Source organism: Trachypithecus francoisi, unplaced genomic scaffold, assembly GCF_009764315.1.
Source record: "Trachypithecus francoisi isolate TF-2019V2 unplaced genomic scaffold, Tfra_2.0 Lachesis_group2, whole genome shotgun sequence".
In the NCBI taxonomy this organism is placed as follows: Eukaryota; Metazoa; Chordata; class Mammalia; order Primates; family Cercopithecidae; genus Trachypithecus; species Trachypithecus francoisi.
In genome coordinates, this window is record NW_022681465.1 from 3938095 (window position 1) to 4010183 (window position 72089).

Below are 72089 nucleotides of genomic sequence, written 5' to 3' on the forward strand. Positions count from 1 at the left end.
AAGTGCTGGGATTACAGGCATGAGCCACCGCACCCGGCTTCTCCCTCCTGATTTTGTATAAAGTGACCTCAGCACCACCCGCCTCCCATTTCCCACTTTGCATTTTCTGACAGATGTCCTTTTTGATGGGCTGTGGGCCTTCAAGGAGAAGCACACAAATAACAAATCCCTTAACTGTGTGGAGTGGACATGAGCTTTCAAAACCCAGATAGAAGGGCAGAGTTTCTCCAACATGGACCACTCAACAGGGCATTTTCAATGGATCCTTTGCCCAATCATAGATATCTATATTTAGGTATCAAATCTGTCTTGTGAACCTAACACTGAGGTGATGTGCTTTTTTCTCATCACCATCTAGTAGGAAATGAAAACCCCACGAATCTGTATCCCGCAGTCCTGTCAGTTCAGCTTTGATCCTGACAGGTTTTCTTGCAAACACATGGTTTTCGTGAATGAGTCAATAGAATGGAGATCAGTGAAGCAGGCTTGGAAGTGGCAGGCTCCTCCTGCCCTGTGAGCATATGTTTCCTGCTCAGAGGTAGGATACTTCAGATAAAGGATACCCTACGTTGTAGCGAGGACACAATTTGTGTCTTAAAGTATTATGTGTAATCAGATCATTAAGTTTTTAAAAATTATGAAGGGAAAGTCTTCGTAGAGTTAGGTTAGGGAGGACCCTATCATTCCCTTACGAAGAACAGCAGTCAAGCAAGGCCCTCAGCTCACTGCTACTTCTCTGAGGATAAAGTTGGATCCAAGGGGTCAGGATTTTGTAATTTCTGATGTTCTTCTGAGAGCAGTGAGTCTTGCCCTTACTCAGGAAGGTTCTCTGCTGGAACATGATTACTCTTTGTCTAGACGTCATGATCCAGATAGTACAAATATTTTCTAAAATCATAGATTACCTCATGTTAAAATGGCACAAATAAAGATAAATTTTGAGTTTTCTTTAGTGGAAGTTGAATTAGCATATTTGGTTAACTAACATTGGCAACATTTATTTACAAAGAGCATGTACTCAATGGGGAGATACTCGCTCTTTTATTGTGGATGTTTTGCTTTGCTTTGCTTTTATCTATGATGAATAATACATGAATCCCAATCCATCTTGGTTGACCATTAATGCTCCTAGGCATGATCATAAACACACAAAACATGGGGTCAGTGATATAAAATAATTTGCTGAAGCCAGTTGGAAAGTGCAGAATCGGGATGGAAGCCCACGTCTCTAGATGCTGTTCTTTCTACTTGTTGATCTCTTTGGAAACATTATTACTCTTCCAAGCATTATTTTTAGTGTTTTCTATTTTATCAATATTTTCTACTACTGTGGAAGACACACTCAATGTTTTAACTAAAAGAGGTATTATATCTTTAACAAATCAGTCGCATAATTTCTTTCACAAAATCACTTTTTTGCACGAACACTTTTCATTTACCAACTCACTTCCTAATGGAAGGGATGCCCCTGATGCATGTGCATGTGTGATCTGGAGGGGTTGAGACAGTCAGAGCATTGTTGGCTGTCAATTTCCTTTTGCGAATGGAGCTGCTGCCATGCCTATTCTTCAGGAGTTGAGCTGTTGTTACCTGCTCCTTCTCTACTTCCCTCAAGGGCTATGGAGCCAGATGAGAACTTCCTGTAACCTGCTCACTAAGTAGAAATCCTCCCAGGTTCATCTTCCAAATTCAGATTTTTCCCTTTTCCCAGATGTCCCTCAAGCCCCTCGGTGGTTCAGCCCACTGGGTGTCTGACCCTGCTCTGGATTTGACAAGTGCTGGGCTTCGTCTGCTGATGCTTGGGTACAGACACTGTCACCCGAAGGAGCCTGCTCACCTGGCCCAGGACCAGCATCTGTGTTTTACTGGAAGATGTACCATACGAGGGAATACTTGGTTTGAATTTTGACTTCAGCATTTGCTATGCCGAGTGATATTGGACAAGTCATTAAACCACTCCACCTTTCAATCTTGTTGATCCTTAAACTTGAGATGATAAAATCTGTGGTACAGGTTCATTGTAAGGACTAAATGAAGTAATAAACATAAACTCTTAGCAGAGTTCCTGGCATCTGATAAGCACAGGATAAATGGCAGATGCTGCTTTAATTATTATCGTAGTCGTTGTACTATATATGTCGTTATTATCTTTTTTTCATGTTTGGTGTATTGGGTACAATCTTTAAGGACACTGGGTAGGGGCAAACACTGTTCTCACCTTGTCAGGAGCTGAGCCTGCCACACTATCAGGACCTCACTTAACTGTAAGAAATGCTGATCTTGTAAAGCAGAGATTAAAGGAAGAAAATAAGGCCCCCAAAGCGCCAGATGAGAGACTGATGTTAACTCAACCACGCTAGGAAGAAAGAGCTTTCTGTTGTTTATTTCCCAAAATATAACAATATTGCCACGGGTAAGTGATAACTAAATGTCAATATTATCAATTTTCAATACAGGAAACTGCACAACTCAGAAGTCACTAAATATTATGAAGTGCTTGTCCAGGACCTTGGGCCTAAGTCCTGTAGAGTCCCCAGTGGTGATCTGTGTCAGCACTCTCCGGGGTCTCTCTTGGTCTGGGAGAGTGAATCCTGATGGCTGGGTGGCTGGGTGGCTGGTGTGTTCCAGGACCTCAGCCAGCATGTCTGGAAGCTGCAGGCCAGGGGTGAGGAGGCACGCTGGACAAGCATCAGGAGACTCGTTCTTTTTGTGTGTGTCTGTGTGTGTGTGTGTTTGTGCATTTGTGCACATGTGTTTGTGCATGTTTGTGTGTGTGATTGTGTGTATGTGTGTGTTTGTGTATGGTTTTGTGTTTGTGTGTGTATGTGTGTTTGTGCATGTGTGTTTGTGTGTGTTCGTGTGTATATGTGTTTCCTTCTTTGTATAAAAGAGGCTTGTCTGGCTGGAGCTTGACAAGGCAGGGGAAATACGAAGTGAGTGAAGGCTAGAGGGGTTGAATGATTGTGCTTTAATGCATCAGGTTGTAAAGGTCTAAAAAAATCCTCTGCACTTAAAAATGTCCTCTATGCAACTTTTTCCACCCTTTCCTGTGTATTGGCATTTCTTTTCAGGTGGCCTGAGAGATGCCAGGTATCTCCAGGGCTTCGCTGGATGGCTGTGAGCACAGCAGATCTGCTGGCCAGTTTGTCCCACATGTCGGGGCATGAGCATGAGCCACCAACATGGAATGGAGCTCTTCTCTGCTGTTTCAAGACTGTTTCAAGTCGCCCACCATCTTTGGAATTCCCTTTATTCTTCCGAAGTGCCAGTTTCCTAATAGAACCAAAATAGAATCATCATTTTCTTATTTTCAGTGGATTCAGAAAATAAAAAATGTTTTCTGGTGTCAATTTCTGGGAAAATGTACATGCTAATGTTTTGAAGGGATTTGCATATGGGAACAACTTGTTCTCATGATAAATCTTTTCTTCATGGGCTCTGGTCTCAGGAGTCTGGCCTCAAATCTCAATTCTGAAAATAGGTACGATAATGATACAATAATAATCATAATAATTTCCTCATATAGTTGTTTCCAGGGCTAAATAAAATGGTCTGTGCGAGTTGCTTGGTGCAACGCCTGATTCATAGAAGCACTCTAAAAATAAGGAGGGGAAGGGATGGAACGGAGGTTAAAAGACCTGGTGCATTACTTTTTTAATAGACTTGGGAAATGTGGTTCAAGCTCCATTGGCCACGGTAGTCCTAAGCGCAGTTTGACTTCTTCTTGTGAGTGGCCTCCAGTTCCCTAGGGTAACGTGAGGGTTCTGAGGCTCATGGAACTTTTCAGAAAGAGGTCCCTCACACAGTCTGTTTCTCCTCTTTGTAGGTACACCATGCCTTGATGGGCTCCAAGTCCTGTCAGGAATTGGGACCCTGCTGCCTGGAAGACAGCAAGGTTTCCCTCAGTGAGACTCTGCTGGGACTCCATGCCCTAGGTAAGGATTGGATAATGAGTAATGTTGGACAGGTGAGAGATCACATTGACACATTTGTAGGTAGTGTTTCTAGATAGACACCGAGGAAGATTATTTAATGTCCTTTTGAATCAGAGAGATGAGAAAATTAACAGCCTACTGAGGGCTGAGCTCCCAGCCCAGGGCCCCTGCTCCACCCAAGGAGATCAAAACAGAGATTCACTTCTCTGTCACCAGATTCAGGGTGGCATTCCTGCTCCATGTGCCACCTTCATGTTTGATAAACCTCCTCTCTTTGAGTCAGTGTGAGCTATCCATCTATATACGTCATGGGGGAAAAAGCAGAGTCCTTCAGTTGGTAAGAGCTCAGGCTACACATATCAGAGAGGCAAAGGTGAGGTCAGGGACAGGTGGGGTATTTCAGGATGAATCCAAAGTAAGTATCATAGAACCAAATATTTCTGTTCCACAAGAAAGGCGTTCCCCAATAATACTGAATCTGGAAACATTTACTTCCTCTCCAACAACCAGGGTAATGTAAAGCCTCACTCAGAAGGAAAAGCTTAGTGAAAACCCAGCAAGGCAAAAAGCACAGCAGCAGAAAAAGAGGCATCTCTAGCCTGGAGTGACAGGCACATACCCTGCAAGGCTCCCCTGAAAGAAGGAAGACACCCTTGTCTTTGTTGGGACTTGCTGAGAAGCTCTGCAAACAACACTCTCAGAAGCAAATTACCCTTAGCTACAGTGAGAGCTATGTTTTCAAAAAGCTGCACATACAAAGTTAATGTTGGGTGAGCTGAGACTCTGAGAGACTGGTGACTCTGAACCATAGGAATCTCATTAACAGGAGGAAGAGCCACTGATGTGGATGACGAATGGCTGAGAAACAGAAGGTATTCAAGTAACACAGAACAGAGCTGTGAAAGAGGACGCGGATAGAACTAGAACAGAACTACTGTTTTCCACTGAGTAACACTTGGCTAAGGGTTTTACCAGTGTCTTTTCCTTCCTTCCTTCCTTCCTTCCTTCCTTCCTTCCTTCCTTCCTTCCTTCCTTCCTTTCTCTCTCTTTCTTTTCTTTCTTTCTCTCTCTCTTTTCTTTTCTTTTCTTTCTTCTTTTTTACTTTCTTTATTTTTTCTCTTTCTTTCTTCTTTCTTTTTTTCTCTCTCTTTCTTTTCTTTTCTTTCTTTTCCTTCCTTCCTTCCTTCTTTTTTTTTGAGGGTCTCCCTCTGTCATTATGGCTAGAGTGCAGTGGAACGATCGTGGCTCACTGCAGCCTCAACATCCCAGCTCAGCCTCTGGAGTGGTTGGGATTACAGGTGTGTGCCACCATGCTCAGCTAATTTTTTCTATCTTTTATAGAAATGGGATTTTACTTTGTGGCCCAGACTGGTCTCAAACTCCTAGCTTCAAGTCACCTCCCACCTTCGCCTCCCAAAATGCTGATATTACAGGACATGAGCTACTGCACTTGGCCAGTTTTACTAGTGTCTTAGGAAAAAGACTTGCAAAATATATTACTGCTTCACTATGTTGGGAAAGGTACTGCATGTTCGTATGTGTTGTGCTGACAGTAAACATCATGCTTCTAGCATAAAGTTGATTTGAGTCAATGCCATAAGCTATATTGTAATTATTTTTGCAGATGGGTCTAGGCATTCTCAAGTACACTTTTTGTTGTTGTTGACATATAAGGCCTTATGTTTGAAAAGCCTGATTGAGTTTCCCAAGCAGCTGTCTGTATGAAGTGGGAGCAGTTGGCTTGAGTCCAGTGCTGGGACCGGGGAGCAGCTGCCCCTTCTCCCTGGGAGGGCCTTGCCTACAAACACTGGGCTCCACAGTGGCCTGGGTCACATCCCACTCTAGGTGGTGGAAACTCATCATTAATTTGTTCCAAATTTGGTTATTCAAATACCTCTGTTTTCCTATCATTCAATTAAAAAACTTATTCAAATGCTTCCATTTTCAAAAAAAGAGCTCAATAGGTAGATTAGTAGTGTTTATGTTTCAGAATTAATATGTAAAGAGTGTTTAAAATATGAGTTCATGTCCTTTGCAGGGACATGGATGAAGCTGGAAGCCATCGTTCTCAGCAAACTAACACAAGAACAGAAAACAAACCACCGCATGTTCTCACTCATAAGTGGGAGTTGAAAAATGAGAACACATGGACACAGGGAGAGGAATATCATACATTGGGACCTGTCAGGGAGTGGGGGGCAAGGGGAGGGAAAGTATTAGGAGAAATACCTAATGTAGGTGACAGGTTGATGGGTGCAGCAAACCACCATGGCACATGTATACCTGTGTAACAAAACTGCACATTCTGTCCATGTATCCCAGAACTTAAAGTATAATAAAAAAAGTTAATAAGCACCAGAATTAAAAGTCAGGGTGCAAAGTTAACAAACAATAGATGTTGGCATGAACATGGTGAAAAGGGAACACTTTTACACTGCTGGTGGGGATGTAAACTTGTACAACCACTATGAAAAAGTGTATGGATATTCCTTAAAGAACTGAAAGTAGAACTACTGTTCTATCCAGCAGTCTCACTACTGAGTATCTACTCAAAGGAAAATAAGTCATTCTATGAAAAGAACACTTGCACATGCATGTGGATAGCAGCACAATTTGCAATTGCACAAGATGGAACCAACTTAAGTGCCCATTGACCAATGAGCGGACAAAGAAAATATGATGTATGTGCACCATGAAATAGTACTCAGCCATAAAACAGAACAAAATGTCTTTTTTCAGCAAGTTGGATAGAGCTGGAGGCCATTATTCTAAGTGAAGTAACTCAGGAATGGAAAACCAAATATCGTATATTCTCACTTATAGGTGGGAGCTAAGCTGTGAGGACGCAAAGGCATGAGAATGATACCATGAACTCTGGGGCCTCAGGGGCAAGTGTGGGAGTGGGTGAGGGACAAACGACTCATATTGGGTACAGTGTAACTGCTTGGGTGACGGGCGGACCAAAATGTCAGAAATCACCACTGAAGAAGGTATCTGTGTACCCAAAAACCACCTGTACCCCCAAAACTATCGAAATAAAAATAGAAATTTCAAAAAGCCAAGGTGCCAAAAGAAATATGCGTGGAATATATTTTGGGTATGGAGAGCTAGTTGGGGCACGTATCAGTTGTGTGCTATGAAACATGTGGACATCTGGTGTACTGGACATTGTGGAAGTGAAGAAGTAAGCCATGTGAGAGGTGCAAGAACTTGGGATAGAACAGCCAGAGTCCCTGTGGTCATGGCAGGGGCAAAAGTTTGGAAAGAACAGATATTCCTTCCACACTTGTCCTTCAACTCATTGGTCAGCTTCCCAGGAGTTGTTCCTCTCCACTTGAGAGCACATAGGCACCTGGGACTCAGTGCTGCCAACATAAATGCACAGCCTGTACCCCTCTATCTCTTTTATAGGCTCCCAACTAAATCAGCACCAAGACTCCTGATCCAGTTGCAAAGAGCTGTCCACACATGTCTCCTTGTCTCCACTGCCTTCACTGCCTGAGTTCAGGGTCCTCTCAGCCTTTTCACATGGCTCATGGTACCAACCTCCCGACCGGGCTCACTGACTCCAGCCTCGCACACCTGGCCTTTTCCCATAGGATCAACAGTGATGTGTCTCAATTGCAATAGCACCCCTACACTGATACTAGCCTTCAGTGGACCCCTCACCTTCAGGGGAAGGTCTAGATGACCTAGATAGGGCTAGAGGATGGGACTCTTGAGTATCTAAACCGAGCATATGTTTCTAACCTCAATTCTGACCTCTCTCTGACTTGCTGAACCCCTTCCCAGAGGGCTACTCGCTGCCTGGTCTCCAGATGACCACCTGCTCGTCCTCCTTAGAGGTCCACTGCAACCCTTCCTCCAGGTGTCACAGTCTCCCATGCACCTTAGCGCTTAACATCACCATGCCATGGCTCCATGCTATTCTAACCCCATCAGACAGCAAGTCCCTGAAGACAAGCACTATCTGTTCTTGACAGCCTGATTTCTGGGGTCTTCCACAGAGAGTAGTCCAATGACATTTGTGGAGTAGATGGAAGACAAGAACATCAAGAAAAGTGTTCCCAAACAAGTGCTGTGCAGTTCTTGTTACAAAGAAGCACCTGAATCAAGTAGACCTCATTGACACCAATGTCATGATTATGGGTGGAAACTCCTGCCAATTCAATATGTGAAGAGTGTTTTCCTCCTAATGCACCACGCACGTGTGTGAACACAGACACACAACACCACACAGGCACTCTCACACACACTTGCACATATATACACTTGCGTACACAAAGACACACACTCACAAACACCATGCATATTCACACACATACATACTGACATATGCAAACACATATTCACACACAATATTTTCATAAAGACTAAAATTGTATTATTACTGGAAACAAAGGCTTATGCAGTGAACTTAATGCATTCTAAAGGAATACATCTCCAGAGCTTCACACTCCTCAAGTGAGAGACCCCCTTGATATAGTTATTTATTGTCTAGGGGCTTCTGTGTGTACTTGGAGCTCAGTTGAGAACCATTACTACATGTTCTTATTTGATATCACAGCAATCTTATGCCTTGCTTACTATCATCTGCTTTTTAAGTTACATGCTACAGACTGGGGAGTACAGGCTACCCTCAACTACAGATGTCAGTTCTGCAAATGCCAATGGTCCATTTAAATACAGATTCTAGAGGCGGTAGATGTTAGAGAAGTCCAACAGTGGGTATATCAACCATCTGGTGTTTCTGTGATGTAACAAACGCAAGGTATCAGCTTGCATAGAAAAGCATGTGGAATCATGAACGCACAATGTCCGGCTCTTATGACTGACACTCAGCCTTTTCCTAAAGCCCTTGGCTCAATTTCGTGCGTGGAACATGAGGAATGATTAATGAGCCAGCAAGAATTTCAGAAGGTTATAGAAACTGCCTGTATTTAGTTTAATGATGAGATGGTTGACAGCTAGCCTGCAAGAGACAGTCAGGAGTAAGAATGAGCGTCACTCTGAGGACTTGACCAGCTGCTTTCTGTCGTCAGTGGGCAGAAATGAGACATGAAGGAAATGGACTTAAACTGCATCATACGGTAATAATTTAAGATACAAAGAACTTCCTGAGGCTGGAATGGGTTACCACAGAAAAAGATGGAATCTCCCTTCCTCAAGGTCTTTAAAAATAAGTTTCGTCCAACGGTGCTAAGCCTAGGATGTTCCTCAGAACTCAGTTAGGAGATCCAGGCCAGAAGTTCATGTCATTCCCGGAAGTCTATTTGAATTTGTCAGAGGTGTTTTCTCCCATCCTCCCTCACCATCCCCCTAATCCACACCTTCCTTTGTTTCTCATGTTTTTGTTTACAAACACTAACCTTTATTCTTCTGGTGTATACTTCTGTGAGTTTTCAAAAATACATACAATTATGTAACCACCACCACCATAATCAATAGGTGAAATTTTGCCTCTGAATTTACGTTACCTTTTATCCACCAATACCGTTTTTCTTTCTCTCTGTACACACATGGTAAGATTTAAAATTGGTAAGAGATCAGCACCAAATTGCCCTCTCCAACATCATTTCTTCTGTAGGCAGAATAGAGAGGTGGGGGAGGGAGTGTGGGGAGGGGAGATTTCATGCCCTCGTTTCCTGTAGTTAGACTCAGAGTAGTGAGGTGACCACAGCTGAGAGTGATGTGGGTGCATCTGCTCATTGTGTGCTCTGTGATAGAAAATAGTAAACTGAACTGACGGTTGGGAAAGAATGTGGAGAGAACATGGAGAAGAAAATTGGGAGAGCCAGCTCCCAAGTCCAGTGAGTTTACGGGAGAATTTATTGGGCTGGAAGAGCAGAGACCTCAATGAAGACTAGGCAAGCATGTCATCCAGAGGCAGTAAGGAGTTCCTCCTCTATAGCCTCCTCACCTCCGGAGCATGACGGGCCCTACCTGGAATCGAGAGGAGGCTCTGGATGTTGGAATCAGTGGCTCACTGATGGAATTTCTAGAAGCCTGGCGTTCACACAGTGAGGCACAGAGTGGGAAGGGATACAGTGTGGTTTGCAGAGAGGAGACAGCAGCCTGTCTGGTCAAAAACTGGGGCCCGGAGAGAGAGAAGGAGAGCTGAGAAGTACCCATTGCTTGTTGCTGGAGGCCTCCCTGTCCTGAGTGGGCCTATTCAGCGTGTCCGTTGCAGAGAGGGTGCTGGTGAGCTGCAGTGGTAGAGGTGGAGAGAGCACTGGCCGAGGCCCACTGGGAGACTCAGAGGCCCTTCACCTGGCACAGCAGGTGGGCCACTCACGAAGTCCCCGTGTCTCCTGGAAGGTTTGACAAGAATGTCCACTCACACTGAGTGAACTTTATCAACAGACATGCAAGACCCCACAGCGATCCTGTTGTCTGTGCACATATTTTTGAGGCAGAGGCTACCGCCCAAACCAGGAGGGAGGGCTGCACCATAGCTAAGGCCAGAAGCCACAGAGGGGCCATGCGGCTGGAGAGCCGTGCCCACGCCAGAGGATCCACACGCCGCCAGGGGCATGGTCGTGCTGCAAGGGGTCAGAGGCAGAGGAGGAAATGGCCTGTTGATGTGGGGAGGAGGCACTCTAGAGCTTGGCTTAGTTCTGATCTACTGGGTTTCATACCCAACTTTTAGAGGATGGAATTCACACTCGGTAGATATGGTCGTGTGTGTGTGTGTGTGTGTGTACATATACATATGTGTGTGTGTGTATATATCATATAGATGTATGTGTGTGTGTATGCACACATATATATACACACACACACATATGTGCATGTCATGAGTTTCTGAGATCTGTTTCCTAGCTTGATTTTTTTTTTGGTGATACACCCTCAGAAACACATTGATATATTCACTGCCACTGTAATTTAAGGGAACTTTCTTTTCTTTCTTTTCCTTCTTTCTCTTCCTTCCTTCCTTCCTTGCTTCCTTCCTTCCTTCCTTTCTTTCTTTCTTTTGCTCTTTTTCTTTGTTCATTCATTCTTTCTTTCTTTTCTTTCCTTCCCTCCCTCCCTTCTTCCCTCCCTCCCTCTGTCTCATACTTTCTCTCATTCAGGAATCTCCCTTCTCTGTCTGAATGACTACTCCTCAATTCTGTTATTTCCACATTATATCTTCCCATCTTTTACTCTACATTTCTAATCATGGCACATTTTTCTAAGTTAAGGAAAATACATATATGTATACATACATATATACACACACACGCACATATGTGAAACAGACACATGTATGCAGTTGTATATGTGTTATTTAATGAACTTCGTTTTTAGTAGCAGAAAAGCAAATGAGTTGCATTTTTGAAGTCTTTTCTTGGAAAACACCATTTTCATAGTGCCTTCTGTTGCTCACACTTACACACTGCATTCAACCACCAAGTTTGTGACCTCTGCTCTGGATAAATCCCATAATTTGAAGTGGTTGAGAGCGTATGCTTGGCACCCTTCTGCTTCCTGGAATGCATGCCCGCGCCTTCGTGGCTGTCTGTGGCACACACCCACGGTGATGGAGAGCTCAGGAGCGCCCCAGCCTGCCCCACCGGGTGGCCTGAGTCCCGCACTCACACCAGGATTTCCCTGGGTCCAATGTGGTGATTTTTATGGGCTCAGCCTTATCGTTGTGGAATTCTGCTTTCTGAATTTCACAGATGTGGATTCCTGCGCAGTTGATACTAAGAGACCCTAAGGTACCCGCCGCCCTCAGCCGGAATGGAATGTATATGTTTGCAGCTGCTGGAAAAAGGACTCTGGTTTCAGTAGGTGAATTGTGGAGGTGGAAGTTCCCAGATCAAGTTTTAGATTCCTTCAGGGCTTGGATTCAGAGAGAAAAGACGCTCTCCTGTCGGGGGCCAGCCGGGGTTTCCTGGGATGTCCAACTCATCCAGATGAATAGGGAATATGAGAAGGGAGAGAGGGAAGGATTAGTTTCGTGCAGAGTAAATGGTGATCTTTCCTCACCTGCTTTTCACAAGTCTTTGTCTCGCTGAAATTTTTTTTATTAAATTTTAATCAAAAGCACAAAAACAGATTGTTTATTAGAGGAAAGACTGACCCGATTGTAAGCTCTCCTCGCTCTGCCAGACTTAAGGATGTCAGCAGTTCAACAATGGATAAGCGTGCTTCACCCAAGAGCCTGTGGCCGCAGGGGCGCCTGAGCCTGGAAAAGAGACTTGTTGGAGAGGGTGAGTGAATTTTGTCATTTGGACAAGGTGTTCTCCTCAGCAGCAGGTTCACTCTAGGAACCTCTGTTTGTTTGATGAATGTGGATAACTACTTATTTATTTATTTATTTTGAGATGGAGTCTCACTCTGTCACCCAGGCTGGAGTGCAGTGGCGTGATCTCGGCTCACTGCAACCTCTGCCTCCTGGGTTCAAGTGATTCTCCTGCCTCAGCCTCCCCAGTAGCTGGGACTACAGGTGTGAGCCACCATGCCCAGCTAATTTTTGTATTTTTAGTAGAGACGGGTTTCACCATGTTGACCAGGCTGTCTTGAACTCCTGACCTCAAGTGATCCTCCTGCCTCGACCTCCCAAAATGCTGGAATTACAGGTGTGAGCCACTGCACTCGGCCCTCATTTTTAAATTTTGTATTCATGTTTGGCCTTTTCTGGATGATCTTATGTAGTTGACCTAATTTTTTTAGGGTAGATCTAATTAAAGAAGAGGATGCACTCTGGCCTCCAGGGACATCATTGGATAAATGACTCATTCATTTTTTTTGGGTAAAGCAATCATAACTCCCAATATGTGTGCATAAAGTTTGCCTTCTTAGTGGATGTTTAAAGAAATATCCCAAGCCATGTGCTGGGCTGTTATTCCATGTGAACAGTTTCTTCTCTACCACACATTTTCCGGGCGTCATTCTTATCCTCAGAGACACACTTGAATAGATGAGTGATTAAAGTCAACCAACATCCTAGCTTAAGAGTGGTTAGAAAATAATCATATAGATAAATACTTTCATTATCCTCTTATGAGGGACCAATGCCATTTTATCATAAAATTATTACCAAATATTTTTATTGAATTTACTTTGACAGGGGAATAATGTCCAACTCTCCTCAGATTCCTTCAACCTTGAAAATGTCACTCTCCCAGGAGTTGGGAAAAGATTTCTAACCCCAGCTTTCTGCCTGGTCCTTCATGGAACCCACGTGTGATGCTCCTTTCCGAAGAGCATCACAAATTCAATAAAAATGAAAGATTCTGCAGGCAAGAGCCTGGAAAAAGGTGGAGAAGGCCCTCTGAAGTCACAGGGAGAAGATGGTTGTCCAGGAGCCAAGGAGAGGGGCCTCCAGAGCTCACATGCAACCAATCCTGCTGGCAGGACTTCCTGCCTCCGGGACTGTGAGGACAGGCAAACCTGCTGTTTAAGCCACCATCTGTGGCAACTTGTTATGCAAATCTCAGCAAACTAATATAGAAACAGAGATAATGAGAGTGACAATGTCACTAAAACAAGTGAATGTTGGCTAGTAGTAGACTTTGAGATAGATCAAGACAAAGTGCCTTGGCCGGCGCAGTGGCTCTTTCCCATAATTCCAGCACTTTGGACGGCTGAGGTGGGTGGATCACTTGAGATCAGGAGTTCGAGACCAGCCTGACCAACATGGTGAAACCCTGTCTCTACTGAAAACACAAAATCTAGCCAGGTGTGGTGGCGTGTGCCTATAATCTCAGCTACTCAGAAGGCTGAGGCAGGAAAATCGCTTGAACCCAGAAGGTAGAGGTTGCAGTGAGCTGAGATCTCACCACTGCACTCCAGCCTGGGGTGACAGTGAGACTCCATCTCAAAAAAAATGAAAACAAAACAAAACGAAACAAAACAAAACAAAAGACCGAGTGCCTTAAGCATCTGCAAGAATTTCTCTCTTATCTGTTGTTATCTTAGTCACCAAAGCCATTCCACATAGATGGCACATGTGCCTTTCTATATATACAAGTAATATCGAACAGTGATTAGAGTAGCAGAAAGGGATGACAATTTTCACAGGTATCTGTGTGTTTTGAATGACTTTGAATGACTATGCCGACCACCACGGGGTCCCAGTGCCACCTGTCAGCAGCTCTGAGGATGCAGCGAGCAACAGGCGGGGAGCAGCTGCTGCGGAGCCACACACACCCCCATCCTCAACTTCAAAGCTGAGTTTTGGGTCATTTTAGACAAAGAAGAGTCTATGGTTCCATTAACACTGTGCCCAGGCAGGCTCAGATGTCATGTCATCCTCTGTGTTCAAAATCTTTATATACATTATCTATAATATAAAACTTACAATTTTGCAAGACAGATACTGATATCCGTATTACACAGAAAAATTCTGTCTCGGTGAAATTAAGTAGCTTTTCCAAGACCACATAGCAGGAAAGTGTTAATTTTGGACTCTAATCTACATGTACCTAACTCCCCACCAACCTGCTGCCTCTGGGATCCCTGTACAGCCTCCGTGCTCCTCCACAATCTCATTCAAAACCCTCAGCCTTTCCAACTGAGCCAGTGAAGTTTCCTCAGAGTCACAACTTCCGAATTCTGATTCAGAATGTTTCAAGAACAAATTCACCATTTAAAAAACAAGCATAGAAAGACACAGATTTTACTTTTTTAAAGAGTTCATTTGGAAAGCACAGAGGACCAGATGTGACACTGTTAACTTAAAAGCTCGTTTTTTTTGTCCCCAAAATGTATAGCTGTGAAATGAGTGAAACTCTATAACATTGTGCTTAGGAATCCTTTAAGGGAAAGAAAAATAAATTTATAATGCTTTTAATTATGATCTTACTTTTCCGATTTCTGCAGAAGACTTTACTGCTAAACTTACCCAAAGGTAATTTGGATAATAAGACTTGAGATTCATTGTTCACATGTTTGTAACTTTAATAGCCTAAAATAGTTGGTAAATTGCCCAAAAATGGGAAATGCTTTTAAGCTGAATGGCAGGAGAATGAAGTCAGGCCATTTACTTTCATGTTATCTTTTTCCTTCCGGACTCACTTCAAGATGTGTGGGCGGGGTAAATGCCAGGATATTTTACCTTTCAAATTCAGAGATCTTTAGATAAAAGCGGCCCATATTTGGACTGGGTTTAGAGTGGAATTCTCAGCCTAACCCTCTGCCTGCTTTTTCAATCTGTGAAAAAAAGGTTCATTTCATTTTCTTTATTCATGGCCACCAGCCTAGACTTCCCCATATTTCTAAGATATTACTTTACTTCCTCTGTAAACCTTTATAAACTAAAGCAAACAAAAGCAAGAAAACAAACATACTGCATGTATTTGGGATTATTTATGTTCACTGAAAATCGCATCCAGAAGTGGCCACTCCGCACAATCGAGGTGATTCAGGTCTCAAAAAGCCAGCAAATTCATGTGTAAAGGAATCTCCCGGTCTCAGTCCAGTGTCTGTCAGCACCTTTTCAGGCCACTCCGTGAAGCTGGCAGGATGTGCAAACAATATCTGTTTGCTGCTGAATTCGTACTACGAAAGGGTCAGTCGATAGGGGGGTTTCAAGTGGGAGCCAAGGCCCATCAGTCATTCTCCCCTGTCGGTGATAAGAAGCCAACAGGAGAGCAACGGGATAAGGAGTAACACTTCCAGGGCTCACAGGAGTAGCCAACGATCACCAAATTAACATCTGTTACACTGTAGCTCTCTGGAGTATATTTGCAAACATTCTGAAAATAACTTAAAACTAGCTTGTTTTCTATTTCTTGATGGTGAATAAAAGGAAAAAAAAAGAACTAACTACATCTTAAAGCAGAATAAGCAAAAAAATTTGAGTTAAATCGGAAAAAATAGTCATGGGCTCTTCAGCGGACTCTGCTATCTGCAGCCAGGGCTGCTCCAAACCCCTCCACAAGCCAAAGGGTGCTTTCACTCTGTCTCAGCATACTCAGCCTCCCTGTAACACAGGCGGTGGAAATTCCAGATCAGAAAGATACAGGACCGTATTTCACTCCCATGCAGATTGCTGTACACAAAGCCCTTTGGATTTGAGATTTGCATTACACAGTCAAAATGCACTCTGCCACCCTGGCCATCTGACTCATGGACAGCCACCTCTTGCCTCAATGGGCTCCTGCAGTTCTTGAGATTATTTTGGCAAGTGCTGCCCCTGGGGTCTTCCAGGTGGCCAGAGAGAGGACCCACAGTCCTTGAGACAAGTGGCGACGGCTGAAATGAAGATGCAGGCAGACACACTTGTGCCAGGCCATCCAGAAGATCCTTTGACCACTGACTCTCATTTCAAAATGAAGCATGATCTGGTGACCCACTCAATTCCACCTGTCACTGTAAAATTGACTTATGTGGGAAAATGGGTTGTGATATGTAAGGTATTACTTTAAAATCAACCAGGTCACAATGTGTGCATTGCATCAAGGGATATGAATATATTTAAAATCTTCAAAGAATATTCTCTTCCCTGATGACATAGCCTAATGAGTCATAACTCAGTGTCAGAGAGGCATTCCCCATATCTAACCTAAATTCTGCATGCTGTCATTTAAGCCCATTTCCTTTCGTTCTGCTTTAGCAAAATGTAAGAACACTAGCTGGCCACAATCCCATGCAGAAGTGTTCACATTTTAATTTTTTTTTTTTTTTTTTGACCAACTCTTGCTCTGTCGCCCAGGCTGGAGTACAGTGGCGCAATCTTGGCTCACTGCAACCTCCACCTTCCAGGTTCAAGCGATTCTCTTGCCTGTCAACCTCCCAAGTAGCTAGGACTACAGGCACACACCACCATGCCCGGCTACTTTTTGTATTTTTAGTAGAGACAGAGTTTCACCATGTTGGCCAGGATGGTCTCAATCTCCTGACCTCATGATCTACCCGCCTTGGCCTCCCAAAGTGCTGGGATTACAGGCATGAGCCATCGCGTCCGGCCCACATTTTAAATATAGTTACTGAATCACTTTCCATTGTGTTTTCCTGCATCATAAATAGCTCTAACCACTTTCATTCTTGCTCCAGGACTGGGTCTTCATCATCTGAAATGATCTTCTGGAGGCCTCAGGGGCGTGTCCCCTATGTCAGGACAGCTGTGTCAAAGGCAGCCCACCTAGGGTATTTCTAGCCAGTGATCAGCAAACATGTCCTAATCATTCACATGGACAAGTCATTCGGTTGGGAATTTTAGAGAGAGTACAAATAAAAAGAATTCACACTCTAACTGGAGTTCTTAACAGTTTTCAGGGAAAAGGGTGTGTGGGCACAAGAGCCTGGGCCATCGAACCCTCTCATCTGCACAGAGGACTCCACCTGACTCCTCACCTGCCTCCCCTGGCCCAGGTGACAAGACAGGTGCTTTCTGCAATTGGCCAGGCACCCTAGCAGTGAGCGCCACCTTCCACAGTACAGGCTGGACGTGCCCTGTGTCTCTGTGGTCAGCAAGAGGCCCACAAAGGCAAACTTGCTGGACCTAAGGCAGGAGAGCAGGCTCTTCCCCAGGGGAGAACTCCTGAGAGCATGAGCAGAAATGCACTCCACTGCCTGGGAGAGTTGACTGCAATGCAGGGTGTGCTGGGGACAGTCACTGTCCGTGAGAAGACAGAGAGGGCAGATGGCCTGTTTTTAACAAAGACAGAGATCTCGTATATATCTAGACACACATACATATATACTAAGCCATGCCATGTTTAAATTATGCAGCTATTTTTTGCTTAATACTCATTTGTCACCTACCATTCATTCATCCATCAGGTCGAGTATCTAATAAATAAGCATTTATTGTAGAATACATGTCACAACATAAAAAACAACTGAGCAAAGTTCCTGAACTTTTGGGTTTAGAATGAAGTAAGGAGGGCTGGAAATCCAAGATCAGAGAGAGGGAGATTGGAGCCAACCCCGAGGGAGATGCCCAGGGAGACCCTCCAAGGTCCAGGGCAGCCCGGCAGCTCGCCAAGCAGCACAGAGAAGCAAGATGGACACCCAGGCTGCAGCTGTGGAGGGTTCAGCATTCGTTACAACTGTGGGTAAGAATCCTCACTACTGCAGGGATAATCCAAATAAAAATTCAATTTTCCTGAAGACAACTTGAAAACAAAAAATAATCCATTTACAAGTCAGAATGTGACCGAATGTCTTGGGAACACATCCGCATTCCCTTGCTTTCAGTGGTTTCTGCTGTCTCTGGCTATTTTGTACTTTCAAAGACAAGCTGGTGATTTCCAACAGTAAGAAAACAACCTGATCTGTATGGTTCTAGTCTGCTCGACAAGTGAGAAAAGTTAACAGCCTCAAGGGCAGGACTCCATAGAGTGGTTCTGAGAAATGTTGCAGATCAAATAACTCCTATTTGAGTGCACGTCCTTTCTAAAAACTGGGAGGGCATGCACTGAACCAGACATAACCCTCTGTTTGTCAGCAGTGAGATCTCGACTTATTACAGACTCAAGACACTGGAGCATCTCCAAGACACACTGAATAGGTAGGATTCCAGAATGGGGAGCTGACGGCTCCCAACTCCCTTACATTATTCTTGTCTGATTGTAACTTATTCGTGCCCTTGAAATTTTAAACTGAGGGAGATTGTTAAATAGTCTCTTTGGCCCTCTTGCTCTAAAACTTCTCAAGTACTCATTAAGGTGCATGTGAAGACACATTAAACATATCATTATTACAAATTATTGTTGACAATCTATTTGTCTTAGGTTGAGCATCACTCCTTCCAAAAAAATACGAACACCTGAGATAAAGTTCTGTCTGCAAATGACTGGCAAACAAATGTTCCCAGGGGAAACCAGACCCCATAAAGGAGTGAGGGAAACAGGGCTGGAAAGAAGAAACCCAGTTTACAATCCCACCAGCAGTGGAAAAGTGTTCCTATTTCCAATCCCACCAGCAGTGGAAAACTGTTCCTGTTTCTCTTTCTCTCTCTCTCTCTTTCTCCAAGAGAAAGAAAAAAAGAAAGAAAGAAAGAAGAAACCCAGGAAGATGTGGCCTCAGTGCTTACCCAGGCACTTGGTCCCACAGGGGAGCTCGGGATATTGACTGTGTTCAAGGCTGAGGACTTGGTTTTTATGCTTTTATGCCTGGTCAGGATGGGATAAGGGGCTGTATTATCCCACAGGGTGGGATAATAAGCCAGCCAGGCACTTCACCTGTCTTTAAAAAAGGGACCCTCATTCCCCAGGGGCACCCCCGAATCTTTGCCACCTCACCATGGAAAAGATGCAGGTGCTATTTTAGAAGCAAAAGTATCCCCAGTTTGGGAAAAGGGTCTCCCAGGAAGGGTCCAGAGAAGCTAACGGGGTCTTTGTGGAGGGTTGACGTGTCCTTTATTCCATATGTCATCATAATTTGGGAAGAGAATCCAAGGAAATTTGTGAATGTTTCAGAGTTGATAACAAATGCGTTGGTTGTATCCGCTTCCGTGACTGCTATACCTGTAACCACGACCTGAGTGATTCTTAAGATGACAGAAATGGATTGTCTTGCGGTTCAGGAGGCTGAAAGCCCCAAATCCAGGTGTTGTCAGGGCTGTGCCCCTCCAGAGGCTCTAGGGGAGGATCTATTACTTGTCCCCTCCAGTTCTTGGTGGCTGTTATCATTCCTGGCTTGTGATCGCATCAGTGCAACCTTCAAGACGAATATCTCCAAAGCTCTCTGCCCTGTCTCCATATGGCCGTCTCCGTGAGTCTGGGCCAGGTCTTCTCTGTCCTCTCTCAGGATAATGTGACAGATTTAGGGCCATCCAGATCATGCAGTCTAATCTTTCCATCTCAGAACCCTAACTTAATTACTTCCACAAAACGCCCCCCATTTTTTGCCATATAAAGTATCATTCACGGATTCCAGAGTTCAGAAAACTGAATATGTTTTGGAGTCCATTTTTCAGCCTATCAAGCTGGTCTCCCCACACTGTCAAATAGAAATGGAGCAAGGCTCCCTGCCTCAATAAGAGGGTAAAAAATATGTGTTCCTCACCCAGTATGTGGCCCCTGGTCAGGACCAGGAAGTTAGTCTCCACCACGAAGTTCAGCAGCTGGTTTTTCCTGTGAGCTGGTTCCTGCGGGGATGCCATCTGTCCAGCCTTTTCTTTCTCAACGTGACCTTCCCTTGGCTCGGGAAGGCAGGAGCCTACAGACACAGGCAGGAATGTCGCAGAAGTAACGTGTGGCTGGGAGACATCCTCCCAAGCAAGAGCAGTGGGGCGGGTCCCAGAGTTAGAAAGAGCTAGAGTGGAGGGGAACCATCCTTTGTTAGGTAGAAGCTGAAAGAGGACAACACCGTATTTCGGACCAGTTGAAATCCTGTTGGAAGTTAAAATTAAGGCTGAGGGTGAAGAATAATAATCAGATATCCAAAGAAGAAATTTTTCCGGAATCAAGATCAAAGTGGTGTGGGGGCCTGTCCTAGGCAGAACACACATTGGAAGGTGTGAGCAGGTCACCATTTGCAGGAGGATAAACAAGGGAAAGATCCAGCGTGTGTCCCAATCTAAAAGGTGAAGATAAGACTCATTCTTTTATTGCACTGTTTGACATAATCTCCCTGAAATACTTAGCACAGTAATCGGCATACAATGTGAGCTCAAAAAACATTGTATATCGTCCTCCAAGACTCAATGGACAAGCCTCTGGAAAGCATATTCTAGGAGAATGACAAAACTGTGTGTGAAATTATTTTACATTTTCTGAAAGAGCCAGATAGAGAGAAGAGAGAGCAGGAGAGGGGAAGGGGAGGAATATCAGGGTACTAGGAGAGATGAAACAAATAAAAACTATTGAAAATAAAAATAAAAAATCAATGATAATAGTGGTTAAAGACTAGAGTCAATATTTAGCAGAGAATAAAGTCACAGATATTGAAGGCAAAATCAAACCAGTCAAGGGAAATAATAGAATTGGAAATTATGATAGAGAAGACAATGGTTATAGAGGTTAGAGGATCAACATCCACAATGCTAATTGTAAGCACTGCTAGGAAGAAACAAGCACAGGAAAACATGCTTAGAAGCCTACAAGAACTAGAACTAACTTATAAAATAATTGGAAAAAAATTTTAGAGAGCTCAGATCAAATTATGGGCCACACAAAAATTAATTTAAAGTTTTATCCTGAGGCCAGGCACTATGGCTCATGCTTGTAATCTCTGGACTTTGGGAGACCGAGGCAGGTGGATCCTGAGGTCAAGAGTTTGAGACCAGTATGACCAACATGGTGAAACCCAGTCCCTATTAAAAATACAAAAAATTAGCAGGGTATGGTGGCGGGTGCCTGTAATCCCAGCTACTCGGGAGGCTGAGGCAGGAGAATCACTTGAATCTGGGAGGCAGAGGTTTCAGTGAGCCGAGATAGCACCATTGCATTTCAGCTTGGGTGACAGAGCTAGACTCCATCTCAAATAAATAAATAAGTAAATACATAAATACATAAATAAGGTTATATCCTGAATCTTTTATTTAATTTCAATAAGTATTTAGGGAAAAGTTACAAAATTGTTGGAAAGAATAAAAATTTGATCATGAATGAAGGTGACCTAGAAAATAATTCAATTAAGAATGTAAGAATCTAGAAGATAAAGTGTGAAAGTAGGATATGCATTTATACTCATTAAACTCTCAAATGTGATGAGGTGTCATAAATGTAGTTTAAAATTTTATCACACATATTTTGAGGCAGTTCACATGCTCAGCAAACAAGATATTACGATATTTGTGTTCTATTATCCTAGATAATACTTAAAAAGAGAAGAGAGTGAACAGTAATGGATTACAAAATAATTTTTAAATGGTAAATTTATATAGAAGTCCAAATATTACTTCACTTTTAACTTATTAATTATGTAATTTGTTAATTAGTGAGATAAATCATAATAATTTTAAAGGAAAATTGAAAGTGACCACTAGTAAAATGTGTCTTTTAAATTACTAGAGATCTTTGCAATATAAGTTAGTTTATCCAGCAAAAGGTAGAAAAATAAGGAAAACAGTTGAAAAACATGAAAAAGAGAAAATGATTGATAAAATGAGACGCTATCATATCTGTGAGTATACATATATTTATTTTCAATTTCTCAGGAAAAAAATACTATAGGTTAAAAAAACCCTCTGAACAGGATATAACCTTATGTATGTATGTATTTATTTATTTATTTGAGGCGGAGTCTAGCTCTGTCACCCAGGCCGAAGTGCAATGGCGCTGTCTCGGCTCACTGAAACCTCTGCCTCCCAGAGAAAGAGACCCACTATTGAGCCAACTACTCCACACCTCAGTGGCTTAAAACTAGAACCGTGTCTTAGCACTCACAGGTAGGTGCCTGGCTATGACTTAGCACTCACAGGTAGGTGCCTGGCTATGACTTAGCACCCACAGGTAGGTGCCTGGCTATGACTTAGCACCCACAGGTAGGTGCCTGGCTATGACTTAGCACCCACAGGTAGGTGCCTGGACAGTGATCAGTTAGTCCAGGCTGGTCTTGGCTGGAGCATCTTTGGTTCTCACTGCTGGTCAGAGGATGGGGGGACCGGCCTGAGGGGACAGCTACAGACACCTGAAGCCTTTACGGGCCTGTGTTTGCAATTAGCACACTCCCAAGTCCAATTATTTTTCTGTTGGCCAAAATAAGTTATGGCCAAGCCCCCAACTAAGATGCAGCAAAGGACACTTCATCCATGAAGAGGCTGTTTCTAGAGAGCAGATGCTTGGGGAGATGATGAACTGGGGCTAAAAATAAAATGTAGCACACTCACCTAAAAATTTCAGGTAGTTATTGAAAACAGGAGATTTGTAAAGATGTATCAGGAAAAAAAGAAACAGAGGTAACAATTTTAACTTAAGATGAAATCTAATCTAACATGCCAAATCATTAGATTAGACCTGGCTCTTTTATTGATGGAAGGTGTAATTCCTTGTGAATAATAGCCCTGATCTTTTGTTCAACAAATCATATAGGATCAAGACATAGAAAGCAGAAAGGACATGGACGTAAAAGCAGCTACTGCATGGACTCCTCATGGGCCACAGCATCTCAGTGTGATTGAGGACGCCCAGGTAGCCCTCACTCATCAGTGGGTGCCGGGCTAACTGGGTGCTCTCTAGAGATGAGGCACTTCCATCCTCTCAGCAATCCTAGGAGGAGGCTCCTGGTGTGGGTTGAAATCCAAAATTCATGTGTTGAATTCCTAACCCCCAATACCTCAAGATGCGACCTTACCTGGAAATAAGGGCCTTGAAGATGTAATTAGTGATGATGGGACCACAGTGGAGTAGAGGAGGCCTGAATCCAACAAGAATGTGTCCTCATAAAAGGAGATTTATTTGAGCAAAGACATACTTCCAGGGAAAAGGCCATGTGCGCACAAAGGAAGAGATAGGGGACAACGAGCCACTGCTGTAGGCCAGTGACCGTCAATGGTGGTGTTGAGGAGGACGATGGTTGTGTGCTCCTCCAAGCAGGGGATATCAAGCCTATCAGACTCACTGGGCTCACCTGCCCCAGCACTGAGAGAGGTTCACCAGGTCAATGGCAAGGGGCATCGTGATGTTGTGGTAAGAGCTTGCACGCTGCAGCTGAGCACCACCTTTATTAGCTGAGACACACTGGATAAATTAAACAATAAAACTCAGCCTCATTTTATTTGTAAAAATGGGGTAATGATGAGAGCTGTACTAGTTTGTCAGGACTGCTGTGATATAGTATCATAAACTGCGTATCTTAAACAACAGAAACGCGTCGTTTCACAGCCAGAAGTCTGTGGTCAAAGTTTCAGCAGGGTTGATGCTTCTGAGCACTGTGGCTGGCTTTGGGTGCCTTGTTGACACCAGGATCCTGGAGTTCCTGGGCTTATCTGCTCATTCTCCTTATCTCTTCCCTCCTGCTCACGACCTTTTCCCTGTGAGCATGTCTTTGCTCTAATTGACACCCTTTTAATGGGGATATAGTCATGTTGGATTCAGGCCACCACTGTTCCAATGTGGTGCCATCTTCACTAATGACATCTGCAAGGGCCTTATTTCCAGGTAAGGTCACATCCTTAGGTACTGGGGCTTAGGAATTCAACCCATGAATTTCAGAGTTCAGCTCATACCAGGAGCCTCCTCCTAGAACTGCTGAGAGGATGCAAGTGGCTTATCTCTGCAGAGCACTTAGCTCAGCACCCAGTGATGAGGGCTACCTGGAGTCGGCCATTAGGCTGAGATGCTGTGGTCCACGGGGAGTCCGTGCTGACCTTCTCATGCACATTCTAACCCATTTCCCTCAGACTCTCACAGAGATTAATCAATAACTGAGGATGTCAAGTTATTTGTTAATTGTAGAATTACTTGAATAAAGAAGTTGAATTATAGATGTAATAGCAATTTAGTTTCCGAAAAATATAAAATATGTCTTTTCTTTAACACATCCATGAAACATCTACAGAAAGCCCTCGTGGGTGAGGATATGAAGAGTTACACCATGATTCCAAAGAGCAGAAACTTTCCAGTCTTTTGCTTTTGCTTCAATGCAGTAAAACTGGAATTCATTGTAAACAAACTTGTAACTCATTAGGGAATTTAAAACCATGCTTCCAAATATCTACTAGGTCAATTGAAAATGTTCAAAGGCCTTAAAGAGCATGCCTGGTAAATAAACAGGGAAAATTGTTTTAAAGATAAAGGAATTATGTCTACAAAAGGAAGACTGGGCAGTTGGAATAGTGTCTTGGTGTCTTGGTCTTGTAGTATAAAGCAAAGTCACTGAAGCTTGACCCTGTAGTGTGAACCTTGGTCTCAGGTTATGAGACTACGTCACAACATGTAAACTGGAGAAATTGTCAAACCTTCCTGGTAAGTCAATGTTATTGTAAGGTAAAGAGATGCAACTGTATTTCTTTATTTTTATCCAGTGTTCCCAATTTCTCAAGCCTTGATTCAGAACCTGCCTTAGTCAAAGTAGGTTAAATATACTGAAATTCAGCCCTACTGGTAGAATTGTCTCTGCAAGTAAATGGGGACTATTTACTAGCTAGCCATTGTTTTAAGAGCTGTTCATATTCAAGGAAAGATTTGGTCCCATGAAAAGAACATAATGATCACATGTAGCTTAATGTCTGGCTTTAACAAAAATAAATCAATGTTGAGGGGTTTAGGGCACAGGAAGAGAGAGAAGTTCTGGAGGGAGTTTGCTTTTAAAGTTGAATCAAGGAGCTATTCCTTAAAAAGGGTGAGTCAGTATATTGAAAGCACGTATGAGTTTGAAATTCAGACTGCATCACAGAATGAAAATAATGAATACGATACCTGTGTCAGATAAATTAAGCATTTCTATCAAAATATCTACTGAAGTTTAAAACACCATGAAATATGTTCCCTGTTGACATATTCAAAGAAAAAATAATATTCCTTTCCTTTAGTTTTTATTAAATTTTTAAGGGATTAAGTTGCAGGTACATTTCACTTTACAGTTTATCAAAGGTCTCCTGAAACAGCAAGAGAACTACATGCATTGCACTGCCTGCAACTTTGACGTTGAAAAGGTGAGATCAAGTTGAAAAATACACTCCTGTGATAAGATTGAATGTCCAGTCCAAAACAAGCCAATGGGATGATTGTGCCTTTGGAAGCATGTCATGTTAACTGGCAGGCTCCTGGAAAAATCTGAGAAGGAAGTATCCTTTCCAAATAGAAAGGGAAAATCTGGCTCAGGATTCCTTTCTGGCTCTGCAGGATTAGATGTGGGAGGGGAGAGAAGAATGCTATAAAGGGAGGTGGAGGGAACGATAAAAAGATAAACTGGTACTCACAAGTTGAAATTTAGCATTGATCTAGTTTGTATTCACAATGTGTTAAGTATTAACACATGAGAAAAGTATTAAAGTGAGGTATTTATTAGAAGAAATATAAATAAAAAAGCAACAGGTTGAGCACTCAAAATTAACTACAAGCAATTTAGCAGCCCTGCACTGTACAAAAGAAAACATGAAAGAAATATAATCATTGTGTTAAACAAATGTTCATAGTATAAAGGAAGGCTAAAAGTTCACGAGGGAGGAAAACTACCCCTCTGATGTTGCTGAAAAAACGCATAGATGGTTGTGCCCAGAGCTGCGATACGATCGGCACAATATGTTCACCATGTCTGTCCCACATGCTGCAGACAATACTGCATATTTTCGGACTTAGGTTTATAAGACATAAAACAGAAACAAGAAACCGGGAGTTGGTTGTTAGTGTAATTTTGAGGGTGGCAAAACCAAAGATGACCTTAGCTCAAATCACTTGTCAGCCATTGTGTGGACCCAGTTGACTGCTTTTTAAATTATATTTCTCAGTGTAATTAAGAGGTAAAAAAAATAGTTGATATTTAGGGAAGAAAAGGTATTGGGATAAGACATTTTAAGTATCTTAATTTTTAAAGAGTTTTTTAAAAATGAATATTTTAGGTTTAAGTAGGGAATTGTGTTTAATCAATTTATTTTATTTTATTTATTTATTTTTAGACAGAATCTCACTCTGTCACCCAGGCTGGAGTGCAGTGGTGAGATATTGGCTCACTGCAACCTCTGCCTCCCAAGTTCAAGTGATTCTCCTGCCTCAGCCTCCCAAGTAGCTGAGACTCCAAGCACAAGTCATCCCCTGCCTAGCTAACTTTTTGCATTTTTACTAGAGATGGGGTTTCGCCATGTTGACCAAACTGATCTCTGACTCTTGACCTCAAGTTGTCTGTGCACCTCGGCCTCCCAAAGTGCTGGTATTACAGGCATGAGCCACCACACCCAGCCTAAATATGGAATTTTAATACTAAGCATATATACTGCCTTTTTAGAGCTATGTTATTTATATTAGTCAGCTTGGGCTGCCATAAGAAAGTCACATAGGCTGGGTGGTTTAAACAACACGAATTTCTTTTCCATAGTTCTTGAGGCCAAGGTCAGGGTGCCAGCAAAGTTGGGTTCTGGTGAGGATCTCCTTCCTGGCTTGCAGACGGCCCGACTGCCTTCTTGCTGTGTCCCCCTTGACTTAATGACCTCCCAGAGGTCCCATCTCCAAACGCCACCACATTTAGTGTTATAGGTTCCACAGATGAATTTGGTGGGACACAGTTTAGTCCAAAAAGCTATTGTTACTGAAGTTGGAAAAATGTAAATCAAATATTTTTCTTTGATATTATTAAATTATTGGTCCATAGATTGCGTTGGCCTCCACAAAGGGTCAGGGAATGGCCTGACTACATCCTATTATCCAAATCCAGCCTGTCATCTGTTTTTGTAAATAAATCTTTGTTGGAACACAGCCATGCCTATTCATTTACACATTGCCTTTGGCTGCTTTCACTATACAAAGGACTTCAGTAGTCGTATTATAGATTAGAGATCATATAGCCAACAGAGCCTGAAGAACTTACTATCTGGGTTTTACAGAAAAGGTTTGCTGACCCTTGGAGATCTGTGCTGATCAATGCAGTAGTCATTAGCCACATACTGCTCTTGAGCCCTTGAAAGGTGGCCAGTCCAACTGAGGTGTGCTATACATGTGAAATATACAATGGACTTCAAGGCTTAGTAGAAAGAAAGGGCTCTATCTTGATTACATGTGAATGGTGATATGTTAGATTGGGTTATAATGCATTAGTAAATAATGCATTAGTAAACTTACTTTCACCCTTTTACTTTTTTATCCTTTCATGTGGCTGCAAGAAAAATTTAAATGGCATAAGTGGCTCCTGTTTGCAGCTCTTACAATATTTCCAGGGTCAGGCCTGGTCTAGAGGAGCTCTGAATTTTTTTTAATCTGTCTTTTGAGCACTGGTTTTAGAATGAGCCCGCAAGTTACACAAAAATGACAAAAAATGAGACGTGTTTATATGCGGTTCTTTAACAAAACTGTTCAATCTTAATAAACCTGAATGCAGATACTTCAGAGTACTTGAAATATCGATTTAGTAATGTTAGATTGGAGATTTCTTTCCCTTGGCTCTTGAAGAATTAAGAAATTATTCTGACAATAATTGAGAAGTTGAGAAAGAGATAGAGGGAGCTGATATTGCTCCTGCTAAGAGAAGAAAACACCAGTGCTGGATCAAGGCAGAGGGAACAGGAGACGCGAATGTCAGGAGCACGACTCTCAGGGGCAGGTGATTATCAGGATCCGGGTACCTGCAATCAAACGGGCTCCTATCCCAGAGAGGAAGCAAGGGAAGGGATCCAAAGTCGACTGGGTGCCTGGGGCTCTGAGATAAACAATGGAGCAATAAAGAACAGGAAACTGACAGATGGGACCAACGGGTAGCTTAACTAAAGCACCTTATAGGCACCTGTAATCCCAGCTACTTGGGAGGCGGAGGCAGGAGAATCGCTTGAGATCAGGAGGTGGAGGTTGCAGTGAACCAAGATGGCATCACTGCACTCCAGCCTGGGCGACAAGAGCGAAACTCCATCTCAGAAAAACAAAACGAAACAAAACAAAAAAAAAACGCATTATTAAACATTTTCATTTTGCTTTGGATTTGCTTTTTGTTTTTGCTTTTGTGTTTTCTCTTTTATAAATGCACATCAGGAATGTTTTGCACGCAATGAGGAATGTTTTGGGCACTTGTATTCATTTGAGAACCTCTGTGATTAATCATAGAGTCAGGCCTAAGATCACCCATACGCCTTAAGATGAAAATATGCTGAGTCAGCATGATGAGCCCCCAACTTACAAACCTGCGATAATTAAAATCTGTGTGTGGCCTCAGCTGGTATCTCACTCTTGAGCAGTGAGCCACCCATTCCCTGTGAAGGGCGAGCTACAGGATAACTCCACTGTGTGACTCTGTGATCACATTTTCCTTCCTGGTTCAATAAGAATTTTTCAACACATGTGCAGTTCAACTTTTCTGGAATTCAAGGTTCTTTCATTTCTGCTTTATTTTCCAAAGTTCTTTTTTATATTCTATTCATTTTTTAAAAATTATTAATACTCAGGTTTCCATGATAAGACAGGGTGTATTTTAGCAGAGACAGAGATCATTTTGTCATTTGTAACAATTAGTTCTGTAGTTTAATTATGGCTGGCAAAAAATAATTGCTCCCCTAAAACAAATTATAGTTATGAGGTCAAATCCAAGAGCATTTCACAAGACCATAGCCTGCTGGTCCAAGCCACAGGTTTAGTAAGACTGTATTTTACAGCTCTTGCAGACATGATGTCACTAGCCTTGTGTGAGTGCATGGTGGCACAGACAGAGGTCACACACACACTGTCACACACTGATACACATGTACAGGATGACAAAATCACAGTGTCTCACTTACATATGCAGACACACACACGCACAAGCTTGCACACCACACACACTGTCACACACTGATATTCACACATGTACAGGATGACAAACTCACACAGTGTCTCACTTACACGTGCAGACACACGTGCATAGGCTTACACATACACACCGCCACACTTCTGTGTGCACAGACACACACTGCCACACTCACACACTGTAAAACACTCAAGCACACTCTAGTGAACCAGTCACCTGGGGGAGATGGGGCAGCCTCTGCTCCGGGTAGATTTAAATGCTGTTAGTGAAAATGAGTCGAAAACTTGAAGTTTGATGAACTGAGCAAGTGTGGCTCTTGGAGGCTGCATCCTTAGATACAGATGCTCCTGGACTTGTGATGTGTGTGCCAGTGTGTGACCTCTGATGGGGATGCCTCCCAGCAAGCCCAGCTAAGTTGAAAATATCAAAGTGGAAAATACTGAATACACCTAACTTACAGAACATCCTAGCTTAGCCTGGCCTCCCTTAAACGTGCTCAGAACACTTACATTAGACTGTGCTTGAGCAAAATCATCTAGCACAAGCCTATTTTACAACAAAATTATTATAAAGAATTTTGGGCTGGGCACAGTAGCTCATTTTTGTAATCTCAGCACTTTGGAAGGTCAATGCAGGAGAATCACTTGAAGCCAGGAGTTCAAGACCAGCCTGGGCAGCAAAGCGAGAGCTCCTCTTTCCAGAAGAAATTTTTTTCAAAAGAATTTTGAATTCACATTAGGAGTTTCAAATACAGTTTCCACTAAATCATATCACTTTTGCAGGGTTGTAAAGTCAAAAAGCGAAAGTCAAATCATCTCAAGTCTGGGATTGTCTCTATCAGCTTCAACTGCAGCTCCCTGCCGCAGTTTCAGCAGAACGAGCCTGAGACTTCCAGTGCTCAGAGGCACAAAGGCAGCTTTCCAGACGCTGCAAACGTGGCCCACGTGGAGACCACACATTTTCAACTTGTCACCAAGGCTGTGGCTTTAGCCACACAGTGACTAATAGCCCTGAATTTCTACAATAAATCCAGAACTCTAAAATTATATCTGGGTTTCACATTTCCTAGAATCCTGATGCTAAATTTTATTTTGATTTTCTTTGGAGTAAAGTTAGCTTTGATGATAAAAGTAAGATAATGTATGAGAAAAGTTCATTAAACGTGAAAATGGCAGGCATATTGAAATGACTGCAACTTAGATGATTGTCCTGGAAAACAAGCCCCTTCATCTCTCATCCCTCCCAACAAGCAAGGTCCTCCACAGAGTAAATGCGGAATGAATTTTGCTGTCATACAGCAGTTGCACCACCGACCGAATACACTGCACATGAGTGTCAGTAACATGCGTGAACAGTATCCTGTTATGTGTTCAGTGGAAACCAAGAAGGGAAATTAGCTGTTCTCCCTGGTGATCCTTTTCTGAATCTAATGTTGTTAAAATTGCGCTTGGAAAACATTTCATTTAACTACTAACATTTATGTCTCTTATCAAGTCAGACATATAGTATCCCTAACCTGTGTGCATTACCCCAAAACTGTACCCTTGAAATTCACTTCCAAATTTCCTAGCGTGTAGACAACATAGTGAAAGTGAGGAATTCCTAAAGGTTACTATTGTCCTTTCTCAGACTGGGTGGCGGTGCCTGAGTCCCCTGAGGGTTCCTTGAACCTGGGTCTGCAGACCCATTCCCGACGCCAGAGAAACGTAGGGTGCTGCTTTCAGAGCAGGTGGGAGTTTAGGGGCACACAGCCGTGCAGGGGCTCCTGATGGGAAGCCTTGTTCTCCTACCTGCTTCGAAGCTTTTACTTCCTGTCGGCTCTTCAGAGGTGCAGATCTTGACATCTGAAGCATTTTCCTAGCTACCCTGGTATCACCATGAAAAGCAGCATGTGGAAATGAAGGAAGCCACACTCTAAGGTAAAAGATACACCATATGCGGTGAGAACAAATCCACAACAAATGTGACCAAGATCCCCAAATAAAGGACTGGTAAATCAGAAAAAAAAAAAAAAAAAATAGAAACATAGAAAAAGAGGCAATAAATAAAATGGGTAAAGTGCAGAAAAAGACACATACATTGGTGATAGTTATTGAAAAAGATGTACAACCTCACTAGTGAGGAGCTAAGATAGGCAACTTGAACACAGTAGTGAGATAAATGCCCATGCCCTCATCTGAACAGGAGTTCACACAGCCGTAGCCATAGGGGATGAGGATGTGGGTGTGTGAGCACTGCTGTGTACTGCTGAAGAAACCTCATGGAAATGCGCTAGTGCAGAATTGGGCAGTAACTATCAAAGGGTAATGTGAGCATGGCCTGTGACTCAGATGTCCCAGCCCCCAGAATCTCTCTTATATGAGCTCTGACATGCATACGAAGCTATTATTACAAGGATGTCCATTGTTGCATTATTCATAACAGCAAAGAAAAAAAAAAGAAGAGGAAAACAATAACTGTGGATCAAAACGGAATTAAATAAGTTAGAATGTATTTTCATTCTAGATGACCACTACATGCCCATTAGAGGAAAGAAACGTGTATACGGGCAAGGAGAGGTGTCTCGTCATTCAATTAAATCTCGAAAAAAAGGCAAGAGAAAGGAAAATGGAATGAAATAAAATTGTGAGTTTTATGTATTTGACCTATTCCGTGCATGGGCGCTAGCACAGGGCAAGGGATTCATTTTTGGTGATAGGAATTATGCTTTATTACCTGTGAGATGGAAACAACAACAGGATAGCAAAGCTGTCGTTTTGAGGACTCTGCCCTTTAGCAATTCTGAAAATGTCTTCCTGACATTTTCCCTGTAACTATCAAATGCTTAAAAATAAGTATGTGTAAAAACCTTTTGGGACAAGAACACACATTCCCACTTATTATAACATCGCTGTTATTTTTACCTACAGACCCCACTGCTACATTCCAAGAGTAATTTTATTAACCCTTTTGGTCTCCAAATTATCCACATGTTACGTTTAGCGTTGTGTAATGGTGATTATTAGCAGTAATAAACACTGCAATTATGCATGAAATTCAATTTTTGGAACCTTCTGCCACATGTTAATTACAGATCCTCTAATGGAACTCCTTTGAGGACTGGCTCCATGTTTCACTGAAATCGCCTCACAGACACATCTTCGTGATGACTCTCCAGTGCTCCTTGGTGGGGAGTGCTGCTGCTCACCAAAGGCTTTCCACATGAGGACAGACAACCACAACACCCTCCATTCGAGCAGACCCTTTCAGAAGAAACAGGGCACTTACTCAGCATCTGTGAGTGTCCTGGCACTTTGCAAGTGCCATCTCCAAGATGACGTTTTCCTGTGACGGTCACAAATGTAAAGCAAGACAAAATCCCAAAGACAAAGACCTTGCGTGTTAATCAAGGAGAATATCAGAGTTCGAACACATTTAATCATTGGTTCATCAACTGTGACCAAGCTGCATATTGTTTTCTCTTTATTTGCCTGACTCTCAGGTGAGATGGGTTTCTGCTACTGAAGTCCGGTTTTGCCAAATGTGGATGCATTCACCCTTCTCTCTCCTATCCTTGGGTTATGGAAGGCACTCCCTTTTAGTTTCTTTGTGGAACCGTGTTCTTCTCTTCGGACAGTGTGACGGGAGCTCATTGTGCTGGTGAGATCAGTAGGGCCATCCTCAAAAGAGACCGTCAACTCTGCCACAAGAAAAATAGATTTCTGCGCAAGGTAAGCATTTTAACTGTAGGAATTACCCTCCGTTTCTGATCTCTATCTTCCCAATTACAATGCATTTTTAATAATTGCCCTTCCTAAATTGGTGAAAAATAAAGCCCTGTTGGGTAATTGATCTTATCTGCAGGAAGGAAACAGGGGAAAGTGCTTAGAACTCCCTCTCAGGAGCCAGGCTGACTTTGGGTTTAAAGACCAGAGTGACCACTTTCCAGCTGTGTAAAATCCAACAGTTACTTAACCTCTCTGTGCCCTGGTTTTTCATCTTTAAATGTGTCACAATGTCCACCCCACAGGGACTTCCGTGGAGAGTGAAATATGTTGAAAAATGCCTGAAAATGCTGGGCACATAGTAGGTACTCAAGCGCTAGTATCACTGTAGGATTCCATTTCAGATAGAAAAAACAATATATTATTTCTACCTTAAGACCAAGCATGAGTAAGCAATTCTTCTCCCTCTGCCTGCTGCCATTGTGAATTGATTTTTGTACAATGGAGAGCTCAGCAGGGGTATGTGAGTTTTGGAGAGAGACAGATAAAATTAGTTTGAAGTGTGTCTTGCTCTGTACTTGCTGGGACAAGGCATGGAAATTCTTCAAGCTTCTTTTCTCACCTAAGGGGGGATTCTATTGACACTGTGCTGCCTGGGATTTCTGGCAAGTCAAAGCCACAATGCCCTGAGTGCCCATGATGTGCCAGCTCCTTGCCAGCTGTTTCATGTGCACTGTCTCTAGGTAACCCTGTGGCTTGTACATTTGTATCCTTTATCATGCTCTTGCGAACAAGAGACAGAAAACACAGTCATGGATGTGTGATGACCTTTGCCTCCAGACCTAAGGAGCAGACAGTAGGAGGTGCTATGGAAGAAGTCCTGCCAGAGCACATGGGAGCCAGGCAGGAAGACAGGAGAAGGGGAGCAGGGACACACACCCGACTTGCACGGCAGTTCCCACAAACTCCGGGTGGAGCACGACTGTCCCTAGTTCCAAGCATCTGTCTTACAGTGTCATCCACAAATGGGAGGTGGAACAGGGCTTCACCCTCAAATTCAAATGTCTAGGAGGACAGCAGCACCAGCTCAGTCCAAAGCCCCTCACCCAACAATACCCCTACCCCCAGGAGCAGAGACAACACTGGTGTTGCACCTGGATAGGGTCCAGTCTTGCAAAGGGGCTTTTCCCTTTCCAACCTCACTGAGCAACAACATGGTGTCTGAAACCGTGAGATGAAGTTAACTTAGCCAGCTTTCTTTCTCTTTCTCCTTTTTCTATCTGAAATGGAATCCTACAATGATATTAGTGTTTGAGTACCCACTATGTGCCCAGCTTTTTCAGGCATTTTTCAATATATTTCACTGTCCACAGAAGCCCCTGTGGGGTGGACATTGTGACACATTTAAGATGAAAAACCAGGGCACAGAGAGGCTAAATAACGATGGATTTTACACAGCTGCAAAGTGGTCACTCTGGTCTGTCTTTCTTTCTTTCTTTCTTTCTTTCTTTCTTTCTTTCTCTCTCTCTCTCTTCTTTCTTTCTCTCTCTTCTTCTTCTTTCTTCTTTCTTCTCTCTTTCTTTCTTTCTCTCTCTCTCTTTCTTCTTTCTCTCTCTCTTTCTTCTTTCTTCTTTCTTTCTCTCTTTCTTTCTTTTTCTTTCTTTCTCTCTCTTTCTTTCTTTCTCTCTCTTCTTCTTCTTCTTTCTTTTTTCCTTCCTTCCTTCCTTCCTTTTCTTTTTCTATTCTTTTTTTTCTTTTTTCACTTTTAGTTTTTTGAGACAAGCTCTTGCTCTGTTGCCCAGGCTGGAGAGCAGTGGCACCATCACATATCACTGCAGCCTCGAACACCTGGGCTCAAGATATCCTCCCATCCCAACTTCCTGAAAAGCTGGGACTACAGGTGTAAGCCATCACACATGGCTACCTTTTTAAAATTTTGTAGATATGGGGCCCACTATGTTGCCAAGGCTGGTCTCAAACTCTTGGGCTCAAGCAATCATCCTGCCTTGGCCTCCCAAAGTGCTGGGATTACAGGCATCAGCCACTTCACTTGGCCTAAAAAGTGCTTCTTAAAAACTAGTGACAAATTTCCAAAAAAAAATTTAAATGAGTAAAGGACATGATCAGACACTTTCCAAAAGAAGATACACATGTGACCAAGAAGTATATGAAAAAAGCTCAACATCACTGGTCATTAAAGAAATGAAAATCAAAACCACAATGAGATATCATCTCACACCAATCAGAATGACTATTATTAAAAAGTCAAAACATAATAGGTACTTGTGAGGTTGTAGGGAAAAGGAATGCTTATACACTGTTGGTGGGAGTGTAAATTACTTCAACCATTGTGGAAAACAGTGTGGTGATTCCTCAAACACCTGAAAACAGAATTACTATTCAAAACAGCAATATCATTACTAGGTTTATACCCACAAAATATAAATTGTTCTATAATAAAAATGCATGCATGCATATGATCACTGTAGTACTATTCACAATAGCAAAGACATGGAATCAACCTAAATGCACATCAGTTGTAGAATGGATACAGAAAATGTGGTACACGTAGACCACAGAATACTATACAGCCATAAAAAAGGAGATCATGTTATTTGCAGGAATATGGATGCAGCTGGAGGCCATTATCCTCAGCAATCTAACACAGGAACAGAAAAGCAAATACCACATGTTCTTACTTATAAGTGGGAGCTAAATGATGAAAACTCCTGGATACCTAGAGGGGAAAACAGACACTGGGGTCTGTCCGAGGGTGGACGGTGGGGAGGGAGAGGATCAGGAAAAATAATGAATGAGTACTAGATTTAACACCTGGGTGATGAAATAATCTGTACAACAAACCCCCATGACACAAATTTACCTGTGTAACAAACCTGCACATGTACCCCTGAACTTAAAAGTTGAAAAAAATCAGTAACAGGCAACAAAATTTGTGTCGTAAATTATGATGATGATGAGCAAGTGTGCAAAGTGTAACTGCCTCATTTAACACGTACTGAGAATCTTCTTTTTTGAAGATGCCTGGCAAGAAAGCACATTGGGAAAGGCAAGGTGCCACTGGTTCTGTGGCCTTGGTGGTTATGGAGAAACAATTTAGGGTAAGGCAATCACCAAGCAAATGTCTTTCATTGCAGTTGCCTATCTTTTAATTTAGGTTTATTTGGTCACCTAAATCCAACCTCTGTGACTAACAACTATGGGGAAGTCTATAACAGGTCTGGAACACCTTGTGGCTAACTTAACAGGAAGGGATTGTGTGCACTTCTCCCCCACAGCACATGAGAACATCATCTCGAGTCACTGTCCTGAGTCCTATGAAGATGGCATTATCTACCCAGTTGACAGAAGGGGACTTTAGCTGAGCGTGACAAAGTCACACAGCTAATGACCAGTGGAGACAGAGCCCCTGGAAGAGAGGAAAGGAGGTGTGCAAATGTCCTCCCTGTGAGGTTGGAGGTGGCCTCTCACCTTCTACCTTATAAGCACCAACTTTCGTCTGTTATTGCTGGATGAAAGAACATGTTTCCTAACAATTCTTTTTTTTAAAAAAAAAAAATGAGTTTCACTCTTCTTGCCTAGGTTGGAGTGCAATAGCATGATGTTGGCTCGCTGCAACCTCCGGTTCAAGGGTGCAAGCGATTCTCCTGCTTCAGCCTCCTGAGTAGCTGAGATTATAGGCATACACAACCATGCCAGGCTAATTTTGTATTTTTAGTAGAGACAGGGATTCTCCATGTTGGTCAGGCTGGTCTCAAACTCCCAACCTCAGGTGATCCACTGACTTCTGCCTCCCAAAGTGCTGGGATTACAGGTGTGCGCCTCCGCCCCAGCCAACAATTGTTTAAAAATGGGAATTCAGAAAATCATGTCTGCTATTCCTTGATTTTATTAAAAATGCAGGAAAAAAATATCCTCAGCCATGATTCTATATAGAGACAGGTACCCCAAATCAAATTTTTTATAATCACCAGAAGCAGTTCCACTTCAATATTTGTCATTGGTTTGCTTAGCAGTTTTATGAAACCTTATTTGCCAAAGTATATCTTACACAGTATTGAAAACCAACAAAACTCGAATATCACAAGCGAAAGATGTAAAGCCATCAGCTTCAGTATGATTATGCTTAATTAGTCATAGTCTCTTTTTGTGTACTTTATGCTAAGTTAGTTAAAGTCACTTTTTATTTCCTTGGTCTAATTACACATTTGTGGCAAGAGCTTTTTAAGACGAGTTCATTTTGATGGCGGTGGTGTTGGTGGTGCAGACATTCTATAAAAATCACACCCTTGGATTCCAATTGTGTTAGATCCCATGTGTCTAATTTGTACAGCTGAACATTCAATAAATAAAACATTCAAAAATATTGTGTAGAAAATGTGCCCTTCACCATATTGATTTCTATCAAAGCTATCTAAAACGTTCCAGGTTTGACCTTTTCTTCTGTAAAGACAAAATATTCTCCTAAAGTGACAACATTAAAATGTTATAATGCAGAAAACCCTTTTGGTAAGGTGTGTGTCATCAGGAAATAATGGATGAGGGTATCTGGCTTGGAGAATAGAATGTGGTCTGCTGTCCTTGGCAATGAATAAGGGCCTGGGGGATGTGCCCAGACAAAGTCTTGCCACCCGCTTCTCACCTTGATCACTAGTTTCCACTTTCCATTCCTGGGGATCCCTGAGTCCATTGATGTGGTATACACCTCCACATTTCCCTAATTTTTACTAAAGTATTTCATAACTTTGCTTTGACAGCAGAATCATTGGTTTTCAGCATTCATCATCAAAATGACAACCTTAAAAATGTTAAGCAGGAATACCTGGGTAAAGGCAGAGAATATTGGAAAGATGATGATCTGTAGCTGTCAGTTACTTCAAGAGAGGATAAAAGCCACACCATAATTTCCATACGTATTGTGGACTATTTGAACATTAAACATATCCAGAATATTTACTGGGCCAGGACTAAGAAGATGCAGAAGAAATACAAAATTTAAGGGGCATTAAAAAATCAATAATCAAGATAAACAATATTTTAATGCAATATTTAGAAATTAAAATAGTTGTAAGGTATCCATGACTAATAAAATATAAAATTGTAAATAAAGACAGGATCAGTATTGCTGAGATCTCCTTGTGCACCAGTCTCTGGCATAGCTTGAGGCAACATAGCACCAGAGTGCCATCCTTGGAGTAGGTTTTCTAGGCTGAAGTATCAACAATTGCTGTTGTCTAGCTTAGAGTTACTATTAACCTCTAGAGCAGGAGGAAGCCAAGGTGGAGAAGATGCTCGAATGCCTGAAATTGTTTTGAAGACACAGTCTTGTTGTATTTCCAAATATTTATATATATATACACACACACACACGATATATACACACATATGTATACATATACATATATATTATCATTTAAGTTGTATATGTTCTTTTAGCTTTGAAAACACATTAGGCAGGGTTTTTTTTTGTTTAAACTTACATACAATTTCTTTCAAATATCTAATTTTTTTCGTAGCTCATACAAAGTTTCTGCAAACATGGACTCAGGACAGCCAAGCCATGACCCTATACAAGGCAGTCCTTAGTCTCAGGACTGAGCAGGAGGCACAGAGACACCCGGGGCTCTGCACAGAGCTGCAAGTAACTCAGCCCCTGTGATCCTCAAGCTCAGGTGACTTTCTAGACCGAAGTGCCTGGGAATGTGATGTTCGGAAGTTCAGAGAACTGACACGGATGTTTGAATCCTATGACAGGTATAGGAAGCTTCTCCTAGAGACTTGAACTTTCGGAATGAGAAGCAATATCACGTCTTCCACAGGACACATACGGAAGGGGCTGGGACTCTGATGGAAGCCTGTCAGGCTGAGGAATCAGCACCTGTGGGTCCCACGGCGGAACACAGAATTTGAGCCACCAGGGAAGGGGCTCGAGGCTTTCACAGGTGGAGGTAACTCTGATTTATTAACTATCACGAGACCCAGATGAACTATTTGTGGGAATACTCTAACACACTTGTTAAGTAAAAAGAACCACTCTCCTAGAAATGGAGCAGCATAAGTTCTGTATGTCAGAGAAGGTATATAATTGCCTGGAAATTCCCTAAAACCTGTGGGGAAGCTGCATCCTGGAGGACTTGTCTGAAGATAAAAGGGATGAGAGAGAAACCACATTGTGGTTGAGGAATATAACAGACCATGCTTGCAAGACTGAAGAAATGAGCTATGCACATTTGTGGCACAGATCACCAGCATGACAGAGAGAAAAGACACAGTTCTGAGGGGAGATTCCCATTTCAAGGCATCTGCTGGAAACTCATTCAGCTACGATACTATATCTGATATATTTCAAACTTGCTCTGCTGACAATTTTATCTTCCAGAATGCGGAGAGAGAATCAAAGGCAACTGTTACACTGGAATTAATGCTGAGTAACAGGAACTGGCTGTGGGCTGAAGTAGCAGAGACAGAAATCCTGGGGAAATCTGCTGTGTCACCATGGAGTTTACAGTGACCCCAGAGGGGGTCACCAGCAGGACGAGATGAGCCACTCACGTCACACTGTATACAATTCTGAAAGTCTCAGAAGAGGATGAACAGGTATCAAGGCTTTCAGAAGCATAATTCTGATATATGATGTGGCAATTTCTAAAAAGGGGAGGAGAGAGAAAAACACACAATTAGTGTGCACAGTGGGCTCTCTGATAAATACATATTTCGTAATATGTGCAAAAGATGAAAAAGAGGGTTTGTGTGTAAAGAACAATAAGAAAATTTAGATCAAAAACTTTAAGAATTTTGTCAGGGAACTCATACATAAAATGACGTGCAGCTTTTGAAACCAATGCAACAACAGCCACACAAAATATGTAGCCCATGTTTTCAATAATAAAAAGATGAACAGAAGACATGCTGCTAGGGAAAGATGTTCTGAAAACAAAATTCTCCAAAACCTCTTTCTGAGTAGTAACCTGCTGAGACCATTACCCTTCAAATATGTATTTGAGAAAACTAACCTCCTGCAACTCGTAATACATAGACAATCTAATGAAATCGGGCAAAAGATGATAAAGGACACTTTGCGTAAGAAGATATAAAAATGGTCATTAAGCACATGGAAAATGCCCAGCCACCTTAGCCATCAGTGACATGCAAAGTAACACCAGAACACCACCACACACTAGCTAGAATGACTCATGAATCAATGGTGGGGTAGTCAAGCAATGGAATGGAATATTAGTCAGCTATGAAAAGCAATGAGTTCCTAATACAGGCGACAGATCATCGGTACATCAGGCTCAGGGAAAGATCAGGCTGAGTGAAATAACTTTACACAAAAAAGTACTAAATGTAAGATTCCGTATATTAAAAGTTCAGAATAAAACAAATCTAATCAATGGTTTAAAAAATAACCTCCCCCCAAACCCGAAGCAGAATAGAGATTATCCTGGGGAATGTGGAATGGGGTTACCTGGTGAACTTTCTGCAGTTCTAAGGTTGTATAATGTTCTGTATCTTTAGTTTAGATTACACGGATATGCGTTTGCCAAAACTCAGTGAACTGACACTTAGGATCTTTGTATTTCATTGAATATCAATTTTATATCTGAACAAAAACAAATATCAACCTCCAAACACGGACGTTTACAATCTAGTGTGAAATATATGAGAGTAAAAGAATGAAGGATGAATGGATGGATGGGTAGCTGCATGTAACACAAGCATAGGAAAATGTTATTGGTAGAATACAGGTGATGGTTATACTGGTGTTAAATTTCTTGAACTTTGTGGTTTTTTGGAAATCATTTGTGATAAAATGTTGGGAACATATTTATATGGAATAATTGAAGCTTGATATATAATAGAAATTGATAAAACTAGCCTGGGATGTCTTACATTAGTTCATAATTTTCTAGGTTGCATGTATAATATTACAATGACCCGAGAACCTGTGGATGAAATCACTGGTCAAAATCAAAGAACAGTGAAGATTCAAACATACTTAAGATTGTCAAGTGGAATAAGGAAGTTTTAGCAAAGCTGGATTCTGTTTAGCATGTCATTTATCCCAATTAAGGATTGTGTATGACTCCCTATTGTCTTCATTAGTAATCATTTACTGATTTGGGGAATCCTGTCATTTTAAATTCAGACTATTTTTTGCCTGACATAGCCCTTTTTTTCTGTAATAGAATTTAGTTTTCACTCTTTCATTCACTTATTAACTTAGTAATTACTTATTAAGTGCCCACTATGTGTCAGGCAGAGTGGAAAGCACTGAGCAGGGAGTGCAGAGCAAGACAGACACAGTTCCCGGCTTCCAGGAAGTTCTAGTCAACGGAATGAAGCAGGAAAAAGGAGGAGCCACTGCTGCTCTGGTGCCCCTGAGCTGCAGCAGGCCTTGGACACAGCCTCTCATGGTGCACTGTGATGGACACGGAATGCAGGCTGTGGCATGCATGGTTAGCTTGATCCCACAGTGAGACAACCCCACCCCTCACATGACTTTTACTGTCCATGCTCAGTTAAAAGGGCAGCCCAGGTCAGCACAGACTTTCACAAGAACACAGACTCCAGGCCCATCGAGTTTAGAATGAGACGAAAAGGAGAAGTGATATCCAAGGTGCTGGCAATGCAAGCAGGAGCTCAGAGTGCATCTGCAGGGTGGAGGTGAAGCTGATGCCACCAAGGAGGAAGCACTTTGCAGATGTCCATGTTCCTAGTTCATGTGCCTGGCCCCTGGACAGGTGCTGAGGGTGGACCTGTCTCCCAGCCACATCCAGGCTGTGATTGCACTCCAATTTTAGATAGCTAAGAGTGGGATCCTAAAAACTGAAAAACAGTAAGAGAGATGTTATATTTGGCCAATATGGCATCTAAGATCAAAAACAGGTGTCAGGTTTTTTTTTTTCCCCTTAGACTTACTCTCTCTCTCTCTCTGTCCCCAGGCTGGAGTGTACTGGAGCGATCTTGACTCACTGCAACCTCCACCTCCCGGATTCAAGCAATTCTCCTGCCTCAGCCTCCTGAGTAGCTGGAACTACAGGCACATGCCACCACACCTGGCTAATTTCTTGTATTTTTAGTAGAGACGGGGTTTCACTGTGTTAGCCAGGATGGTCTCAATCTCCTGACCTCATGATCCGCCCACCTCAGCCTCCCAAAGTGCTGGAATTACAGGCGTGAGCCACCGCGCCCGGGTGGTCAGTTTTTAGAAATTATATGATGAGATCCTTTCTGTTATTATAGTTTTCACATCTGGCAACTCTACTACCACAATGAAGGACCCCTTTTGTTGGAGTTAGTAAGCATTTAAATAATTCAAAATGTAAAGTGTGCTAAATCTACAGATCATAATGATTTATATATAAAAATGCATTTCTATAAAATTTACAATTAAATCATCATGAATAGTAAAGAACAGCTTGATTAGAAAATCAAAAAATGACCCTTTTATATGTTTTGGGGGTCCTTATCCATCACCAACTACAATGGACAGAGCAACGTAAGGTAGGAGAGGGGAAGTCTTATCTTGTCCTGGGTGTGAATTCTATTAACTTCTCTAAGTCTCTGTTTATTTGTTTTGAAAAATATAGACAAAAGCAACGCCAGACTCTTGGGCTGTAAGATGATGTACGTGAATGCTGAAAACAGTGCACATAATGTAGCAACTAACACTGTTGGCCATTGTGATTATTGCTCTGCATTTGAGTTTGTTTAAAACTAAAAGGAAAGCATGTCTTCAAGGGTAATGAGCCATCACCCCATCCAGTGGCGATAACACACATTGTAGACATTTGCCCAGTTCCCACCCAACCCTTCCTGGTAGGGCTCTAGTCTTCTCCTAGTAATAGGAACCAATGCCAGAACAGGGAGCCAGTCAGGTATGTCTGCTAAGTTCCACTTTAAAATACCTTGGAAATATTAATAAAACAATGAAGATGTTAGCTTGGTATCCTGATGTTAAAATACACAGAAATAAACATGTCTGTTTAAAAGCAACTAAATGATAGATTAATGAAAATGATGAGAAAAGAATTGGTGATTAAGATGAAATAAAGACATTTATCTCAATGACTCTAATCCATCTTATATGAAGGCAGATTTCAGCGTGAAAATGAGCCCTTGAGGCTGAGAGTGGCTGCTTGGTTTACAGCTCTGACCCCTCACACATCCCCAACTATGGCAAGAATTACCAACAATACGGGAACAACCACATAGTGGGTGTGGACGTAGCGTGTTCCCTGAGGAGAAATCTTTCTTCTTTTTTTTTTTTTTTTTTTTTTTTTTTGAGACGGAGTCTTGCTCTGTCGCCGGGGCTGGAGTGCAGTGGCCAGATCTCAGCTCACTGCAAGCTCCGCCTCCCGGGTTCACGCCATTCTCCTGCCTCAGCCTCCCGAGTAGCTGGGACTACAGACGCCCGCCACCTCGCCCGGCTAGTTTTTTGTATTTTTTAGTAGAGACGGGGTTTCACAGTGTTCGCCAGGATGGTCTCGATCTCCTGACCTCGTGATCCGCCCGTCTCGGCCTCCCAAAGTGCTGGGATTACAGGCTTGAGCCACCGCGCCCGGCCGAAATCTTTCTTCTTAACTCAACATTAGCGGGCCCACAATGCAGACCATGGTGCGTCAACCACTTGAAGACAAACACAGAGTGTGACCCTTCTCTTTCACTACTTTGAAATATCTTATTTTAAAAGGAAGACTTCAATTTGTTCTCTGCACAATAGAAATAATTTTCAAGTTGTTAACCCAAGAAATATGTGCAGTTTTTTTTATGATTTCAAAGGATCAAATTGAATTTATTTAACTTCATTGAATCTAATTGTGGCTATATTCACTTAGAAGGAAAAATTGTCTTCCAAATGTTTCAATTTTTCCAATTGGTTTGTTAAACAAGGTCTTTATAACTTCCAGTTTATAGACTTGGCCTCATGCTTTAAAGTGCTGGATCTTGAAATGTGGCCCTGTTTGACTCTGGGAGTGTTCTTAGGTGGCTGTGATGAGGCATCTGGGCCATGAGTCGGTACCCCTGCTCCCAGCCAGAGGAGTACAAAGCAGCTGTTCTCAGCGTGGTGACCCCCACCCTAGCACTCGGGGACTTTTGGTGGCATCTGGGGATGTTTTGGTTGCCACATTGGGGAAGGAGACAAGGGAGACCCCAGAGACCCCACTGCCCATGGAACAGCTCTCCACAGATCAGCATTTCCTGGCCTCCAACGTCAAGAGCCCCAGGGCTGAGCAATGCTGGCTTGAAGGAAGGCCAATCCAGCACCAGGTCAGAAGGTGGAAGGAGATTTCAGACGGGGGCTCCAGCGTTTGTGGACTGCCTTCCCTGGTGTCCAGAGAGGGTCCTACACGTGGGACGCAGGTGCACCATCTCCTGTGCCTTCCTTTCCTTCTAGCTCTTGACAAGTTACTTTTCTCTTGACCATGCACTTTCACCAATTTAGTAGATTTCCATTTCGTTGGCTTTGTAGTAGATGTGTCGTTATTTTTAGTGATTAAAATAACTAGGTAGCTTTAACAACCAGGAAAATGCTATGTCCCCGTGGTCTGCGTCTGATTTTGAAAGCGATGTTTGCTTCTGTGCATCCATAGCTGTCCACAGATGTTCCCTTCTCCTTTGCTATTGGCTCTGATTTCGGCTCTTTCTTTATTTTTTTTTCTTTTTTTGAGAATGGGACTCACTCTGTCCGCCAGGCTGGAAACAGTGGTGTGATCTCAACTCACTGCAACCTCTACCTCCCAGGTTCAAGTGATCCTCCCCGCTCAGCCTCTCGAGTAGCTGGGACTACAGGTGCACACCACCATGTTCAGCTAATTTTTGTATTTAAAAAAATATATTGCAGAGACAGGGTTCCTCCATGTTCCCCAGGCAGGTCTCAAACTCCTGGGGTCAAGCAATTGACCCACATCAGCCTCCTCCAGTGCTGGGATCACAGGCATGAGACCTCATGCCCGGCTTTCAGCTCTTTCTTTGCACTTCCTCTGAGTTGTCTCTTTTTTGGACCAACTCAAATAATAATAACTATTATTTTTAACTCTGGAGTTTTGGCAAAAGATATTTGCTTCATTGAATTCCCACATGTGTTATTATTTTAATGATCATTTGTGTATTTTGTCCCACATGTGTTATTATTTTAATGATCATTTGTGTATATTCCTCAGGACCTACTCCTGTTAATGCTGCCTTTTGGTCAATATGAGGAAGGAGGCCCTTTTAAACAGCAGCCTCCACAGGTGTATCAAATTGCAGGAATACACGTTATACATTCACACACACATAAACAAACACACAGACGTGCACACCCGTATCCTGAAGATCCTAACTTAAATATTTAAAAATACGGTTTTCTTCCTGTTTTGAAGACGCATCCCTAAAAGATACAACTCAGTGGTCTAGCTGGGGTGCAAGGTATTTCAGAAAATGCTTTTAGGGATCTCAAATCAGTGGCAAGAATTTCTGGTGAGACACGCTAGAGCCCCTGGGGTGAGCTACCAGGAGAAAGATGAACAACTAACCTCCGTCAGGGTAAAAACAGAACTTACGTTTTATCAAGAAAGAGAAGACAACGGTGATGGAGACCATCCTCCCTGAGTGCATCTGTCTCCTCTGGTTCCCGTTGCTGCTCTCGGGGAATTTCCTGGGAGGCTCCCGTCCCCTAGCGGCAAATGTCCCCTCACCTGTGATGGGAGCCATGGAGGCTGGCTGAGTCCCCCCAACCTGGTCTGCTCTTTAAAAGATTCCTTAGAAGCATCATACGGAAGAGTCCCAGACACCAGACCCCTGGTTACATGATGAGAAACTAGACGTGCAGAGAAATGAAATGACCGGCTCAAGGACCCACGGGCTGGTGAGTGACAGAACTAAGTCTTAAACTGAGAATCGCTGGACTTCAGCCTCGTGTTTTTTCACAGGCTTCCTCTCACCCCCTCCAGGGAAAAGAAAGACATTCCTTTCCAATGACTCAAGGTCTGAGGTGTTACTGCCTCTCCTCCCACATTCCCATCTTTGAAAACCAGCATAAGGGGCATCACTTACATGAAGAATTGTATGACTCTCTGGAAGACGCGAATGTCTCTTTTCTCTGAATTTCCAAAACATCATTTAATTGGTAAGTTGATCATACACATCTATTTTATGTATTGCCTCCCCTAAATCATCCTTTTGAAAATACGTAATTTCTTTTTAAGCATTTTTGTTATGATTTCTAGATAAATCAACAAGAAAAATTCATAAATATAGCAATCACAATCCTGCATAAATATATGCACACATAAATGACTTTCACCTAAAATCTCAGTTAATGGAATTCGACATATTTGGTTATTCACTGATTTAAAGATAAAATTTGCTATCTAAATGTGTGACCATAACTTAATTGATTTTTAATGAAAAATTCTGGTGATGGTTAATAAACCTATATAGCTCTCTCTAGTTCACTGTGCCAGTGTTTTAACTTCTAAAAAAGCCTTCTTCAAAACAATCCTTTCTCTCTTTAAAAGACCCCATTTTCATGATAAATTTTATTTTTCAATAGCTTCGTGTGTCATTTTGTACATGTAATGAATTTTCCTTTGTAAAGTGGAGGTATTATTATAGAAATTTAACAAAACATTAGACTTGCTACATTCAGAATGTATTAAAAAAACAAGATTTCTATGAGGTTGAGTGTATATTTTGAGAAAATACTTCCTAGGTAAAAGTCTACTCTTACTACCACTAAAATGAATTCCATGTACCCATGGGTGGGTATTGGAACATTGGTCCAAATTGCGTATCATTACAATGTGTTTACTCAGTTGTAAAGCCTTATATTGAATTAAGGTCTAACTGACAAAAATTGGGAAAAAAATAGTCAAATAAGGTTTTTAGAATTAAGCACAAAGACTATTACATATCGTGGTGGCATATACTAATAAACAAGCAAATTATTTTAGAGAAAACTAGAAAATCAGTCAGCAACGTGATAAACCATCATAAGCATAATGCATTCCAGTCAACACTCTTGGCAAAGACACTAATAGAGGAGATGGAATGATGCTGTCCTTGCTCCTCAGAAAAATCTTTACAAGACTGGAGACCTATCATAACGAAATCATTCAAATAAAAGTAGCATTTGATGATTTAGTTCATACTACCATACTCTCTGGAATCTGAAACATCATTAATTCAACCTGTTCATTTAATTCTGGTGTTTTAGGATAAATATAAAAATCCGTACCTCAGAAACATTACAACGTGTACAGCAAACCAACGTGCCACAGATTGGCAATGCTACCTACCCAGGATGGCAAGAAGTCATGAACAAGAATATCCACTGAATGCTCCTTACAGACCTGTGGGATGTCATTCAAAGTCCACAGACCACCCAGGGCATATGCGTGAGCAGGCAGGACAGGCACTGGGGAGGGGACACTTGAACAGAGATAAAACTACCACTCATAACATCACAGCAACAGCAAAGCCTGTGGGATAAAAGGGATCTCACTTAATACCCACAAGCCCTTTGAGGACATAAGACACGGAGCAGTGTCCTAAATGGCCTGGTTAGTAAGGGTAAAGTGAGATTGAATGCAGGCTGTTGGACTCCAGGGAGCCAGCTTGTGATTCCATTCCTGGGAGGAGTTATGCCCTGAGAACTTAGAAAGTTATTTTAGTTCCCTTTTTCCTTGACCAATAATGACAAAAGACACAATCTGCTTGACACACACAGATGGCGACTCTACTCGTCATGGTGCCTGTGAAGGTGTTGGCGTTGACATTGCTTGTCCCGTGATTGCTCTTATTCAATATGCAAACCTCTTTTGTTCCACCCCAGAGATGACACAAGAGTCAGTGTAGTTGTTGGAAATGGAGTCTCTGAGCTAGAAATCGTGTTCACGTAGACCCCATGGTTTCCCAGGAGTTAATCTCGGTGACAGCGGGCGGGAGACACCCCAGAGTTGAGTGGGCATACTGGGGTTCACAGCTTGACTACTGCTGTGTAGTGGAGGCTCTGCCCCGGGGCCCTGGTGTGTGTGCCACTTTCATGGCTGATTGCTTGGCGTTTGCACAGTTGAGAAGGAGAGTTGTCCACAGGTCTCCTGCAGTATTTGGACAGAACTTTAAGCAAAAGGGGAAATTTGCTATTATCTTCTGCCTTGGAGATAGATATGTGTTAAAATGTTTGCAGATATTATTTCATTAATTGAAAAATTGAGGGCAGAACACATACAAAATCTTGAAGTTTGGCTCAATCCCTTTGGTGTATCTATACTGATTAAACAAACCAGATAACTTGAAAATGCCTTTGCCTGTCATATTTGTATATACAATCTAATTTCTTGAGAGGCATAAAAGTCTATGTATTGTGACAATGATTTTGTGGGTGAAAAGGTGTATCTGAGGATAAGAAATGTTTGCAATAGTTTAGTTAACAATCTGTTGAAAGCTATAAGATTTATGTATTTTCTTTTGTAAAGAATTGGCTTAAATTTTAAAAAGCAACTTTGTCAAACGACCAATTAATATAATCATTTAACAAAGCTAGAGGGAAGTCTTGAGTATTTTGTGTGGTCCCATCCTCCGTGTAAGAGGAAAAGAAGAGCTTTGGCATAAAAGCCAATTAAAGGGGAAAAAATAAGAGGGGAAAAAAACATTCAGGATCAAAAATATTTAGTCTAGATACTAATGTGCAGGCTTTCTAGTGCCCAAGAACATGTGGCATCTCCAAGTCTATACATCTTAATAATAGCCCTCACACCGTCTATGAGACACATCATGTGAGAATACGTATTTTTTTAATCATGGAAAGGGATAATCATCATTTCAGATTTTCACATGATGGCATGACAAGGGTGACAGGAGATAAATGATGAAGAGGAAAATCCACATTGGTGTGAGCATGTGTGGATCCAGCAGAAATAAAGGTCCTCCATGGGCCTTCAGCCACAGGGATTCTGCGGGATGTCCTGCCAAGCGACTCAGTGCAACAGTCACATCCTCTCTCAGTGTTGTTCTGCTCATGTGTGCACTGGGTTCAAGGGAAGAGAAAACTGTTCTCAGAGAGCAGCGAATGGTGGAGGCCATCAGCTCCTTTCCAGATGGTCACTGGTGTGTTAGGAAAGGCACATGCTTAAACAGGCTTCATAAATAACTTGGGTGATATACTGACCCCGAGCTTGTGCTTTTCCTAATCTTTTTTATACATGGATGTCATACTGCAACTTGGGTTTTCAAGTAAGAATTTGCTCTAATCGTTAATTCCTTTTGTGTTTCCCTCTGCAGTGAGAAAAAAGTATTTAAATGGCGGAATGCCATTGTTTTTGGCATCTTTGTCATGAAACCTTTGCCCGTCCATATGTCTTGAAATTGACAAATGGGATATAATTAAACTAAAGAGCTTCTGCACAGTAGAAGAAACTATCAACAGAGTAAGCAGACAACCCACAAAATAAGAGAAAATTTTTGCAATCCATGCATCTGACAAAGGTCTAATATCCAGCATCTTTAAGAAATGTAAACATATTTATAAGAAAAAAACAAGCATCTCCATTAATATGTGGATAAAGGAAATGAATAGACATTTCTCAAAAGAAGACATACATGTGGGCAATGAACATATGAAAAAAAAGTTCAACATCACTGATCATTAAAGAATTGCAAAACAAAACCACAGTGAGATACAATCTCACATCAGTCAGAATAGCTATTATTGAAAAGTTGTGACATAATAGGTGCTGGTGAGGTTGCAGGGAAAAAGGAGCACTTCTACACTGTGGTTGGAGTGTAAATTAGTTCAACCATTGTGGAAAACAGTGTGACGATTCTTCAAACACCTAAAAACAGAATTATTGGACACAGCAATCCCATTATTATGTATATACCCAAAGGAATACAAATCATTCCATTACAAAGATACATGCACACATATATTAATTGCAGCACTATTCACAATAGTAGAAACATAGAATCAACCTAAATGCCCATCAGTGATAGACTGGATAAAGAAAATTTGATACATATGCACCATGTAATACTATGCAGCCATGAAAAGAACAAGATCATGTCCTTTGTAGAAACGTGGATGGAGCTGGAGGTCATTATCCCTAGCAAACTAATGCAGGAACAGGAGCCCAAACACCACATGCTCTTACTTATAAGTGGGAGCTGAACAAGGAGAACACATGGACACATGGCAGGGAACATCACACACTGGGGCCTGTCAGAGGGTGGGAAGTGGAAGGAGGGGGAGAATCAGGGGGAATAGCTAGTGGATGCTGGGATTAATACCTGGATTATGGGATGAACTGTGCAGCAAAGCACCACATCACACCTTTACCTATGTAACAAACCTGCACATACTCCACATGTATCCCTAAACATAAAAGTCAGGGGGAAAAAAAAACATAAAAATCAATAAATGGTGGAATGCACACGGAAAGGCAGATGTACCTGAGAGGTGAAGGAAATGGTGACCCATGACCGAGTGAATGATGTCACAGATGCTGAACAAATGCCAATTGTGAGCCTGGTGTGGAGCTGCTGCCCCATAAACCAGCTTGTCTCTCCAGATGACCCCTGCAGGAGAGTGGAACTCAACACCACAGTGAGGAAAGCCCAATGTTGCCCACATGCCCCACAGAGAAACCCACCAGGAACATGTTGGGACGTCAGGAGTGTGAGCCCTGGAGACAGCGATGTGGCAGGGATCCAGGTTCTCCCGGCTGCCAGCCACAGGGCTCTCCCCAGGTAGCTTAATGCCTCTTCCCCTTAATGTCCTCATTTGTATGGTGGGGGACTGGCAATACAGCATTTGTGGGGCCTCCATGTCAGGAAAGCACGCATGAACAAGGCTACCTACCATAGTTCTGGCTCATGAAAATCAGTCAGGTATCAACACTCTGATCTGGGAGAGAGAAAGGGAAGGGGTGCTTCCAGAAACACTTGAAGCCTGAGCTGGCTTAAGAGATGAGCAGGCCTGAATCTGTGCAGCATGGGGGTTGGCAGGAGGGTCCTTGGAAAGCCGTGCTCTGGTCACCTGTGGGTCAGAGGATGTGCAGCGCTCCTCCTCTGCTCGGCCCAGGTTGAGAGTGGGCATGGCGGCTGAGGCTGAGATGCAGGCAGGAACCACAAAGCCACCTTCCGTTCCCCATATCCAACCACAGCCAGTATGGCCAGATGTTTACACATAAGACAAAACCCCCTTTGCACCAGCAACCGTTTCATGAAGTCTAAGGTGGTAGTTTTTTGTTATTGTTTATTATTATTATTATACTTTAAGTTCTAGGGTACATGTGCACAACGTGCAGGTTTGTTACATATGTATACATGTGCCATGTTGGTGTGCTGCACCCATTAACTCGTCATTTACATTAGGTATATCTCCTAACGCTATCCCTTCTCCCTCCCCGCTCCCCACTATAGGCCCCGGTGTGTGATGTTCCCCTTCCTGTGTCCAAGTGATCTCATTGTTCAGTTCCCCTCTATGAGTGAGAACATGCGGTGTTTGGTTTTCTGTTCTTGCGATAGTTTGCTGAGAAAGGTGGTAGTTTTATTTCTAGTGCCAGTTACTCAAGAATAAGGAGTAATATTAAGTGACTCCCATGAATCCAGGAAGACTTTAAGGTAAATTGGTGATGAGCTAGCTACCAGATATCTATATATGCCTTGGCGCTGTGTGTGTGTTTGTATATATGTGTGTGTGTTCGTGTGTGTGTGTATGCCTGCGCGTGTGTGTGTTGGGGTGGGGTGATGAGAGCCAGAATGTATGTGTGTGTGTGTATGTGTGTGCATGCCTTATGTAAATGCAGCTTACCTTATTTTTTATTTTTATTTTATGTATTTATTTTTTTAGACAGGATCTCACTCTTTTGCCAAGGCTGGAGAGCAGTGGCACTCTCTCGGCTCATTGCAACCTCGACCTCCCAGGTTCAAGCGATCCTTCCACTTCAGCCTCCAGATTGGCTGCGATTACAGGTGTGCACCACCATGCCCAGCTATTCTTTTGTATTTTTAGCACAGACAGGATTTTGCCATGATTCCCTGGGCTCGAATGATCCTCCAGCCTCGGCCTCCCGAAGTGCTGGGATCACAGGTGTGTGCCACTGTTCCCGGCCTGCTTCTTTTATGAAGGGCAAAAGAACTATACATATGCACCTGAGACCCGGGAGTCTCTTGAAATATCGCAAATCTCCCCTCAGGAGCTTTGGTTTGGAGGTAGGCAGGTGAAGAGGGATTTTAATCAGATGTGTGTGACACACTGGGATCCATATTTTAGATGGATTACTTTGGCTGCTGCGTGGACAAGCCTGAAGATGGAGAGCTTCAGTGAGCAGGTCACCTGGGTGGCTGGAGCAGGAATTCAGCCAGAGTCAGGAATGTCTGCAGGACACCATGTGGGTTGTGCCTGGAGGAGTGAAACTATGTGGGAAACATGCAGACGTGACACGTGATATCTTCCGCTTCACCACATCACTCCCGACCTGAAATCTTCAATGTCCCCTTGTCTAGAGAATCATCAAAACTCCTGGGAATGGCAGGCATCTACTCAAATGCCATGCCCTGGGGGGATTTCTGAGGCCCCCAGACTGACCCTGTCATTCTGGCCCTCATCACCCACCCCCAACACACACACACACACACGCACACACGCGCACACACACACACACACACACACACACACACTGCATCAATCCCTGCTCAGTTTTCCTTCCAATGCCTTCCCGGTGTCTGAGATGCTAGATACGTTACCTATTTATTTCTTGTCTGTCTTACTTCTCAACCCCAGGAGAGGGTACTTTTCAGGTTTATTTGCTGCTATTCTGGGCTGAATTGTGCCTGTGCTGAAACCCTAACCCCAAATTCCTCAGAGTGTGAGTGTATTTGGAGATAGGGGTTGGAAGAGGTAATTAAGTTAAAATGAGGCCATGAGGGTGGACCCCAAGCCAACCTGCCTGGTGTCCATATAAGAAGAGGAGATGAGGACACAAACCTGTATGGAGGGACGACACTGTGAGGATGCAGGGAGAAGATGGTGTCTGCAAGACAAGGAAAGAGACCTCAGAGGAAGTGACCCTGCCCACACCTTGATCTCAGACTTCTGGCCTCCAGAACTGAAAGAGGAGAAGCTGTGGTTTAAGCCCCCAGTCTGTGGTACTTCCTTGCCACAGCCCAAGCGAACCAATACAACTGCTACCTGCTGGTACCCGGAATGTGGCCCAGCACGCAGCAGGGGTTGAGTAAGCAGCTGTTAAGTGGGCGCGTGCAGTGGCACAGAGCCCACAGCATCTACGTCTGCATCTCCTCCCCAAACCTAACGCTGCTCAAGTGATTTTTTCTCCTCCATCTGCCTTCTTCTAAGGATCCACGTCATCTCTGGGTACCCGTCATCCTGGACAGGCTCAGGCCCAAGCCCAGAATTGTAGCATTCCAGTGCCAGTCATGTTCTGAGTAGGTGCTTCAGGTGGAACCTGTGAGGGCAGGACACGGAGGAGGAGCCTGCCCCAGACAGATCCTGCGGGAGCTCTGAACAGTGAGCTTCTCGGGTACCTGGGCTTTGTTCCTCCCCCTACAGCCAGTCATTGGATGCAGGCTCCTGGGTGTGTGGGGCCTGGAAATGCCCAAACTGCTGCCACTTCTGGTTTTGGGGGGGCAGGGAGCAGTTCAAGGGCCCAAGGGTCCCGGAAGAAACTGACCAGTACTATCCTTGAGCAGCAAAGCACAGGCCATGGCATGAACCTCACGAAGCTGGTAAAGGGTATCCAGGGGGATATGGACTGGGCACCTACCCTGTATACTGCAGCCTGAGATCCTGCCCTAGTCTTCTTCTGAGCCCTAGAGAGCCCTGCTCTTTGCTTCTAGGGCCAGTACTGGATGCCTTGGCTTTAAATGTGTCTCATTAAGACAGCTGCATCTGTCTCCTTCACTAGAGAGTATCCTCCAGGTAGAGTCCACACCTGATCTATCTGATGTTCCTGGCATGGTACTATCCCTGTGGTGTGGCAGATGGGTGGCATATATTGAACTGAACTAAGGACATGGATTGATGACTGATAGAGGCATTCACCTTGCCGGTCTAAGGCAATCCCAGGGTTGCTCACAGTCCCATGCATGACCCTATTTCACCCAACTTCTGCGGAGCTGTGGTTAGAGAGTTCCATAGCAAATACCTCAGGAATTTTCCAGAAACATAAACAAACTTTCACTTATATCAATAACGGGACTGCAGAGAATAAAAAGGCTGATAAAAGTAGCTCCGTGTATTTCATGCAAATAGAATTATTTAGAATGTGCTTCTAGAATGTAATTTTAATTATTATAACTTACTAGAGGGGTGTCAACTTTTCAGCTTAACAAAGACGAAGTATGTAAATACACAGAACAGTGTGAAATGCATCAAAGTAGTGCAGAGCTGACTCCTGTGAAAAGGCAGAGGGTTTCTTTGGTTTGTTTTTTGTCTGTTGTTTTTGGTCACATTATCTCCATGAAGTAGAAACGGAAAGCGTACCAGGGGATTTCCAATCTATGCTGTCTCATGGGAAGGTCTCTTATAAAGAAAACATTTTTGAGATTCTAGCCAATGATCATACTTTCCATGAAAGTGACAAAGATTTCTTTACATTCAAATTGATGTTTCTGAAGTATTAAAAAACAACAAACAAACTAAAACGTTCCAGTCAAGACATTGTAAGAAGCTAAGAGCACAACACGTTAATGAGGAGTTGTGCGCTTCTGTATAAGAGCTGACGAGTCTGTGAAATGTGCATGGACACACATACATCCACATGTATGAAAATACACATGCATTGATGCTTTCTTACTTTTTACTAATCAATTCTAATGTATCCCATTTCTAGATTGTTCAAATTTATATCTATTTTTTCTGCAACCTGTACCGCCTCATTTTTCTTCCCCAGAGCCAAAAATGTCTATCTTAGAAAATCACCTTCAATGTGATACATGACCAATATATAAAACACTTCAAAGGTTTCTTCATAAATTTAATGGTATCCTGTATGTCAAGAGAAGAGAATAGCATAGTGTCCCAAGCATATTAGGCACTGGGTAATTTTTTTGTTAAAAGTACTAAAAGATGCAAATAATTCACATAAAGTGTAAAAATTTTTAAAAATTAATCTCTAAACTCAACAAAGTTAACCAAATGTTAACAGCACCAAATAAATCAAACATAGAAAATCCTTTCAAATGGCATTAGTTACTAATTAAAATATTAATTCTATACATATTTGCACACATATAATACTGGTGAATGTGTAGATGCTGATGCAACTCTTTCAGTGGTGTTGGTGTAAATTGCGACACTTTCTTGGTGGACACTAACTATTCGAATAGACCCCCTTCTTAGCAGCACCCAAACTTTCTTCAGTGGGGTCACCTCCCTCCAGTTTTGGTTAGTGTTGGGGGAAGCATCGTTGTAACTGCTTGTCTCTCACTCTCCTCAGTGCAGAGACAAGACTCTCCCTCCCCTGTCCCTCCCCAGAGGCTGTAATAAGATGTGGTTTCCTCCTGTGCTCTGAGGCTCCCTCAAACCCTACACAGGCAGAGCAGATGGACACGGGCAATTCAAGTGGAAGCAGAGATTCACCATGTGTCTACTCTCAGCAATCTGGAACATTCTTCCCCTCTCTTCACCCCCTAAGCCCATTCTCCAGCCTCTCAGAAATTCTCTAAGCCTGTAGTATCTGTCCCACAAACTTCCTTCTGCTTAAGTTACCCTGGGTCAGCTTCTGTTGCTTCCGATGTCAGATGGAGATGGAGCACTGTAAAAAAGTTTGTCACTTTAAAATAACACACTCCAGGGAATTTACTGTACAGCAGTTGTCTCTTTGACTTGAAACCTGTTTTTTCTCTCTCTTCCTTTTCCTCCTCTCCTCCCTCCCCTCTTCTCTCTTCCTCTCTTACCCTCTTCTCTCTCTGCCTCACCCCTCCTCCCCCTCTTTTCTCTCTCAATCTCTTTCTCTGTCTCTTTCCTCCTCCCTCTCTCCTTTCTCTCTTTCTCCTCTCTCTCTCCTTTCTCACCCCCTCCTATATCTCTCTCTATTTCTGTCTCTCTTTCTTCCTCCCTCTTCCCTACCTGCTTCTCTTTCTCTCTCTCTTTTTCTGTCTCTCTCTCCTCCTCTCTCCCCCTCCCTTCTCCCACTCTTCTCCCCCTCTCTCCTCTTTCTCTCTCTCTCTTTCTCTTTCTCTGTCTCTCTCTCCTCCTCCCCTCCCACCACCTCTCCAGGACCTCCCTTTTTCATGTCACCAAGTTCTAGAAACTTGATGGCCACTCAGGTCCCTGGAGCTTCATGATGAGCATTTATATCTCATTAGAATGAATAAGCACTTCAGAGGCTTTGTTGTCCGGAACAAGGGGCTGGGTCTGTGCAGGCAGCTGTCCTGTGAAGATTTCTGGTCCATGCATCATTCTCTTCATCCCAAATTATTTTGTGTGATCATCATTGCAGTGTAGTCATTTCTCTTCTCAGGCCATGGCTTTTTCAGCCAAGTCGACCAACCCATGTTCTCTGTCCTCTAGTCTCAGGATTCTATGGTACCAGTCACAGAAACATGGCATAAGTTATCTTAGGAGCAAAACGGTGGTGGGAGGGGCCGGGGGGCTGCCTTTGAAGTCTCAATCAGCTTGGGTCACTGCATCATGTTGGGGTCTCTGCAATACCACCTGGACTCGCCCCTTTTCCTGACCTACCCTCAGCTCCACCCTACTGCTGAGGCAGCAGCCAGCACGTGGCTTCACCATGAGACCCTGGAGATTCAGGCTTTGGTGGACGGCATTGGTGTCCATCGCAGATGGGGACTGTGATGAGAAAGAGAGGAAATTAGAATAATGAAGACTGTAAACTTAAGTCTTGTCATAATAAATTTAGCAAAAACTGGGACACAGGATCTTCCCAAGGCTATGAGTACACATGTGAAAAATAATACACAAGTGGGCAGTTAATGCTTTGTGCAATGGTATAGAAGGAATTTATGCTTTTTTTTTTGTAAATTTCATTTAAATGTTATACAACCATTTTCACCCTTTAATATTTATACTAGACTATTCACACCAGTGAATCATGACCACAATTCTTTCTGTTATTTATTGATGCCTTTTGTCCAATTTTATGAAAATATTCTAGACCATTCGACCAGAGTAACACTAGAAGGAGGGAACTGGGTGTGGGTTGCATTTGTGTTTATTTTTTATTTGTTTGTTTGTTTGTTTCGTGTGTGTGAAAATAAAGAATCCTGGATCATACTATGGCCAAGCATTTTGTTGTAATTCTTAGGATTTTAAGAGACTCATGAAAAATTTAATTACCTTTTAATTAAATAACACTTCCCCTGCAGAAAGAAAACCAAAACCAAAAACAAAGTGGCATCCTGAAGCAATTTTTGTCTGTGCAGTTACTCCTTCTGTCCCTACAGGGACACAGAAATTTCTCAGCAGGGAAACACTGTCCTGTGATACCTCAAGGTCCTGCAACCCCTCTGTCCCTCTAAATGATGCTGCAGGTCCAGATGGACCGGTCTACACTGGCTCCAGGCATCAGGTGACTGAAGAATCCCAATCGGGTTGTGCAATGGTGTGGTGGAAAGCTCTCCAATGCTGCCTCTCCAGGGGCCAGGATTCTGAACACAGCCCAGGAGCCAGGTGCCAGGCAAATTCTCAACACAATGCTGCAAAGTATGACCTGCTTGGCCTTCGATTTTGCCCACTGGGCTAGCCCAATTTTGCAGAGATAATGGAGGTCAAGTTTTCAATTACCATCCACCCCTTTGACAGAAACTGCAGTTTTGTTGTGCCTGTTATAGAACTGGAAAAATAAAAAAAAGAAAGGAAGAGAACCTAAGATATCGCTTTTTAAGGTATTACTTAATTGGAAGTAGTGCATTTTACACATTTCTGATGGTTTAGGCTAAACCATTTGTGTAAAGCACCAAGACGGGGCTCCATAGTTGGGCACCATGGGTCTGCAGCCACTCTCAGGGATAAGGTTCAAGGCGATAGGCTTATCGATCAGTCTGCATATGTTCTGTAAGGCAAAACTATGCCTGATGCAACAGGTTTAACATGATAAATACTATCACTGCTTTACAAATTCTTAGTAAGCGGAGAGAATACAATCTACAAAATAATTTTAGAACAGCCCGGACCATTTTCCTACCTAAATTAGCAACTCCAGCCACAGCAAAGCCAATGCACCACCATAAGCAAAATAATTTCTCTCCTACTGCTGATTGAACCATCTCCTGCATCTGGGATGTCCCTGTCCACTGGGGAAAAGTGACGGAAGATGCTGAAGGTGTGTGGATTCCACACGCAGAGACCCAAGTTCCTGGGATCTTTGCCGCAGGGCCACGTCACCACCCCCTATGTGTTGCGTTTTAAAAACTCTCTTAGAGAATGTTTACTTCTCACTCTTACCACAGATTTCTTCTCTGACTCCAAACACTTTTACACTGTAATTCAATTTCTCGACCCTATCCAATTTCCAGGGTAAAGAGGAACAGAAAAAAATGTCAGGGGAATTATTGACTCATTGTATCCAACATTTGCTGTCTAGTTGATATTCAGTGTTCTTTGGAAATTCCTTCCAGGTCACTACATGCAAAAGAAAATGTTTACCCTTTTTTCTTCTGTGGCAACAATTTGAAAGTATCTTTACCGTAATACACAATAATCTGCAGTGTCACCCGTGCTCATTTCTGCCTCCCTAAGAAGATTCTCAGCTGCCAGACAGCAGAGAATCTGTTTCATCCGCTGCGTATTCTATTTAGCTTTACAAAAGTCCTAAAATATGATGAGGTCAGTCTGTTTGTAGAATGTTGGCCATGAATTTTCTCAGTCCACCAAATTAAGCAACTGCCTGGTAATCACATCATGTTTAAATATTTATCTGAACAGTTGCACACTGATTTCTTTTTCATATCACTCATGTCCAAATGTATTGGGCAGGAATGTCTTCTCAAGCCCACTTTGAATAAAAAAACAAAGTCTCAGACCCTTCTCCCCTTGGCACCAGGTCAAGTTTGCTGTCCAAGCACTCTGTGGCTGCTGTTGATAGGCAACAAAAGGTTTTGAATTTCAGCCGTTTAAACGTTTTCAACTGTTTTCTTGGTATCAGTAAGTGAAAGTTTCCTCCCGTGGTTAATATAAAGAGTGACTTTCTGAAGTCCCTGAGCCAACGCTGCACTGCACATCAGCCCTCCCTCGGGAAGGCTGTCCTGCTGACCCGCAGACATTAGAGGCAAAACCAGGGGAGCATCTTTACTCCCGACTCTCCTGTCATGCCCAGAGTCAGAACTCTGGGCATGTCATGCCCTGGGCCGTGGGACATGCATATCTTCATTTCATTTTTTTTTTTTTTTTCTTTTTGAGATAGAGTCCTGCTCTGTCATCCAGACTGCAGTTCAGTGGTGTGATCTCAGCTCACTGCAACCTCTGCCTTTCAGGTTCAAGCAATTCTCTTGCCTCAGCTTCCCAAGTAGCTGGAATTACAGGTGCCTGCCACCACGCCCAGCTAATTTTTTGTGTTTTTAGTAGAGATTGGTTTTTGCCATGTTGGCCAGGTTGGTCTCGAACTCCTAACCTCAGGTCATCCACCCGCCTCAGACTCTCAAAGTGTTGGGATTACAGGCATGAGCAACCGCACCTGGCCATCTTCATTTCTTCTTAATTCTGTTATGTACATTGACTTCTGCTGTTTTTCTAAGCCTTCTTCCTCTTCTCCTTCCCCTCCTTTCTCCCCTTACTTTTTGTTCCCTTCTTTATCTTGCTAAGGTCATATTATTTTATTTTATTTATAAGTTCTCACTTTTAAGTAGAAGCTGAACCATGAGAACATATGGGCACAGGGAGGAAAACAACACACACTGAGGCCTGTTGGGGGTGGGGTGGGGGGAGAGAGAGAGCATCAGGAAAAGCAGCTAATGCACGCTGGGTTTAACACCTAGGTGAAGGGTTGATAGGTGCAGCAAACCACCATGGCACACACTTACCCATGTAACAAACCTGCACATCCTGCACATGTACCCCAGAACTTAAAATACAATTTTATACAAAGAAATGATTCTAATAAAAGGGATTATTATTCTTGTGTTATCCCTTAATATGCTGCAGACTTGTGCTTCAGGTTGTGTGGTGAGCCTCAGGTGACTATGTGTGTGGGTGACTGGAGGTAAGAGGGCACCAAATTCAGTGAAGAAAATAAGAATTATTTTTCCTAAATTTTTGGACACTTATTAGTACTAGAACAGAGGGGCAATGGCTATCTAACATCCCACTAACCTCTACTGTATTAATCGTGCCCATTGCCACCCTTTTCATCATAGAATTCTACACATCATCAAGGTCATTTCCCAAACAGATGATTTTTGGAACTGAGAAAAGGTTCTCAGAAATAATGAAAATAGGTCACAGTCTAAGTAGGTGCGTGTAGCAAGCCAATCAGCAGCAATATGGGAAAAGAGAGGTTGCATTACAATGAGATGCAGAAATTCCTTGTTTCAAGCCTCTTAACCTAAGGATTTATGTTTCCTAAACTTTGGATTTGAGACCTGGTGAAATTATTATTTTTTTTCAGGGGTGGGTATGACAGATTAGTGCTTACATTCTTTTAACAGACTGAGATTTGGAGAAACCCTCCTTTTCCACTTCTTCCTGTGGCAGATGGCTCTACCTTCGCAGGTTGCTTGCAGTTTTGTGCATTATTTAACTTTAGTTTCTTTTTTCACTCGGATAATATATTTAAAGTACAAAAAAGTTCAAAGAATGATATAAACACCACCACTCAGAATTAATGACATGGTGTCAAACATTTTCCCAAGTGTCTTAAGAAAAGATGCATTAAAAGTTGAAAAACAACAAGCAACAAAAACCAGGAAAGGGAGAGCTAAGTAAAAGAAGAAAGAAAACGGATCTGTTGATAGCCTAATATGCATTTCTAAATTTCCTGTTCTCTGCTTTTCCTGATGTGGGCACTGTCATTCTTATTTAGCCATCAGGCCAGGATCTAGGGTCACTAGGGGCCCTCAAACGTGGTGCTGGCCTTGGAGACAGAGCTCGGCCTCAGCCTCCTGGCCTAGTACTCCCCTGATCCTCCCCACTGCCAAACACTTATAATGATCACAAGTTAAATAATTCTGAAAAGAATTGCTCCAAATGTTAAATTCATTTTTTTTTCTTCTCACCTTGTCTTTACCCTGCAGGGGTCCTGAGTTTCCTCAATGGCATTCTAATCCATGAGTGCTCAGAGAGACCAGGAGGGCTCCCCTCCCCGGTGCCTTCCGACCAGCATCTGGAAAAGGATAGTCAGAAACGCAGTGAAAATTACGCCTGCAACCCTGGCAGGCAGGGAAGCACTTAATAACTTATGTGGGTGTCAGGGCAAGGGAGCCGTCCACAGAGCAGGGTTGTGATGGACCGTTCTCCACCATGTGATGTTCATTTTCTCCACTGAGATTAAAAAAGAAGACGAAAGGAAAGAAAAGTGCATAACCTCCTTGAAAAGACAGCTCCTCCTGCCGAAAATGTGTTGCAGACTCGGTCAGTCAGGTGGACTTAATTGGAAGGCACTTTCTTTTTGATGGAAAAAGAAGGAGAAAGATTTGTAAAATTGAACCCATGTTAACACACTCGCATCACACAAGGAGCTGAGTTTTGATCTGCTTCATGCTGAGAGAGCGGGAAGGAGACCAGAGTGTGTCTCAGACTTTCTAAGCTCAGCTCTAAGTTATAAACATCCATCTACAACGTCTTGCCGTTCTCACTTACGCTACATAAAATGAAGATGAAAAGGTGACTGTAGTGAAGAAATACATTTCTAAGTCCTCGCAAAGCCGTGATATTCTATGAAAGCAACATTCACAGAAGCACAGCTTGCTACATGTGTTCTGTGTGCCGTGCTCTCGTGTGCACCAGAAATGCTGACTGCACAGTTTACTGGTGTGCCGTGCTTCTGTGTGCATGCGGAATGCTGACCGCACAGTTCCTAAGTGTGTTCTGTGCGGCACGTTCTCGTGAGCACGTGGAATGCTGACCGCACAGCTTACTACGTGTGTTCTGTATGCCCCAATCTCCTGTGCACGTGGAACACTGACGGCACAGCTTACAAAGGGTGTCCTATGTGCAGTTCTCTCATGCGCATGCACAATGCCCATGGCACAGCTTACTAAGTGTGTACTGTGTGCTGTGCTCTGGTGTGCACGTGGAACGCTGACCGCACAGCTTACTACATGTGTTCTTTGTGCCACGCTCTCATGTGCATGCACAAGGATAACTACACAGCTTACTACGTGTTCTGTGTGTCGTGCTCTCATGTGCATGCAGAATGCTGACCGCGCAGCTTACTACCTATGTTCTGTGTGCGACGCTCTTGTGTGCATGCGGAATGCTGATGAGACAACTTACTACGTGTGTTCTGTGTGCTACACTCTGGCGTGCACGTGGAATGCTGACTGCACAGCTAAGTGTGTTCTGTGTGCCATGCTCTTGTGTGCACATGGAATGCTGACCGCACAGCTTACTAAGTGTGTACTCTGTGCCATGCTGTCATGTGCATGCACAATGCTGACTGCACAGCTTACTCTGTGTGTTCTGTGTGCCACGGTTTTGTGTGCATGTGGAATGCTGGCTGCACAGCTTACTAAGTGTGCACTGTGCGCCACACTCTCGTGTACACGGGCAATGATGACTGCATAGCTTACTAACTGTGTTCTGTGTGCTACACTCTTGTATACATGTGGAATGCTGACTTTATCTCTGCTGATGGCTTACTTTCTTTGTTCATTTAACACTGGAAAAGTTAGGACTGATTCCTCCATTTTCTCTAAATCCAAGTGCATAATTGAAATCGGCCCTACTGTTTTTAACTTTCTGTGGGGAGTGAGGCTCAGCAGTCCATCTGTTATGGAAATTTTTGAAAGACACAGAAGGTACATTATTCTTAGCCAAAAGGATTTCTCTTGGTATTTGAAATTGTTCTCAGTCTTTCATCCTTTCTTTCCTTGGCCTCCCCAGTCCCCATGTTGTGACCATATGCCTGAGATACACACATTGCGAATTTCCCGTTTCCTTTATGTTGGGGCCAGTGAAACTCTTCAGTGACTCAGTGAGATTTCTCCTAGTAAGATTCCATCCTACTTTACCTTGAAACTGGTGGATGGCTGTTTTAATGATAAGGTTATCAATATATAGAAGGAAATGGGTAAAGAGATCATGTTACACAGGTATTGCAAGCATGAACAGCTCTGTTGTTTTAAGTGGGAATTTGGTCAATCCCAGAAAATGGCCGACCAGCCGTATTTGCAAGCTGATGTTTACGTCTGCAGTCCTCTGTGAGGGTTATGCGACTGCCTGTGAGATGGCTGTGCCACCCTCTGCCTGAGCATCTGAGAGGGTCTTGTCTTTCATTTGTCACTTCCATTGCTTCAATTTATTATCATTTAAATTGGATGCTAAATTGCAACATGGCTATGCATGTGTTATAAGTCATTTGATGACATCCAATATCGTTGAAAATTTCTTAATTATTTTGCACTCAAAATATTTTAGGAAGTGTATAGCACATATAATACAATGCTAGTTATGATTATTTATAATTTAAATATTACCACGAACAAGATAATTTGAAGACATTGGTAAACGTAAAGACAGTGTGCCTGCTATTTCCAAGAAACTTCGGTGGTGTTAATTATATTATTCCCTGTATATATACAGTATTCCCTGTATAAAAATTACACTCAGTTTGTAACCAGGTTGTGTTTTGAACCATATAAAAAGCGTTTTTCTGGTACAGAGGAGAAGTTCAAATGCTGAAATTCTGTTTATGTGTAATGCTTGCTTGACTCAAGCAGTGCAAACAGTCCCAGTAACGACTGTCCCCATGACTCCAGACCTGCAGAAAGAACGTGGAAGCTCCGAAAGAGTCACAACCAGAGTCGACACCCAGCCTCACTCTTCATGACCCGGCATTTACTTGTAATGGTGGACTTTACACACCACCTGCAGCAGCCTGTGAAGTTGGGAGAAGCCACTGACATTTTGTCCTTCCTCACGTTTCAGTGTGATGAGCATACGCAGAATACCTGCCCACTGCAAGGTGTGACAGGGAATGCTGGTGACTCAAAGACCAGGGGCTTGGTCTCTTCTGGGCACCTCTTCCCATTTATGTTTCTCCTCTTCACTCCTGATTCCTTTGCATTCTCCCTTGCAATCACTTTAAATTCATTTCTTGATGCAACTTTTTTTCTCAAGCTAATTTTCATGGGACACTATGGATATCTTTTGGCCTCACTGGAATTTTTTAAGGTAAAGAGCATTTCATAGACCAGCGGCTTTGCTGGACAGGAAGGGCCGAACATAGAAACGACACCAGTCAATGATTAAAACCAACTTTCAATGGAGTTGCAAACATTCCTTATTAGTTTTCTTTAGCATGAGTATCCCACATATGAAATCCTCCACTTGCTTCTGCATATGGGGGCAATTGCTACAATCAAAACATTTCAGAAAAGTTGAGGAATGACTTCACGAGGACCGTGTCATCTTGATGCATAGATGCAATTACTTCTGCATCTGAGCCACTGTTATTCACTTTCCCATTGGTTAGAAATTAATATCATCCTTCCACTAAACCAGCGCTTCCTTGGATTTTTGCTTTTGTATTTTAATGACAGTTCTCCCTGCACAATTGTAAACTCTGTCTGTCAGGTCTCTGTCTCCAACAGTTCCCACCCTCTGCTCTGTGGTTGAAGAAACCGAACATCTGTAATCATGCTTTGGGGATGGTCAAGGTGAAACTCCTGGGAGTTCCACATACCCCTGAAGACCTGCCCCCATTCCTCACTTGCCAAATATTGCACATATGCAAATTAATACAGAATCTGGGTGATTTTCTATTCCAAAAGGAATCTTCACATCCACAATCATCATCCACTTTTTAAAAATGCTGAATGACGTGTTTTGACTGCCAAGCCACCAGCACTGACCAGATTATCATCACCATTTTTGACTTTTTCAGCATGTTGTCTGATTCAGTTTGCCATCTTAGTTTTTTTTTTGTTTGTTTGTTTGTTTGTTTTAGATCTGATTACACCAATACTGACAACAGTAACGACAACAACAAACTTGTGGGGAGCTACGTGTCCCGTGGCCTGTCGTCTGAGCTCACATCTCTCTGGGGGAATGTGTGTCATTGTCATATGTGGCCAGCACACAGGCCAATAATAACCACTCAGTGCCCCCCCAGAAGCCTGGGAACTGAACTCAAAAAGCAAAGTCATTCTAATTTTTTACCACTTTGGTTCATACATTTTAAGTGGCTAATTCTCCCTGGTCCTCCTCAGTTTTCTGGCAACCGTGTGACCTTCAGCAGGGACGGCTCATCCATCACACTTTGAACTTTTCACTTCATTCCACGCTTGCTTCAGCTTTGCAAGGAAACCTTTGTCCACAGCCCTGTTTACTACACACGAGGGAGCCTCAATCTGTGTAGCTGTGTAACACAGGAGAGGCCCAGGTACGGCCACAAGGATCACCCATTTAGCACCTTCAAACCTGAGTGCAAATGGTCATCCCTAAAACTCATTTTGTCCATCATCGCATTAAGTAATGAAAATTAGGCCTTTACTATATTTTTTGATAGAACCCAGTTACTGTATTTGTAATAGTGAATTTTTGATAGGAATCTGAGAAATTTCCTTAGCATCATGTACGTCAGAGGTTTGTTCACAGCAAGAGAGGTGGGTGAAAAATGAACTGGAAAAGTTCTTTGGTATAATATAAAGCACGGTTTATAAACACTGAATCTGGCTTTCTTCTTCTCAGACGTAGAGCAGGGGAGATAATCAAGGATTGTGCTCCTGGAATCTTTGAGTAAATTCTGCTAGATCCATCATGTCTCCTTGGAGCAAAAGGTAAACCCACCTAGTCACAGATGAATAAGGAAACACACAAAAATATTTTCCAAATACAAGACCAAAGTGAATTTGCCACTTATTCTTCAGAAAACAAAGAAAAATGATTTACTGACTAGAAAATGCAGCTTCCTAGAGGTCTGGCTGTAAATGACAGGTCCTCAAATACTTGGCCCAGAGCTTGCTTTGGGGAGAAGAGTTTCCCCAAACAAAGAAAGCAATGCTTGGTTGATAACTCCATCACATCTATTGTAATTTGCAAGGAGAATAAAATTGCTCTAGACTTCATTTCTGATTGTTCAATTATGTGCAAAGAATGAGGATGAAAAACAATCCTAGAAAGACATACACAACATTTTTAAGATGATTATCATGGGGTGGTGAGATTATGTGTAATGTCTGATTCTTTTTTTTATACTTTTTCTACATAAATAAAATTGCATGCAATAGATAAAATTGCAGATATGATTGATATACTACTTACATTGTATGGTAATTAACCAATTTTTAGTACCAATTATTTTTGGATTAGATTTGTTCTGCTCTCAAAGTTCACTATTGTATGACCACAGAAAAAATCTTTGGATGAATGGTTTTCAATTGACTCATGAATATCCCAGTTTCATGCATCAAGTAAAAAAGCAAGAAGCAGATTTTCACACAGGCTCTAGAGATAACAAATGACAGACCAAGGAAAATCAAGTATAATAGATTTGAGAAACTTCTAAGGCTAATATCTTCTCTGAATTTCAGATAAGCAAATGGTAGCCATGTATAGTAATGGTTGATTTTAGGTGTCAAATTGAAAGGGTTAAGAAGTACCCAGACAGCTGGATAACTGGGAATGCATTGTTTCTGGGTGTGTCCCAGAGGTGGACGTTTCCAGAAAAGATTAGCATTTGAATCAGTGCATTGAGTAAGGAAGACCTGCCCTCATCCAAGGTGGGTGGGAACCACGAATCAACTGAAGGCTGGACTAGAACAAGAAGGCAGAGGAGAGGAGAGGAAACTTTGCTTTCTCTTGTGGAGCTGGGAAACCATCTTCTCTTGCCCTTGGACATCAGAACTCCAGGTTCTACAGCCTCCAGATTCCAGGACTAGAACCAGCAGCCTCTCAGGCCCTTAGGCCTCAGACTGAGAGTTATGCCATCAGCATTCCTGGTCCTGAGGCCCTAAGACTTGGACTCAGCCACACCACTGGCATCCTTGGTTCTCCAGTTTGCAGATGGCCTGTCATGGGACTTCTCAGACTCCAGAATCATGAGTGTTAACTCTCTCCTGATCTGTCTATCTATCTATCTATCTGTCTATCTATCTATATATCTATCTATCTGTATGTCTAAATATCCTTGTATCTATATCTTCTATTAGCTATGTTTTTCTGGAGAATTCTAAAACACATATATAGTACACACACACTATATATACACATATATATGCACACATGTATGTGTATATATATACACACACACGCACAGTTAGCCCCCTATATCTGTGGGTTCTAGTATTGTAATCATCTAGAGATGATTTGAAGCACCTGTATGTAGGAGGATATGAACAGGTTATGCGCAAATACTATGCCATTTTATATAAAGGACTTGAGCATTCATGAATTTTGGTACATGTGGGAGATCCTAGACCTAAGGTCCCTTGGATATTGAGGGACACTTGTGTGTGTGTGTGTATCTCATATATTACTTATATTAAGATTATATGTAAATATATATTCACATACATTTGCTTCAATTTAGCAAATTTAGCCTGGGTTCTAGGTGGTGGTTGAGAGCACCATCATTTTTGCATCATGGGGTGAAGGGAGAGCAGGAGTCCTTCCTAATTCAGAGATCTTCCTAGTACTGCTTTCAATCAAACACTACTTCCAGGAGCAAAATCATTTCCTGAGATTAAAGTAAAATCAGGAGGATTAGAAGGGATTTAGAATCTCAGGTATAAAAATAATCCCCCTGAAGGAGAAGAGTCCTCGAAAGCAAGTAGATTTGCAGTATGAGTTTATCAGAAGTATCAGAACATCTGAAATACAGAATCCTGATATGTTGATATTATTTATAATATCTTATTTAAACCTCCAAACAGTCAGTAATGTTAACATCATTATATCTCATTTCAATAAGGAAATAGAAAAGGTAGTTAAATGACATCCAGATCATTAATGAATTTCAGATTCATTAGACGTGTCAGGCTCAGTATCCATAGTTTTCAAAGCTACAATGTCCTGTCCTCTCTTGCTGAAAGGGGCTATGTGGCTCCAAGATTTAATGGTATCATGGGGCTTCTATCCATCTGAGTTTAACTCTATTCTGGTTTATGAGGCATTTAGGTAGGTACTTGTCAAATGGGCAATATAAAAATAAAAGCATAACCAGCTAGAAACTGTGATAGGTCCCTTTGTGGAATAAGGACTAAAGTGATTTATTTACTAAGTTATTATGTTAAATATTTGAAGAGATCAACATTTAATTTTTTAAAAATCTGTTAAGTTTGAAATGAGCTCATGGATTATGGATATCCAATTAAACAAGTGCATTAGAACACCTACTGCATCTTTGGATGAGATAACTCTTTACCTACTCATTGTAAAACTTCATTTCTAGAATTTCAGCATAGTAAATTAAGTATCACCCAAATATTTGGCTTCTCCCATAAAGAAGTAGAGCCTCTTTATTTTCCCACCCCATGAATCTAGTCTGGACCTCTAGACTCTTGGAAATTATGTTATGTAAATGCTCTGCATAGGAAATTAGACTCCTGAAATCTTCTAGCTCTGATAATTAAGTCACCCCAGAAAGAACCCACGCTATTCTGCTGGAGACATATGGTGGATTACAAAGCAATAGCAACCCTGGACAAGTGAGTGAGGCCATCATAGGCCATCTTGTCCCAGGTGAGACACCAGATATGTGACTTCAGGTGAAATCAAAAGAAAGTTCTCCAGCAAAGCCCACACCAAATTGCTAGGCCCAGACTCCTAAAGAAATGAGTGAGTTGTTTGAAATGAAGATTTTTTTTTTTTTTTTTTTTGCATGAGATATCACACAGCAATGCACGGCTGGTAATTTACAGAACAATAATATTATATGAGTTATGCATGATGTAAGTGTTGTATGAATTGTGCATGTATAAATTATTGCACTGACAGGTGCAATAGTAGAAAAATATCAAAACTTGCTGCAATAGTAGAAAAATAAACTTGCAAGGGCTTTAACTTTTAACAGCAGATGATGTTGCAAATGAGTTCTCCTTTTTTGGTGGGGGGGATAGAGGTGGGGTGATGGAGTCTGGCTCTGTTGCCCACGCTGGAGTGCAGTGACATGGTACTGCCAGCTCTGCCTCCCAGGTTCAAGTGATTCTTCTGCCTCAGCCTCCCGAGTAGCTGGGACTACAGGCACTCACCACCACGCCTGGCTAATTTTTGTATTTTTAGTAGAGATGGGGTCTCACCAGTCTGGCCACGTTGGTCTCGAACTCCTAATCTCGTGATCCTCAGCCTCCCAAAGTGCTGGGATTGCAGATGTGAGCCACTGTGCCCAGCCACCTCCTCCTTTTATGATACTCTTTATTCACTAGTAAGTGAGAATCTTTTCTAATGAGATGATCTGCTGTGGTTACATTTTTATTATTTCTCTTCTCCAGTGAGAGATGCCAGAACTCTTCATGTAGTCTTTGAATCTGGCAATATCAGAGGAGAGGTGTGGACCTCCTGATATCACCTGAGGGCTTTTCAGATAAGGGGGTTGATGATGGTGAGTCAAGAAGGATGAGTGGACGGCACCCGAAAGTTACTGAGAATAATGGACAGAGTCACATGGTTTAAGGAAGAGAATATCATCAGAATTTGTGTGGGTTTTTACATTTTAGAAGAATCTCTGCCCAAGGCTTAAGTTGTAATTGCCAAAGAGAAGAAAAGGAGACGCTAACTCTGTGTCACTAAGATGGTAAATTTAAGACTTACTCCGAACTCAACGTCCTTGGGGTGGACTGCGAATCCTGAAACCTTGTGAGCCTGTAGTACGAGGCTTAAAATTAAAGGCCAATATTATGAGCCACCTTGAAACGTGATAAAACTGATATCACTATCTCTTTTTTATTTTTATTTTTTAGACAGAGTCTCGCTCTGTCGCCCAGGCTGGAGTGCAGTGGCGCTTTCTCGGCTCACTGCAATCTCCGCCTCTGATATCACTATTTCTAAACACAAGTTATCCTCTCCATTTGCTTCAGTAGATAAAGTCTTCTGGCCCAACAACCCTCCTTATCAAGGGAACCAGGTACATTCCTGTTTGTCCTCGAGTGGTGGGTCTCACATTCTTGCCCACCCACAGGATGATTCCAACAAGCCAATGACAGCCTCCTCCAGTGTGATGGTCTGAATGTGTGTGTCTCCCCAGCTTCATGTGTTGAAATCCTCATCCGCAAGTTGCTGGTGTTAGGAGGATCGGCCTTGGTAGGTGATGAGGTGGAGAGGCACCTCATGCAATTCAACTTTCTGACAAGAGAAAACAGTAAAAATTAGGGCATAGCCTAGTTTGTTATAAAAGAAAGCATCCATTTTATATCCCTTTAGGGTTTTATTTTATTATGGGGGAGGGAATGATTTCAAAGTGCTTTGTCTCAAGAAATGTATGAATTTATTGGGAATTTCCCTTCAATAAATGTCACGTTCTCAATTTTTTTTTTTATGACGTTAGGGGTTTTAGAAAAGAGGGCCCAGAGAGCTAAGAGAGCCCCTTCCACCACAGGAGAACACAGCAAGAAGCCACCATCTGTCCACCAGGAAGAGTGCCCTTGCCAGACATTGAATCTGCCAGTGCCTGGATCTTGAACTTTGCAGCCCCCAGAACTGTGAGAAACAAATCTTTGTTGTTTACAAGTCACCCAGTTTATGGCATTTTGTTACCACTTGTCCAAATGGACTAAGACACATGGGAACCAGAGGCCACTCCGGCTTCTTAAAGCTTCGCACAGATGCTGTTTGTTCACTCTGTTCCCACATGCAGTCTCCATGTGGCCCCATCTCGTGTGTGATGATTTCCTCCCTCAGGCTGTGAGCATATGTAACTACTAACGTGTGGTCTACCTCAGCTGTCCAGTCATGTATTCTACCATCTCCATAACTAGAGGGTGGAAATTCCTTCCTCACCAGTGGGGTAAAGAGGTGGTGAAAACAGAGCCCCACACTGAGGACAGATAAAAGGGAGCATCCCCACATCAAAGAAACTGGATGGCTTGAGAAGCAACCTGGACCAGTGAGCCAGGCTTAGGAGCAGACCACCTGCCTTTCAGATGGCACAGCCTAACTCTGTCACAACAGTGGGGCCTGGTCACTTGAAGCAAAGGTGATGCGTACAGATCAGATTCCAGTGCTACCTCTGCTTGACTGTAGATATAAAAGCGGCCTGCTTCTGGACTTGACTTTGTAAATTCTCTAGGATCTTGGACAATTTCAACCAAAGGGTGTGATTTAAGTGATTGCTTGGATGTGAAAGCTAAGGTTATATTTGCCTCCTGAATCCAAGTTGCAACAATAGTAATTCTTCCACCAAAATGTTCCCAGACACTTCTTTAGAGACATGGAGTTGAGCTATCCTGGACCTTTAGCCAGCCATCCTGGACACTGATGCCCAGGCATCCTGCTGTGCTCAGCTGATACTCTCCATGAAGACAGCATCTCAGTCTCTGTGCCAGATGCTAAGGCTAGAGCTCAGATACACTGTTTGCTCCTCCACAAATGGGACCAACGCTGCAGTCCCAGTAGCAGCTTGAAGGCCAGCAAATCTTGCCGAGCCTCCCATCCTAGGCACTCTTGCAGGCGGTCCACATGCAGATCTCCCTTGTCCCTCTCTCTGTGCGTGCCCTCATAGCCACGTGAGGCCTTTGCTTTATCTCCTGGCTTCCTGCTTACTGCTCCATTCTCTTCTTATTCCGTTTTAATTTTTTCTATTGGCTTACTACTTCATTAGTTATACCTTTCTATTTTACTGGTTGCCCTATAATTTTGTTTTGTTTTGTTTTGTTTTTGAGATGGAGTCTCACCCTGTCTCTCAGGCTGGAGTACAGTGGCATGATCTCAACTCACAGCAATCTCTGCCTCCCAGGTTCAAGCGATTCGCCTACCTCAGCCTCCCGGGTAGCTGGAATTACAGGCATGTGCCACCATGCCCTACTAATTGTTATATTTTTAGTAGAGACAGGGTTTCGCTGTGTTGGCTAAGCTGGTCTCAAACTCCTGATCTCAGGTGATCTGCCCGCCTGTGCCTCCCAAAGTACT